Source organism: Nyctereutes procyonoides, unplaced genomic scaffold, assembly GCF_905146905.1.
Source record: "Nyctereutes procyonoides isolate TBG_1078 unplaced genomic scaffold, NYPRO_anot_genome, whole genome shotgun sequence".
Taxonomy (NCBI): domain Eukaryota; kingdom Metazoa; phylum Chordata; class Mammalia; order Carnivora; family Canidae; genus Nyctereutes; species Nyctereutes procyonoides.
Window position 1 is genome coordinate 3,603,098 of NW_026575020.1, and position 72,089 is coordinate 3,675,186.

Here is a 72,089-nt window from a genome sequence, read left to right on the forward strand (position 1 = left end):
TTACTCAGGAGCTTGGTCTTTCCAAGAGGCCTATAGCTAATCATCATGATTGTGCCTGAGGGGCAAGCTTCTAATTAAACACACAGAGAGACCTCAGAGGGTGGGTTCTATTTTTCAACCTCACCCTCTGCAGCACTTCAGAGCATTAGTGTCTCCTGAAAGGGAACTTTACACACGTTTGATGCCCTGGTTTTTGTTTGGTGTGTCTGAATTTGCAGCTGCTGCCCAAGGAACACCCCTTGATTGCGAGGCTATTGGGGAGAGACTGAACTGTTGGGTTCCACCAAACAACGGCAACTGGGGAGACAGTTCTTGGCAGGCTGCCACCCCAAGAAAACTAAATAGACAATGGTATACCCCCCAGCCTTTCTGTGAAGAAGAGGCCTCTTGCTTGTCCTGGAGCTTCAGCTGGAGAGGAGGGCTCCAGATTGGGCACACATTTAGTGTTGATCTACTCTCAAGGAACATAGACAATAGATACCATCTTGGTGCTTTCCTTCTACCTTTGCTCCAGCTTAGTGGTATGACCCAGAAAGGGTTTATAAACTCATCTGGAGCCCCTATTTTTGTGACTGCTGCTCAGAGGATACCCCCCAGATCACCTGGCTTTGCTGGCCAGTGCAGCTTATTCTTACGGTCCCATAGGACTATATAGTTTGCATACTTTAAAAAGTTAATGCCTAAGGGTCTGGCTCCCAGTCAGAATAAATCTAGATGCTGGCTAAGATCTTCCCCTTTGGGGCACTGACAGGTCTTAGCACATCCTCAACTGGGATGCTGATAGCTATTAAAAATATAATAGGCTCCTTGGACAAGCACGGAGGTTTGAGACATGATCAAGAGCCAGGGCAGGGCTGAAAAACAAGACTCATCTCCTACATAAGGCCATTCCTTCAAGACAGGGAGAGGTGGTTCTTTCATTTACTATACAGAAATCAACATAGAGAGTCAAGCAAGATGAAGAAAAAGAGGAATATCTTCCAAATGAAAGAATAAGATATAACAAAATGGATTAAAGACTGGAATGTAAGACCTAAAACAATAGAACTCCTAGAAGAAAACATAGGCAGTAAGCTCCTGGATATAGATCTTAGCTATGGTTTTTAAAATTTGATCCCCAAAGCAAAAGCAACAAAAGCAAACAAGGGGTACTATATCAAACTAAAACGCTTCTGCACTGCAAAGAAAATCATCAACAAAATGAAAAGGCAATCTACTGAATGGAAGAAAATATTTACAAATTGTGTATCTGATTAGGGCCAAATGTCCAAAATATATAAAGAACACATACAGCTCCATAGCAAAAACATAATCCAATTTAAAAATGAGAGAAGTTCTGGATAGACATTTTTCCAAAGAAGTCATTCAAATGACCAACAGGTACATGAAAATGTTACATCATTAATCATCAGGGAAATCCAAATAAATACCACAATGAGATACCTTCTCACATTAGTCAGAATGGCTAGTATCAAAAAGATAATAAATAACAAGTGGTGGCAAGATGTGGAGAAAAGCGAACCCTCGTAGACTGCTGGTGGGAATGTAAATTGGTGCAGACACCATGGAAAACAGTATGGAGGTTCCTCAAAAAATTAAAAATAGAATTATGACCTGATCCAGAAATTCTTCTTCTGTGTATTTGAAGAAAATGAAGACACTAATCCAAAAACACATATGCATTCCCAGGGGTGCCTGTGTGGCTCAGTCAGTTAAGCATCTGCTTGCTGCTCAGGTCATGATCTCAGGGTCCTAGGATCAAGCCTTAGGTGGGGCTTTCTGCTCAGTGAGGAGTCTGCTTGTCCCATTCCCTCCACCCCTTCCCCTCCCACTCATGCTCTCTTACTCTCTCTCTTAAATTAAAATATTTTTTAAAAAAAGATATATGCACTCCTATTCCTATGTTAATTGCAGCATTATTTACAATAGCCAAGATAAAGAAATAACCTATATACATGTACAGAGTATTATTCAGCCATAAAAAAGAATGAAATCTTCGCATTACAATAACATGGAAGGACCTTGAGTGCATTATGCTAAGTAAAATAAGTCAGACAGAGAAAGATAAATACCGTATGATCTCTCATATGTGGAATCAAAAACAAATAAATGAAACCAAGTTGATGGTTGTGGAGAAAAGATTGGTTATCAGAGGCAGGGAAGTGGGGAGTAGGAGAAATGAGCAGACTGTTTTGTTTCTTTACTTTAAGTAAATTGAATTTCAAGAATAAATAAATCACTTTATAATATAAACAAAAATAACTATGTGAATACATTTTGAAGCTTATAATCCAGAGCAAAAATTATATTCAACAAAGACAATAAAAAAGCACATATTTTTGTCATGATCTGTCATTAGAAAAACTATCAATAAATTTTACCAATACCATTTTCTCAATTGTTAGCCTATAATTAGCACGATGCTAACACTGTTAAATGTTTTCTTTTAAAGATTATTTATTTATTTATTCATGAGAGACAGAGAGAGAGAGAGAGAGAGAGAGAGAGAGAGAGAGGCAGAGACATAGGCAGAAGGAGAAGCAGGCTCCATGCAGGGAGCGCAATGTGGGACTCGATCCCAGGTCTCCAGGATCACGCTCCGGGCCGAAGGTAGCACTAAGCCACCACTGAGCCACCCAGGCTGCCCTGTTAAATGTTTTCTATAGTAATCCTTAAATGCTTTAAATTTCATTTTAATTCAGAAGAATAATATTATTTTATAAAGAGAGAGAAATTGAAGAAAGACAAAGTATTTCCAGGAAAAAAAACCCTTTCATTTTTGCAATAGCATGTAATAACCACTTTAGAAAGTTTTCTTTTAATTTTACTTTTTGATAATCTTAAGCAAAACAATGATTTTTATCACCACTTTATTTTGTAGCTCCTGTGCATTTACCCTAATGGTACTTTTATCCACTGAAATAGATTGGCTTGGATTACAAAATGTTATCCCTATGATGTGGGAAACACTAAAGGAAGTCCTTTTGGCTTAAAACAGCAATTTTACCAGATGGAATCTCAGACCACAAGAAGCATGAAAGAACATTAGAAATGGTAAATTTATAGGGACAGTAGAGAATGTGTTGCCAAGGGGCATATACTTTCTCTTGGATAAAAAGACCAAGAAAAATAGGCAAAAGACTTGAATAGTTGCTTCACAAAAGAAGATATTGAAATGGCCAATAAATGCATGAAAAGTTGCTCAACATCAGTCACCAGAGAGATGTAAAAAACTATGAGAGAACACTTTACACTGACTAAACTGTTTATATTAAAATATCTGACAACACCAAATGTTGGTGAGTTAAATCTCAAATGTAGGAGTTAAATCTCTCCTACATTATTGGTAAGATATAAGGTAAGGTATAATCACTTCAGGAAAAGATCTGGTGATTTCTTATAAAAGGAAACATATACCTACTCTATGACACAACCATTCTACTCCTAAATATTTACCTAAAAGAAATTAAATACATATCCACAAAAATATTTGTACAAGAATATCTATGGGAATTTTATTCATAACAGTCCCAAATAAGAAATACTCCAAATGTTCATTCAAAGGAGAATGGACACATTGTAGTATATTCATACAATGAAATACTCCTCAGCAACAGAAAGAAAGAAAGAAAGAAAGAAAGAAAGAGAGGAGAAGGAAAGGAAAGAAGGAAGGGAGAAGGGAGGGAAGGAAAGAAGGAAAGAGAGTGGGAGGGAGAGAAGGAAAGAAGGAGAAAAAGAAAGAAAGAAAGAAAGAAAGAAAGAAAGAAAGAAAGAAAGAGAACAAGGAAAGGAAGGAGGGAAGAAAGAGATGGAGAGAAGGAAGGAAGAAAGAAAGGAGGGGGAAAGGAAGGAAAGAGAGAGGGAGGGCGAGAAGGAGGAAGGAAGGAGAAAGAAAAAAGAAAGAAAGAGGAAGAAAGAAAGAAAATGCTACTGGTACAATTGACAACATGGATGAAATAAAAACTGTGATGTTAAGCCAAATCAGATACAAAAGTATGTATACTGTGTGATTTTACTTAAGAAACTCAGAGATACCAGCCTCACTATTAGATGTCGAGGTGTTGAACGGTTTTTATTGATTTTAGGGGGGGATCTCTCTATTTCCTGGATCTGAATGACTGTTTCCCTTCCCAGATTGGGAAAGTTTTCAGCTAGGATTTGTTCAAATACATATTCTGGCCCTCTGTCCCTTTCGGCGCCCTCGGGAACCCCAATTAAACGTAGGTTTTTCTTCCTTAGAGTGTCATTTATTTCCCTTAATCTGTCTTCATGGTTCTTTAATTGTTTATCTCTTTTTCCCTCAGTTTCCCTCTTTGCCATTAACTTGTCTTCTATGTCACTCACTCGTTCTTCCACCTCGTTAACCCTCGTCGTTAGGACTTCTAGTTTGGATCGCATCTCATTCAATTGATTTTTAATTTCTGCCTGATTGGATCTAAATTCTGCAGTCATGAAGTCTCGTGAGGCCTTAATGCTTTTTTCTAGAGCCACCAGTAGCTGTAGAATAGTGCTTCTGAATTGGCTTTCTGACATTGAAGTGTAATCCAGATTTTGTAACTCTGTGGGAAAGAGGGCTGTTTCTGATTCTTTCTTTTGAGTTGAGGTTTTCCTTCTAGTCATTTTGCTCAGTGCAGAGTGGCCAGAAACAAGTTGTATTGGAACACGGGGGAGTATCACTGGTCCCTCTAGCTGGTCTTCTGGGGGAGGGGCCTGCTGTGCTGATTCTCAGGTGTTAGCACTTGGGGGAGCTGCTCTGCCCCTGCCTGCTGCAGGGCTCAGCGGGGGTTGTTTACCCCGTGGGACCCAGGAGGAACAGCCGCAGTTGCTATGGCAACTCTGGAAGCCTGGATTCAGCCTCCGCAGGAACTATGGGGCTCGGGGCTCTCGGCTCTCCGTCCGCAGGGCCTGGAGGCTCCTGGGCGGGGCCGCTGATCTGCTCAGCTCGGGGCAGGAGCGTCCTCGCTGTCCTGGGCCCTCCCGGCCTCTGCCTGTCCCGGGGGAGGCCGGATCCTGGGCTGTGTCCCGGCGCCCTGTGCTCCGGAGACCTGCCCTACGACCCAGCAATTGCACTGTTAGGGATTTACCCCGAAGATTCAGATGCAATGAAACGCCGGGGCACCTGCACCCCGATGTTTCTAGCAGCCATGTCCACAATAGCCAAACTGTGGAAGGAGCCTCGGTGCCCATCGAAAGATGAATGGGTAAAGAAGATGTGGTTTATGTATACAATGGAATATTACTCAGCCATTAGAAACAACAAATACCCACCATTTGCTTCAACGTGGATGGAACTGGAGGGTATTATGCTGAGTGAAGTAAGTCAATCAGAGAAGGACAAACAGTGTATGTTCTCACTCATTTGGGGAATATGAATAATAGTGAAGGGGAATATAAGGGAAGGGAGAAGAAATGTGTGGGAGATATCAGAAAGGGACACAGAACATAAAGACTCCTAACTCTGGGAAACGAACTAGGGGTGGTGGAAGGGGAGGAGGGCGGGGGGTGGGGGTGAATGGGTGACGGGCACGGAGGGGGACACTTGACGGGATGAGCACTGGGTGTTATTCTGTATGTTGGTAAATTGAACACCAATAAAAATTAATTTATAATAAAAAAAAATAATTAAAAGAAATAAAATAAAATAAAAAAAAAAAAAAGAAACTCAGAGATAGGGAATATCAATCTCTGGTAACCAGAATCAGAGTAGTGCTTATCTTTGGGAGGTGGGGGCTGAGTGAAAAAGGGTACACAGGAACATTCTAGTATCATGGAAATGTTAGATATCTTGACTGGGGTAAGGGTTACATAGGTAATGCAGTCAAAACTGCATTTCAATATATGTAAATTTCATCTCAAACTTTTTAAGTTTGGAAGAAAAAAAAAGAATATGTACCTGGCAATAAGGGAGTTATTGGGAAGCAAGATGAGAGCTATCCATATTGTTTATGCCTTGACAACTTGATGTAGAAGTGACAGGTTATTATTTTTCCCTACAGCAAGGACTATTTAAGTCCCAAAGGAGTTGCATGACTAGATGAAGACAATATAGCGAGTTAGTAACAGCACTGGAATGAAAACGTAAACATTATGACATGAAGACATTGCTCTTTGTCCTCTGCCAATCTTCCTTGTCCGGCAATGTTCAATTTCTTTCATTGGCAATTATATGTCATGTCAACTAAGCCAAGCAGTTATATTTTTAGCAAGCATTTATTAAGGGCCTAAGTCACAGGTGCTAAGGATAAGAAAAATATGTCCATCTTAAAAGAAACATTTTCCAAACAAGAAAAAGACCAATAAAGATAAAAATACTAAAAATTTAAAGAGCTGTGACAACCGCTGTAGTGGTGGTGTATGCAGAGTGCAAGGAAAAGCCTCCATCTCAGCATGAGTCTGCTGAATGCCATTCTAGCTATCTTAACAAGTAGGATCATGCCAGGTGGCAGAAGAGCAATGGATCAAGGCAACGCCACCTACAAAGCTTGAAGGATGACTACAGTCAAGGATGTACAGTCAAGGATGACAACAGGGTTTGTGAGACAAAGTATCAGGAAATTAGCCTAGAAAAGTAAACTGGCACCAGATTGGAAAAGGTTGTATTTTCCAAGCCAGAAAGTCTGGATTTCATAGGTGGAAAGTGACCAAAAAATAGATTTGTATTTTACTAAAGTGAGTCTAGCAGCGGTAAGTGGATTTTCCGAGGTAAGGGCATATTACAAGAAGAAACAATGATGGCATCTTCTCATGACCTTTAATGGCATCTATTCATTTTCTTTATTCCCAGTGTTCCCTCCTTGTGAGGATAATATGTGATAAAAAGGAATTCTGGACAATTTCAATATTCTTTTCTTTGTTGTTTTTGTAAAGTAGGCTCCACACCCAGCATGGAGCCCAACATGGACCTGAACTCACAACCCTGAGATCAAGACCTGAGTTGAGATTAAGAGTCAGAACACTTAACCAGTTGAGCTACTCAGGTGCCCCAGTAATTTCAATATTCTAAGATGAGAACTAAAGCTATAGATTGTCATACAATACTATCTAATTAATCAAGCCCAAAATAAATAGTCCTGTGTGTTTGTTCTCTCACTACTTTTCTCTCTCTCTCTCTCTCTCTCTCTCTCTCTCTCTCTCTCTCTCCATATGTCAACATTTTACAAATAGAAATTAGCTCAAGATAAAAGAAAATATTTCTTATTTTTACCTGCAGTTACTTTAAAATAATAACACAATGCTGCATTTTAATTAGCTGGAACCTATGACAGACAACCAAGACATGGATTCTCATTCAGTTACTGTAGAAATTAGATTTTTTTTTCAGAGATTTGTAACTTTCAATTTTCAAATATGTTTTTGATTCCTTGAACTCCCGTCTATTGCAGAACAGCATTAATATACCATCAGTATTCCAAGAATGTGAAATGGGCAGAAGACATGAACAGGCATTTCTCTAAAGAAGACATACAAATGGCTAACAGACACATTAAAAAATCTTCAACATCCGGCAGCCCGATGGCTCAGCGGTTTAGTGCCACCTTCAGCCCAGGGCATGATCCTGGAGACCTGGGATGGAGTCGTCGGACTCCCTGCATGGAGACTGCTTCTCCCTCTGCCTGTGTCTCTGCCTCTCTCTCTCTCTCTCTCTCTCTCTCTCTCTCTCCTCTCTGTGTGTGTGTGTGTGTGTCTCATGAATAAATAGATAAAATCTTTAAAAAAAATCTTCAACATCATGCATCATCAGGGAACTACAAATCAAAACCACAATGAGAAAATAAAATTATATTAAAAAAAAACACAATGACATAATAACTCACACTGGTCAGAATGGCTAAAATTAACAACTTGGAAACAACAGATGTTGGTGAGGATGCAGAGAAAGGGAAACCCTCACACACAGTTGGTGGATATGCAAGCTGGTGCAGCCACTCTGGGAAACAGTATAGAGCTTCCTCAAAAAGTTAAAAATAGAACTGCCTTACCACCCAACAGTTGCACTACTAGATATTTACCCAAAGGATACAAAAATAGTGATTCGAAGGGGCACATGCACCCCAATGTTTACAGCAGCACAATCCACAATAGCTAAAACATAGAAAGAGCCCCAATGTCCAACAACTGATGAATGGATAAAGAAGATGTGATATATATATCATATATATATATATATTACATTATATGTAATGGAATATTAATCAGCCATCAGAAAGAATGAAATCTTGCCGTTTGCAACAATGGCATGGGTGGTGTTATGCTAAGCAAAATAAGTCAGTCAGAGAAAGACAAATACCATATGATTTCACTCTTATATGGAATTTAAGAGACAAAACAGATGAACATAGGGGAAGGGAGAGGGAAAATAAAATAAGACAAAGACAGAGAGGGAGGCAAGAGACTCTTAAACATAGGGAACAAACTGGGGGTTGCTGGAGGGGAAGTGGGTGGGGGGATGAGGTAACTGGGTGATGGGTATTAAGGAGGGCAAGTGATGGTATGAGCACTGGTTGTTGTATGCAACTGATGAATCACTAAATTCTAAATTCTACCCCTGAAACTAATACTACACTATATGTAAACTAACTTGAATTTAAATAAAATCTTGAAAGATAAAAAAAGAACATTTAGCATTAAGTGTTGAAATGTAAAGAGAATCACTAAAATCAAACCCAAGAGTCTACAACCATACCACCCTGAAAGTGTTCCAATCCTATCTGATCTTGGAAGCTAAGCAGGGTCAGGCCCGGTTAGTATTAGATGGGAGAGTAATAGATACTAAGAGACTATTTAAGTCCATCTATTTAAGACCTCTTGGTTTGTTTTTGGTTGGTTTTTCCAACATCAGCTACCTAGGAAGTAGTGTTCAGAGTTAGAAAAAAATTTTTAGTTTTTTCTGGATCATGAAAATTTTAACTTTGTCAGAATAGTGGGCCTTTTTCCAGTAAAAATCTTAAAGATTCTAGAGGCAATCTGTTCTGCCCACCTTTGAAAATGAAATACATACCACAATTATACTAAGGAAAGTGAAAGAGAGTATGCTACATACATAATAGAGATGAAATTCAAAACAAAATCCAAAAAAGTTATGTCTCAAATCACTGTCCATTTGGTACTGCACCAGGGATTTCATCCAATGGAACTGCTGGTCTGGAACTCACATTATAAAATTTTATTCCCCAACCCCAGTATTTCACATTTTTATGAAATTGTGACCTTAAAAAAATAAGTAAATAAGAGAAAACAGATTCTATCTCAGAAGAAAAGTCTTTTATAGCTTCCTTGCCCCTATTCTGAATTGTATCCAATGAGGGTTTAGTTTCCCAAGAAACTAAAAGATTGTAACTTAGAAATTGTATTTCACTCTTATTATTAATACAGGTGAAAATAGTATACATAATCTAAAAATGAGGTATAGGTAACATGGAGAAAGCAAGTTTCAGGAAATCAAAGATCACAACTCCAGATCTTGATAATCAATTTGTATTTTGGCCTGGAGGCCACAGATTATGCCCATCAGTTATTTGTAAAGTGACTTTTCAATTTGCACACAGGTAGACATAGTTTATACACACACACACACACACATACATATGCATGTACACACACACTTTAAACCCAGTACACACCTCACTCCTCTACCATGTGAGCACAACAAGACCATAAAAAGCATTGCAAAGATGGTTAACTACATGGAACATTTTATGATGGTACACAAACAAATAAATGGCATTTAATGAGATGTAATATGAATTTTAAAAGGATAGATAAACAATTTCCAATACAGGAGCAAAATCTGTGATAATATTATTTTTGTTATTTGTAATCAGTTGTATCTGCAATTACTGAGTGGCCAAATGTCCTCTGCCTTTCCGTATTCTACCAAAAAGATAATGCATCTTATGAAGATTTTCTGAACCAAGCGTCTTATCCTACTGGCAGATGGAAATATTGCCCTTACTTAGTAACCTGAAGCTATGCCTCTTTTATGAGACATAAAACTTCCTCAGAAAACAAGCAACACTAATGAATGTTCATATGAAAACTGGCACCAACAGTGATAAACAGAACATCCGGTATGTTCTGTAAATACCCATTTGCAGGCTGTATAAAAGTCTCAGGAGGGATGGAGACTCTGGGAACCAGTCAATTGGAGTTTTGCAGCTAGTCTTTGTTCTTCACTTCTAATAGGATGACTTCTGACTGTTTCCCCATGTGCTGCTCCTCTGAATCCTGTGCCCAGGCTTCCGACTGTGCTCTTGCTTCAACCTGTTCCATGGAGGCCACCTGCCTCCCCAGTGCCCCTGCTACATCCAGATGCCAGACCCCTAGCTTCCTATCCAGGTCTCGCTTGCCAACTAGTTGCCTCACACCATGCTATTTTGCTGGGAATTATAATATTCCTTGCTTGGTGGGGAACTGTGCTTGGTGTGAGGATGGGGTGTTCAACAGCAATGAGAAGGAGACAATGCAGTTCCTGAATGACAGACTTGCCAACTATCTAGAGAAGGTGCGTGGCCTGGAAGAGATGAACGCAGAGCTCGAATGCAGGATTCGAGAGCAATGTGAAGAGGATATCCCACTGGTGTGCCCTGATTATCAGTGTTACTTTGACACCATTGAAGAGCTTCAGCAAAAGGTCTGGTGTTTCATTGCCCTAATGCTTCACCCTCCCAATCTGTGATTTGCTTTATCTTTATACTAAAAAAAGGCTGTTCTATGGAAGTTCCCCCCCCCTCCCCAGGGAAAGGGGTTCTCCAGGAGGAAAGGGTGGTGGGCTGAAATTCAGCAAAAATCAGCATGAGCCGTGGGGCTGCCAGTAATCATTGAATGGCCAAAATAAACTCACTCACAACTACCTATGGAAAAATCCAAGTTCAACTGCCAAGGAATATCGCAAAATGTTTTAGGCCACTGAAAAACGGACCCTTTTTATTTCTATATTTTATGAATGGTCCTGCTTTTTTCTTCATTGAAGTGGCATGCTTAATAAGAAAAATAGGCTTCAAGATATTTTATACTTTCTTATAAAGACTTTTAAAAGATAAATAATGGTATAGTTGTTATTTAAGTTTCTTTCAAAGAGCCCTCTATTATATATAACTAACTTACTTACCAGATCTTATGCACGAAGGCAGAGAATTCCAGACTTGCTGTGCAACTTGACAACTGCAAACTGGCTGCTGATGACTTTAGGTCAAAGTAAGTTAAATTTGAATTTGAAAATAATTCATGACTGTCTCTCTCTCTCTCTCACACACACACACACACACACACACATGCAAACTACAAATATTCTCTACATAAGCTTTTTTTAAGCTAAGAATGCTCACAAAGCTCACATTATTTGGGATATGGCTTCCTTGAGTCGTTGTGTCATTCATCAGCATGCCCAGCATCTTGCGCAGTATCTAGCAAAATAAGCACTATCTGTATCTCTTTTGCTGTGAAAGGTATGAGTCTGAACTGTCTCTTCGCCAGCTGGTAGAGACGGACATTGGTGGCCTGCGTGGGATCCTGGATGAGCTGACTCTGTGCAAAGCTGATCTGGAAGCCCATGTGGAGTCTCTGAAGGAAGATCTCCTTTGCCTTAAGAAAAACCACAAAGAGGTAAGGAAAGTGTAAAATTGCTGAATGAATGTGGAGGTGACAAAGTCAAACTGATAGATTTCGTTTTGTGTATATGAATCAAACTCGGGCAGATATTGCTAAAGCTGGAGCAAAATTACTCGAGGCACTAATGTCCAGCCTGATGACTCTGGCATATCTCTGGGGGTATATGTGAAATGGGCCCTGGCCAGTACCACTTGAAAGACCAAATTGTTCACCTGCCATTGCTTTTGTGAAGGAGGTAACTTTACAAATGGCTTTCCTTGGAGGCTTTATGCCACATAACTCTAATCCATAAGGTACAAAAATCAGGCTGATAAACACAGGGCATGAAGGCATTTCAGAAAGGGGATAACATCTTATGCAATATTTGAACCAATATTTTAAAATATTCTACATCTATAAACTTTTTAAATCATAAAATATGAAGTATATGACTATCTCATGTTGATAAAGCTAAAAAGTGAAAAACTTAATGATGTAACATGGTATATTTTCCCTTTGAGCATGTATTGATGATAACAGCATTTATTGAGACCTTCCTATGTGACAAGGACTTTCATAAGTGCTTTATATGAACATCAACTCATATCTCTAACAATAACTCTCTAGGAAAGGTAAAATTATTATACACATTTTGTGGATGCAGAAACTGAATGATGAAAAGAGAGTCAACCTAAGCAATCTGAATCTAAATCCCATACTTTTACTCACTTCTCCAGAAATGGGATGCCCTTGGGATGTCAAGGTGAATTCTTCTTCCCCACCACTCTGTGACTTTCTTTACTCCATTTCCTCTTTCAGGAGGTTGACTTGCTTCGTGAACAGCTGGGTGACCGACTCAGTGTAGAGCTGGACACTGCCCCCACCATCGACCTCAACAGGGTCCTGGATGAGATGCGTTGTCAGTATGAAACCGTGCTGGCCAACAACCGTAGAGACGTGGAAGAATGGTTCACTGTTCAGGTCAGTACCCGGAGCAAGAAAATGACAAGCTTCCAGACTTCTGCCTTATTTGCATCCTCTAATCATACCTGGTTTACAGACAGAAGAGCTGAATCAGCAGCAGCTGTGCAGCGCAGAGCAGCTGCAGGACTGCCAGACAGAGATCCTGGAACTGAAACGCACAGCCAATGCTCTGGAAATTGAGCTCCAAGCACAGCAAAGCCTGGTATGTAAGGGAAAGACAGCTCTGTTTTTGTCACTGAAGAATTAAGCCCTGAGATGCTATTCCCTCTTCCATGACCCCAAGGAGAGACCCACAGTTCATGTGGCAGAAAGTCTGAATTTCCAATATGCAAGGAATGTATTCCTTGACTTACCCAAATACTGCTGTTTACTGAGCTAGAAGCAGAAGTGATAGGTCAACAGTCTGTACTGTCCCAACAGGATTCCCTGACCTTCCCTCCTGGGCTTGAGCATGATCCTGCAGCACCTTCCAGAGACAGAAAAAGAACAGGAGGGCAGGAGCAGAATGAGAGTGGAACCTCTGAGCTGAAGGCACTGAAGCATTCCAGTGGGTTTTAATTGGCCTTTGATTTGGGCCAACTTCTCAAACTCAGCATCATATAAAAGAATAATATTCAAACTTTGCATTCTTCCACTACCCTAAGCTTTTCCAGGATCCACACCTCAACTGGACCCTTCACTCCACCCCATTTCACCCAGCAATGAAAATACTATGCACTGGGGAGCCTGGCTGGCTCAGTCAGAGGAGCATGTGACTCTTGATCTCAGGATCATATGAGTTCAAGCCCCACGCTGGGCATAGAGGTTATTTTTAAAAATTTTTTTAAAAAGGATACCATGCATTCAAGATCACACTAGCGAGTTCCAGTCAGACACCACTGTCTGTGCCACATTGGGGCCTATAGAGACTATCTGGGTGAATAATAGCTACATATTTATTTTGTGAGAGGCTTAAAAGTCTCATAATAACTTTATGGGATAAATCCTTTTACTAAACCCATTATCAGATGAGGAAGACTGAGACTCAGATTAAGTAGCAGGGGTCATGCAGTTGTTAAGAGGCAAAAGTGGAAGCTGGATCCAGCTGGTTCAATCCCAGAGCCTCTTCTCTGAACCACTCTATATGGCTCTTGCCTGCCTCAAGCCCATACTCAACTTCTCCCCTCAAATGCTGTTGATCTTCCTTAATATATATTGCAGGTTGTGATGGGCAAGTGGTGATAGTAATAACTAACCCTTACACAGTTTTGAAATTTTTTCCAGGCACTGTTCACAGTGTTTTACACATATTAATTCATTCAATCCGCACAACCATCCTATGAAATAGGTACTTTGCATTGGTCATTTTTTATAAAATAAAACAGCCTCAGAGAAGCTAAGTAATTTTCCCAAAGTCACATAGATGCACTAGGGTAGATCAAGGATTTGAAAACCAGCACTCTGGCCCCAAGGACTATGCTACACAGCCCTTCTGAATATGCTCTTTTCCTTCTGCAGACAGAGTCTCTGGAATGCACTGTGGCAGAGACGGAGGCCCAGTATAGCACCCAGCTGGCCCAGATGCAGTGCCTGATTGATAACGTGGAGAACCAGCTGGCTGAGATCCGCTGTGACCTGGAGCGGCAGAACCAGGAGTATGAGGTGCTGCTGGACACAAAGGCTCGGCTGGAGGGTGAGATCAACACATACCGAGGTCTCCTTGAGAGTGAAGACAGCAGGCAAGTTCCATATGATTATTCTCAAAATCCCCCAAGTCACAAAGAAGCTCATGCAAGAGAATATTGCCTCCTCAAGATCTGCCCAAGGTGAAACCTCCCTCATGTGTTAAAGGATCTCCTTACAAGAGTAAAAAGACAAACAAAACAAAACAACAACAACAACAAAAAAAAACAGCTGAGGCTAATCACATGACAGTAGAAGTATTCAAAAGTATTCCAAAGTTCTAAAGCAGAATAAGTATCACATATAAAATTTCATGCTGGTGGTCCCCCTTTGTTCCTGACTTCCACCAAAGAGAAATTTAGCAGCCATGTCCACAATAGCCAAACTGTGGAAGGAGCCTCGGTGCCCATCGAAAGATGAATGGCTAAAGAAGATGTGGTTTATGTATACAATGGAATATTACTCAGCCATTAGAAACAACAAATACCCACCATTTGCTTCAACGTGGATGGAACTGGAGGGTATTATGCTGAGTGAAGTAAGTCAATCGGAGAAGGACAAACAGTGTATGTTCTCACTTATTTGGGGAATATGAATAATAGTGAAGGGGAATATAAAGGAAGGGAGAAGAAATGTGTGGGAGATATCAGAAAGGGACACAGAACATAAAGACTTCTAACTCTGGGAAATGAACTAGGGGTGGTGGAAGGGGAGGAGGGCGGGGGGTGGGGGTGAATGGGTGACGGGCACGGAGGGGGACACTTGACGGGATGAGCACTGGGTGTTATTCTGTATGTTGGTAAATTGAACACCAATAAAAATTAATTTATAAAAAAAAAAAAAAAAAAAAGAAAAAAAAAAAAAAAAAGAAATCAGGAACATGCATAAGATGACATTTGCAAAGTGAAATAAATACACAAAACTGTGTATTCAACTGGCACAGGGGCAGTGAGCATTCCTAGTGGCAATGCTGGATCTAGGCCTGAAATAGGCTTAGGTCAAATGCTACTCTGCAAAGAGTGTTCAGAACATCATTTGCAGGGCAAATTTTGGCACGATCTTTTCTGAGTTGAAATTTTACCCGGCTTTCCCTTGTTAAGCTTACTTCAAAATTTCCACAGGCTTCCCTGTAACCCGTGTTCTACAATAAGCACATCAAGCAACACTTGTGAGGCAAGCTCAGCGTATCTGATTTGCACGGTCGAAAACTACTGTGCATGAATGTTCAACCCTCGGCGCAGTGGATAGAAGGGTCAAAGCCAGCAGTGTCCTTGAAAGGAGATGGGACTTCAATCAGATGCATCCAAACCTAAAAGTCAAGAAGGGGTTTCTACCCTAAATTTGTCCTCTAAACATCCTCATTATATTTCTGCTTTGTCATTTCCTCTCCTGCCTGCTTATTTGTGATATTCTAGGGGCCTATAAAGCTTTCTTGCTAATCTCCAAATAAAATATGTTTCATTCCTTTAGCATGGTAAATATAGCTTTGTAGCTTATAATTGTGGGTATAAGAACCATGTGATGCCTAAACCTATGTCGATAGTTTGATTTTGCAGAAACCGAGGCTGAAAATAGTTTTTAACTCCTCAAATACAAAAGATTAACTAATCCACGCAAAATGTCATACATCTTGGAAGACAGTTGTATGTATCTTTCTGAGAGGAAATTTAAGAACAAATGTCTTATTTGTAATTATGAAAGTACAGGATTCCATTTTTTCTCAATTTGGCACATGAAAGGGGAAAAAATTAGTTACAATTCCACCCCCAAACACCCGTTACCAGTATTTTGGGAGCTTCCAGCTTTCTTTCATATAATAGGTTTTTCCACATAATGGAAATCATATTTACATATGCACATAGTTGAGTAAACTACTTTTTTCACTATGTTATGTAAGAATTTTCAATCCAAATAAACCTATAAGATTGTCCTGTGACTGTTATTTTAGTGGCTACATAAAATACCATAAGGTTATTGGCCTGTTATTGGACACTTGGGGTATAAGAATAATTATTCATACACATTTAAAAAGCAAAGTGGAGAACTCCACCTCCAAAAAAATGAAATGGATGTACATTTCCTCATTCCTCTTCCTAAGTCTGGCTGAAAACCCGGGAAATTACATATAAAAGAAATATAAGCAGATTCTGAAAGGTGGAAGAAGCCAAACCAACTAGAATCATATTTAAGGAACAGCAAGTGAGTTCCTTGGGTTTTCTTTTGGCCTCATATATCCCATGTTGGGAGCTGAAGAAACCAACAACCCATAAATACCAGCAGGGGCAGACAGAAAAACAAAATCTCCAAGAGGAGAGTCAAGGGACATGAAGAGAGGTAAGGTTTCTATACTTCATCTGCAGTGATAAGATGTCAACACAAATAAGCATGATAAGGTTTATGTATATATACAAAATATAATATATATAATGTAATATATAATATATATAATGTAATACCTTGAGCAACTACTTAAGAAACTATGCAAAGAAATACACTTAGAACTTTGATTTATCTATAACTCATAGAATGAGTTTGGAAGTTTTCTTTCCCTTTTCATTTTTTAAAACAGCTTCAGAAGAACAGGTATTAGATCTTATTTAAATGTTTTGTAGAATTCTCTTGGGAGGCCATCTGACCCTAGACTCTTGTTTGTTGGGAAATTTTTGATTACTGCTTTAATTTCATTGCTGGTTATGGGTCTGTTTAGATTTTCTATTTCTTTCCGTTTCAGTTTTGGTAGTTTATAAGTTTCCAGAAATGCAACCATTTCTTCCAGATTGCCTCATTTGTTGGCATAATGTTGCTCATAATATGTTCCTCTTTAAAAAGAAAAAAAGATTTTATTTATTTATTTGATGAGAGAGAGAGCACAAACAGGCAGAGCTGCAGGCAGAGTGAGAGGGAGAAGCAGGCTCCCCGCTGAGCAGAGAACTCGATGCAGGGCTCTATCCCAGGACCCTGGGATCATGACCTGAGCCGAACGCAGACACTCAACAATTTGTCCTTTCTCTTTTCTTTTTGATAAGACTGGCTAGGGGTTTATCAATCTTATTAAGTCTTTCAAAGAACCAATTCTAGAATCATTGACCTGTTCTCCTGTTCTTTTGGTTTCTATTTTACTGATTTATGCTCTAATTTTTATTATTTCTCTTCTCCTGCTTGTTTTAGGCTCTATTCACTGTTCTTTCTCCAGCTCCTTTAGGTACAAGGTTAGCTTATATATTTGAGACTATGCTACCCAGAGCAATCTACACTTTCAATTCAATCCCTATCAAAATACCATTGACATTTTTCACAGAGCTGGAACAAACAATCCTAAAATTTGTGTGGAACCAAAAGACTCTGAATAGCCAGAGGAATGTTGAAAAAGAAAACCAAAGCTGGGGGCATCACAATGCCAGACTTCAAGCTATATTACAAAGCTGTAATCATCAAGGCAGTATGGTACTGGCACAAAAACAGACGCACAGATCAATGGAACAGAACAGAGAACCCAGAAATGGACCCTCAACTCTGAGGTCAACTAATCTTCAACAAAGCAGGGAAGAATATCCAATGGAAAGAGGACAGTCTCTTCAATAAATGGTGCTGAGAAAATTGGACAGCCACATGCAGAAGAATGAAACTGGACCACTTTCTTACACCATTCTCAAAATGGATGAAAGACCTAAACATGAGATAGAAATGTACCAAAATCCTAGAGGAGAAAACAGGCAGCAACCTGTTTGACCTTGGCCACAGCAACTAGATAGATCTCCAAAGGCCAGGGAAACAAAAGCAAACTTGAGACTTATCATGATTAAAAGCTTTTGCATAGTGGAGGAAACAGTCAACTAAACTAAAAGGCAACCTACAGAATGGGAGAAGATGTTTGCAAATGACATATCAGATAAAGGGCTAGTATCCAAAATCTATAAAGAGTTTATCAAACTCAACACCAATAAAACAAATAAGCCAGTCAAGAAATGGGAGGATGACATGAGCAGGTATTTCTCCAGAGAAGACATACAAATGGGCAATAGACAAATTAAAAAATGCTCACATCACTTGGCATCAGGGAAATACAAATCAAAACCACAATGAGATACCACCTCACACCAGTCAGAATAGCTAAAATTAACAACTCAGGAAACAATAAATGTTGGCGAGGATCCAAAGAAAGGGGAACCCTCGTACACTGTTGATGGAAATGCAAGCTGGTGCAGCCACTCTGGAAAACAGTTGGGAGGTTTTTCAAGAAGTTAAAAATATATAGAATATCATGTCATCGGTGAAGAGGGAGAGTTTGACTTCTTCTTTGCCAATTTGAATGCCTTTTATGTCTTTTTGTTTTCTGATTGCTGAGGCTAGAACTTCTAGTTCTATGTTGAATAGCAGTGGTGAGAGTGGACATCCCTGTCTTGTTCCTGATCTTAGGGGAAAGGCTCCCAGTGCTTCCCCATTGAGAATGAGATTTGCTGTGCGCTTTTCGTAGATGGCTTTTAAGATGTTGAGGAATGTTCCCTCTATCCCTACACTCTGAAGAGTTTTGATCAGGAATGGATGCTGTATTTTGTCAAATGCTTTCTCTGCATCTATTGAGAGGATCATATGGTTCTTGTTTTTTCTCTTGCTGATATGATGAATCACATTGATTGTTTTACAAGTGTTGAACCAGCCTTGCATCCCAGGGATAAATCCTACTTGGTCATGGTGAATAATCTTCTTAATGTATTGCTGTATCCTATTGGCTAGTATCTTGTTGAGAATTTTTGCATCCATGTTCATCAGAGATATTGGTCTATAATTCTCCTTTTTGGTGGGGTCTTTGTCTGGTTTTGGAATTAAGGTGATGCTGGCCTCCTAGAATGAGTTTGGAAATATTCCATCTCTTTTTATCTTTTGGAACAGCTTTAGTAGAATAGGTATGGTTTCTTCTTTAAACGTTTGATAGAATTCCCCAGGGAAGCCATCTGGCCCTGGACTTTTACCCCAAAGATACAGATGCAATGAAACGCCAGAACACCTGAACCCCGATGTTTATAGCAGCAATGTCCACAGTAGCCAAACTGTGGAAGGAGCCTCGGTGTCCATCGAAAGATGAATGGATAAAGAAAATGTGGTTTATGTATACAATGGAATATTACTCAGCCATTAGGAATGACAAATACCCACCATTTGCTTCGACATGGATGGAATTGGAGGGTATTATGCTGAGTGAAATAAGTCAATCGGAGAAGGACAAACATTATATGGTCTCATTCATTTGGAGAATATAAAAAATAGTGAAAGGGAATAAAGGGGAAAGGAGAAAAAATGAGTGGGAAAAATCAGAAAGGGAGACAGAACATGAGAGACTCCTAACTCTGGCATGAGGGTTGGCAAATAGATCAATGAAAAAGAATATGAAAAAAAGAATATGAATTCTAGAAATAGACTCATGTACATGTGGTCAGTTGATTTTTTAAAATTTAGATTCAATTAGCCAACGCATAGGTCATTATTAGTTTTAGATGTAGTGTTCAATAATTCACCAGTTGCATATAACACCCAGTGCTTATCACATCATGTGACTTCCTTAATGCCCATCACCAGATTGCCCCATCCCACCACCCCTCCTCTCCAGCAACCCTGTTTGTTTCCTATAGTTAAGAGTGTCTCCTGGTTTTTCTCCCTCTCTGATGACTCCCCATTCAGTTTTCCCTCCCTCCCTCTATGATCCTCTGAGCTGTTTCTTATATTCCAGATATGAGTGAAACCATATGATAATTGCCTCTCTGATTGACTTATTTTGCTTAGCATAATACCCTCCAGTTCCATCCATGTTGATGTAAATGGTAATTATTCATCCTTTCTAGTGGCTGGTTATATAAATATAAATATAAATATAATATAAATATAAATATAAATATAATATAAATATAAATATAAATATAAATATAAATATATATTAGCCTTTCATGTGTTAGCAGACATCTGGGATCTTTCCATAGTTTGGCTATTGTGGTCATTGCTGCTATGAACATTGGGGTACAGGTGCCCCTTCGGATCACTACATTTATATATTTATCTTTAGGGTAAATACTTAGTAATGCAATTGCTGGGTCATAGAGTAGCTCTATTTTTAACTTCTTTTTTTATTCACATTCTATCTTCATCATTTTTTATAAATTTATTTTTTATTGGTGTTCAATTTGCCAACATATAGACTAACACCCAGTGCTCATCCTATCAAGTGCCCCCTCAGTGCCCATCACCCAGTCACCCCACCCCCACCCACCTCCCCTTCCCCCACCCCTAGTTCGTTTCCCAGAGTTAGGAGTCTCTCATGTTCTCTCTCCCTTTCTGATATTTCCCACTCATTTTTCTCCTTTCCCCTTTATTCCCTTTCACTATTTTTTATATTCCCCAAATAAATGAGACCATATAATGTTTGGTTTCTTTATTTTGGTCCTTTTTAGAAAGGCCTTCTGACTTCAAATTTATAAAAGAACTCTCATATTTATTAGTACAATTATGATTTCCTTTTTTCATATTTGAATCTTTGATCAATTTGTAATTTGTCCTACTGTAAGGCATGAAGTATGATTCCAATATTCTCTGCCCCACCTTCGACCTCAAGTGAAATAGAATTGTCCTCAAATTATATATGATAGCCTATCTTTTCCCCACTGATTTTAAATGTCACACTTACCATATAATAAATCCCAATCTGGTTGGAGGTCTATTTTAGATTTCTTATTCTTTTTTTTAAGATTTTATTTATTTATTCATGAGAGACACACAGAGAGAGGCAGAGATTTAGGCAGAGGGAGAAGAAGGCTCCCTGCAGGGAACCCAGTGCAGAACTCGATCCCAGGACCCCAGAATCACGCCCTAAGCCTAAGGCAGACGCTCAACTGCTGAGCCACCCAGGCGCCCCTAGACTTCTTATTCTATTCTATTCTATTCTATTCTATTCTATTCTATTCATCTGTCTGGTTATTCAGGCATGGATAGTACAGTATTTTAATTATTGAGGCTTTAAAGTAGGAAGGACTAATATCTCTGGTTTTTCTTTTTTAGAATTTTCCTGGCTATTCAAATTTGATTAATTTTTTCTCATAAAACTTCAGAATTATCTTGTCTGGTTGAAAAAAAATCACATTTTCGAAGGGTCTCAATAAATTTATTGAAATCTCAGTTAAATTAATGTCAAGATAATCGACATTTTTATAGTGATGAATACAGTATTTCAGCCCAAGACCATGATATATCTTTCTATTTATCCTAGTTTTCTGTTCTTCAGTGTATTTTAATATTTTATTCATGTAGTCCACCTTCCTAAATTTATTCCTGTGTATTTTATGTAGGTTGGTGCTATTATAAATTATTATGTTTTTCCTTATATTATGTGATGTACAGAATAATGGGACCAAAAGATGTTCATGTCCTAATCCTACAGCCTTTGAATACAGTAGGCTACTTGACAAAGGTGAAATAAGACACTAATCAGCTAACCTTAAAATAGGAAGGTTATCCTACATGATATGCGTGAGTCCAATATAATATCATAAGGTCCTTCAGTGTGGAAAAGGGAAGCAGAAGACTCAGTGTCAGAGTGATGCCATGTGAAAAAGATTTGCCACTGCTGGTTGTGAAGATGGAAGAGGCCACAGGCTAAGTAGCATAAACAGCCTCTAGAAGCTGCAAAAGGCAAGGAAATTATTCTCTCCTAGAACCTCCATAAAGGATCAGAAACAAATAACTTTCTTAAGAAAATGCTGAGAAAGTATTCCTGAGAAAGTAAACACATGCCTTTCAATAGATCATGTTTAAACAATAAATATAAGCCAACACCAGAACACATTTTTAGCTAATGTAATTCCACAAGCAAACACTGAGTGCTAAAAATGTCATAAAATGTGGGCTTTAGAAAACCAAAAGGTAACCAGCCTCTTTCCCAAGAAATTTCTTGTTAGTAACCAGACCCTACCTGGCAAACTGAAACAGGAAACTAGCAACTATATTTAAAAAGAGTCTTACTTAAAACTAACATTTTAACCCATACAATGTCTGAACAATGAAAATGGGAAAATCGGTTGGGCAGAACAAAATAAAACACTGGTTTCTAAGTTCACCAATAATTATTAGATATTAATAGTTTCCCTTTTCTAGAGAAGAAAGGAAAAGAAGGATGAACTCATTCCTGATCAAGCTTAATGCCAGTTGGAGAGGTCAACAAGGATTTAATGAACTTAATATACTCACACCTACTTAATAATGGATGCTGTTAGAACTGTGACGACAGTTCCTTTTGAAGACTCCATGTGAAGCTCTGGGTCCAATGACAAGCAGTAGTGGTGATGGGTAATAACTTAGTAACAGTTTAAATGCACATTTTTATGAGACAAGTAACTCTTCTCAGGCAAGTAAAAAGCAGACTAATGAGATGTTCCTATGGGATTTGATATAAACATTAGAAAGGAAAACATCCTGCCAGCTGTGACTCCACCTAGAGCAAAGGCTATATAAGCACTTCAAAGAGGAAATAACCAAGAAGCTTGGAATTCAAACACAGTCACAGCTGCTTGAGCTTTCCATCAGGACCACAGACAGAAATAAACGAAAACTGGGTGCACACTATGGATACTAAAGGCTGTACTACGATTTCTTGTTCGACGCCACAGCAACGCTGCTCTCGGATTACAAATTTTCAGACCATTTCTTCTAACGCTAACTGCCAACACAGTGGTCTTGAAGCCAACAGCCACCAACCAACTGGCCATGTTCTGTGGGCTGCCAGACCCACTCCTTGTTTTTATTTCACACCCATCTGCTTAATAAACAACGTCAATGCCTGTCTACCTCTGGATGACTGCGGCTGGTGTGGTGAAGGCATCAACAGTAATGAGAAAGAGACCATGCAAATCTTGAATGAGCGCCTTGCTAACTACCTGGAGAAGGTACGGACCTTGGAAAAAGAGAATGCTGAACTGGAATGCAAAATCCTGGAGGAGTGTAACAAAGAGTTCTGTGTTGTATGTCCTGACTACATGTCCTACTACACTACTATTGAGGAGCTCCAGCAGAAGGTAAATTCTTAAGAATGTGTATATCAGGTTGTGTCATGATATTCTCCAAGCAATAGACATTTGCTAAAACTTAATATATTTAGTTCATTTTATTTTGGAAAAGATATTTTGTAGAATAAGAAAATCTCTTGAATGAAATTATCATCTTGAGGCAATATTCAGAGTTTTATACTTATTTGTCTTCCAGGGATACATTCTGCTATGTCAGAAGTGTGTCAACATGTGTCAAAATGTGTCACCTATTGCTGCCATTTCTTTAACAAAAATAAGAAAACAAGGATCTGAGAAAGAGCATTTTGCTCTAATAAGTCCCTTAACAGTTTAGGTTTTATCCATTTTGCAATCATCACCACTCTTTCCCCCTTTTATGCTCATTTCATCATCTCCATTGTCCCATCATTGTTTCAATGGTTTTTTTCCAACACCAAGCCTATCTCCTAATCATAGTGATGTGCTGTTGCTACTGCACATGCCAGATTTATCCCATTTTACTTGTTCAACGACTATTTACTGAACACCACCGACAACACACTAGACATTACTCTAGGCTCTGGGAAAATATTAGTGAACTAAAAAGCCCCTACCTTCATGACTATTACATTCCAGAGGACGCAAATCAAATGCAGATTTTATAATTTAACAGTAATACACATACAGAAGTTTTTATTGGAGTGGCTTTTGCTGATTTTTTTTAGGAAAATAACAAAAACTCTGACTTTCCAAAGCTTCCCAAGCTTCCTAAGCATAGCTATGAAAAGCCTAACTGGCCCTTCCCTGTTAACCGCAACACACACAAGCCCTTGGTTTTTAAAGAAGGATATCCTGGTGTTTGTCTCATTTGTGTGTACAATTTCTTAATTCTAGATCTTGTGTACCAAGGCTGAGAATTCCAGACTGGTCTCACAAATTGACAACACCAAACTGGCTGCTGATGACTTGAGAGCCAAGTAAGCCCACCCAGCACTGGCATTCACAACAGATTTCACCCTGCCTCTGACTCTGCACACTGCCATGAAGATTATCCCTAAATCTGCTAAACCTCCTGCTCCATACCATATTAGCACTAGCCCAGAAAAAAACTTTCACACTTGATAAATGATAAAGCTTATAACCACTCACATGTAAACAATCCTTGTAGTTTCTAACATACGAACCCATCTGATTACCTGCACAGTAATTCAGGAAAATAGGTAGGGCCAATCTGTAGTTACCTTGTTTAAGGTGAGAAAACTCTGTTTTAATGGGATTCAGCTATATCCAAAGACATACAACTAGGACAAGACACAGCTAAAACTTGGATGCAAATTTTCTAACTCCTAATCCACTGCTCTTTCTACTTCCACTGCATTGCCTTTGAGGGCAGGAGAAAGAGCATAAATTCCCTTATCTCAAAGACCAGCAATGTGGCCTCATGCTGGCAAACTGATTAAGGAATAAAAATTAAGTGGTTATTTTTATCAAATGATCTCACGTCTAAAGAGAATAAAACCCACAACAGAAATATAATAAATGAGAGGCCCAAAAGAAAATGTGGAAAGGAGTTCTGCTTGGCTTGATTTACACCATCTATATTTTTGTTTTGTTTAATTTAAATTCAATTAGCCAACATATAGTACATCGTTAGTTTCAGATGGAGTGTTCAACAATTCATCAGTTGCATATAACACCCAGTGCACCATTTACATTTTAATGCCTTCTTTTTATGTCTCGTTTTTAAAGGTATGAAGCTGAGGTGTCTGTACGCCAGCTGGTGGAGGCTGATGCCAAAGGCCTACAGCAGATCCTGAATGCACTGACCCTGGCCAAGGCTGACCTGGAGGCACAAGTCCAGTCTCTGAGGGAGGAGCTCCTCTTCCTCAAAAACAAGCATGAAGAGGTTAGAGAACCAAGAAAGTCATTACAAGCCTCTAAAAATAGCAACTATTCCTTTGGGTTGAATTTGGCAAAAGGTGTCTCCAAAAAGTTTTTCAGCCCTGACAATACCTACTGCTACCACCACTGGCTCAATGTGTTTCAAATCCATCACCAAAACACAATATCTGAAGCCTCCTTTGCCCTCTCCAGCTTTTACAAAAGGAAACAACCCAATTTTCCTGTCCTCACAAATGTCCCATCTTTTTGTAGGCATCCCTATACAGACTTCTACCACTATTGTTCTAAGTCCATATTGGCAAAAGCCCATATTTGTGTCTTAGAGACTATGGTCTCTTACTATAAATTCCACCTCTCTGCTGCTTCACCATTACCCATCCCTGGAAATGGTCTAAATTCTTTACGACTCTGATCTTGCTAATTAATTCCTTTTAATGTTTCACGTATTTGAATAGAGTCATATCTGAAATAGCCTTAAGTCATTTTATAGCATCTCAATGGCACCTATAAATCATCTATTCCTTTACTGTGAGCTATATTTCAGATACGATTAAGCTAAATTATTGCTATTAGACAAACAAGAATACAAGTGTCATCTGTCCACTAAGTGACTTCACATTCTTTTTTTTTTTTTTTCAATAGGAAATCAACTCCTTACAGAGCCAGCTTGGGGACAGACTCAACATTGAAGTGACTGCTGCCCCTTCTGTTGATCTAAACAGGGTTCTACAAGAAATGAGATGTCAGTATGAGTCCATCATGGAGACAAATCGCAGAGAAGTGGAACAGTGGTTCAACACACAGGTGGGGAGGGTAAAAAAGCCCAAAACAAAAAGTTGACATTGCATTTCCAGGTGACCTTTAATCAAAGTCATGTTTTCTTTTATAATATTCATGGTCTTTAACCATGTTTCAGATGGAGGCACTGAACCAACAGGTGGTGACCAGCTCTCAACAGCAGCAGTGCTGCCTGAAGGAGATCTCTGAACTGAGACGTACCATGAATGCTCTGGAGATTGAACTGCAGGCCCAGCACCGAATGGTACCCAGAATGCCTATCACAGCTGTGATGGCAATAGCCCTTGACAACTGCATGTTGCAATGTTTCCCAAATTGTGTGCCTCCTAAGTTCCTCTGTTTGCTGAAAGGTCTATGCCCAAAAAAGGCCCATGGTCAAATAAGCCTGGGAAATGCTGGAATAAACATAGGTTAAATGGGGTACCTTCCTATAGGCCTTTAATAAGCTAATATACACTATGGATCTCCAAGAAGGAGATATATGGTATTCAGCATTCCAAACTTATTTGACTGTGGATCCCTTCCTTTAAAAGTATCTCATGGCAATGGCAATAATGATCCATGGAGTACACTTTGGGAAACAGTAAGAGAGCTTTTTATTACATGCATAATAGTTTTACAAACTATCAAATTTATAAAAATAATCTTATAAAGGAGGTGGCATAATTATTAAGCAAATTTTACAGATGAGGCTCAAGGAGCAAATGTGATTTTCCCACACTAAATCCCAGGTGAGTTCCATCTTGCCTATTTTATAACAATGGAGACACTGAGGTCCTGAGGCATTAAGTAACTTGTTAAAAGTCACAAAAGAAATGAACCTGAGCCAGAATTCAGGTTCCAAAGTTGGAACCACTTCTGCCTCATTGTACTGTCTCTATAAAGTAGGGAATTATTTAAATGCTCTGATATGAAGGGCATTTGGAAGACCCTGCCCCAAAGCTAGCTTTGTCACCAATTAGTCATATGACCATGAGCAACTCATTTAACCCCTTGAACCTCAGTTTTCTCCTCTCTAAATGTTGGGAAAACCATGCAAATAATAGATTATTCAAACCAAAGATTACATAATCCCTAGGCTTATAGAATAATGGAGCAGGAAAGAACTCTAATCATCAAATTTTCAACACTTGTGTCTTAGATATAAAGGAATGGATTGAGTAAGAGAATTGTTTATGGATAAATGCTGCTAACTTCTTCGCTAAGGTACAAGTATTCATAGAAGGAGATGCCATACTAACAGGTTCTTAAAACCCAGGTGTAAAATAAGTTGGAATATGTTTTTCGTCTCACATATAGAAGTGTGGTAGCATATTATCAAGTGAATAAGAAAGAGAAGTAAATACTTAAAGGGAGGCAAAAATAAGGAGAATAAAAGGAAGTGAGCTTTAGCATAGTAAATAATTTTTGTTTTGGATTTATTTGGTTAGGAAGTAATAAGAGGGTTTGGAGACTCATTAGTACCTGTCACAAAGAAACCATTGTTTAAAATGATTCATTTCACACATGACCTAGGCTCCAAGGAGTCATCATTGTAAGTCATACTTTCCTCCTCCATGGTAGAGAGATTCCCAAGAATGCATCTTGGTGGAGACAGAGGCCCGCTACACAGCTTTACTGGCCCAGATCCAGTGTCTGGTCGATAACATAGAGGCTCAGCTGGCAGAGATACGGTGTGCCCTGGAAAGACAGAACCAAGAATATGAGATTCTGCTGGACGTCAAGTCCCGGCTGGAGTGTGAGATTGCCATATACCGCAGCCTTCTGGAGAGTTCAGAAGTCAAGTAAGTAAAATAAAAACAGCTTTTATGAGAAAATATGTTCACATACATGTATACTACTGTCACTGGCAACAAGGGGCGTGCACTTTGCTCTTCTTGCCAGTGATGGGAACTTGTGATATATAGTTTCAAGCTGTGCTGTTTGGAGATCAGTTGTAACCTACTCCAAATTTGAGGTCTTAGCTAAGCTGAGTCATTCTGAAGAGCCAGTGTACCAGGCTAACTCCTTATATGTTGAGTTTTTTTAAGTAGAAGAGGAAAAATGGTTTCCCCAAATATTCAAATATTCCTGGCAACTTATAGATTCTCCCCCACTGAGATGTACTTTTATAAGATCCAATAGACTGACCCTGTTCCCTTTGGAGGAACATTCTGCTCAGGCTGAAATGCCCACACCTATCCAGCCACTTGTCCTTGATGCCAATAGCAGCATGTAGATATGTGTGTTTTAACACCGTTTTTTAGAAAAAGAAATTATAGTGTTTTTTCAATGCTAAGAAGCCAACCAAATCATAAGTAACTGACCTAGAGAGACCACAAGTTGTTTAGAGGAAAGCAACTCAGTCCAAACTAACACCCTAGGTGCAGACTTAGTTACAGTTGTTACAGAGACCTTCTTCCTCAAAATAAGCAGTGAACTCTGTTCATAGGATTCTTTTAACTGGCACATTTTAACTGCCACATTATACCAGCACAAGATTCACCCCTGCTAGTCACTTTGAGGAGCTACAATATACCAAAGTGCCTTGAATCATCAAAGAAAGATGATGCTTTCTAAAAAGAGTTCTGTTAACTGCAAACAATTCGTAAAGTTTCATTTAAATATGCCCAGAAGGCACTTTGAAGCTTCCTGAAAAAGCCTTGAGGACTCTTCCATAGATGAGGTTCAAGCCATCAGTAGTATTGTGGCTCTCTGATAAGAAAACTATCTGATTAACTTGCTTTCCTCAGATAATAAGCCCCTTAACTTGTCCCTTATCACTGTTGACCATGTACGTTTAGTTCTCACTATACTTACTCTGCAGGTGAAGAACTAAAGCTCAGGAGGACTCACTGATTTATCTTAGGTCACCAGCTGGTGAAGGACAAAGCTGGACTACACCCCGGTCTTTAACTCCTGGCAGGACGTCCTTCCACTGTGTGTGTGGTAGCATTCTCCATAATAGCAGCTTACATAACCTAACGCTTCTAAACCTAACATGCTGCTTTTCCATGGATCTGGTCTCATTCTTTTTCTTCCACTAATGATAGAATAAAATGGATGAATAAGCATTTGGGAGTACTTGTTTCAAGTGATGCATGAAAAACTGCCCACCGCTATTGTTTTCTATCACCACATTACCTTCCCTCAGTCACAGGTAAAATTCTGGTTTTTTTCTAGGCTTCTCTGTAACCCGTGTGCCACCAAATGTGAGCCTTCCAGTAAGGCCAGCGCCATGGAATGCACAGCTCTGGTTTACAATACACCATCCTCAGCTTCCCACAGGACACAGGAGCCTTGCTGTGCCTACAGAGTCCTGCCTCGAATACTGGTTAAAATCTGCACCATCACTCAGGAGATTCAGGATGGCAAAATTATTTCTTCCCATGAGCATGTGCAGCCTTGCTTCCTTATCAGAATTGCCAGAGTTTGACATCCCAAGGTGAAGAAAATATCCCTCGTTCATGAAAGAGAGGTCAATACTTGTTCCTACCAGAAAGGCTTAAAAGTCCCCAGCCCCTTTAAGGTACTTAGTTTCTTATACCACAGTGGGTGTGCATTGCTAAACAGAATACCTTGTATTCTGATCCCTCCCTAAGTTGCAGCTGTCAACGTGATAATACATGAAATTTCTCTAGGAGCACATTACCCATTTCTCTGAGAGACAGGCAGTGATTTGTAAGTGCCCAGGAAGGTTCCCTACATTACTTGACTTCACAAGTGATATGCAGGTTTCTCTTTTGTTTACTCAGGTCTTGTGTACTTATATTCCTCACTAGAGCCAGTCAGACAAGTTCTAGGATTGCTTTTCGCCATGGTACATGATGTCAAAAGCTGCAACCTTCCCCCTTCTAAAATCCTTCCTTGGCCATGGAAAGAAGCCTCTATTCGAATAGCATGAATAGGGGAAAAGATCGTTAATGTTCAGTTTCCTTGAAAAGTCATGAGTCTGTCTCCTGTTGAACTCCGCTGTCTGTTATCCATACTGACATACTTCATGTTCCCCAAGATATTTCTGAAGATGTCTGTGTTCTCCAAAACTTTGAAATGATTGGGCTCTCCAAATATTTTCATCATCAAGAATCAGGAAGAGTTGTGGAGTGAATCTAGAGCATTTTGAAGGAATAACATGGATCCTTTCACTAAATGTTTGCTATTTCTCTTTCCACTCTTTAGGGAATGGGAGTTGTTTCTGACTATTTAACATAGAACATGGAGCTGGAACTCTCACACGTTGTTCCTCCATCTCCCTGGGACTGATGACCATGAAAACATAGCTTAGCTTCCTCCTTCAATCTATCCATCAGAGAGAAATGGATTTGATATCACAAACTTTGCAGAAAAGTAATCATTGAGTAATTGCTGCTTGCAAGCACAAGACAGTCCCAAGTGAGAATGGTATGTACATGGTACTGGCCATCATCAGAGCTTCTCACAGCAAGGTCACAAAGAGATTCAGTCAATCCCTACAAAAATTATTCAGTATTTCCAGAAGTTTTAGTAAATAATTACAAATTAAATATAGAATGTGGAGTCAAAGACCTGAAGTCCTAAACTAGTTTCTTGAGACCTTAGACAAAACATCTAGCCTTCATCAAATTTAATTTCCTTATTTGTTAAATGAGAACCTTGGCTACTTGACAGGTTTGTTGTGCAGATCAAATGAAATTGTTCATATCATGCTACTTAGTACACTGAAGAACATGGTGCAAATGTTATTTTTACATAAGCTTTACTTTTAACTACAGCCCTAGACCTGTGTTATTATCTCATATCAAAATTCTTTCCCCATAAATTTAGTTATCCACTCATGATTTGGGGAGTTTTAATAGTGCTTGGCTTTGAGGGGTGAAAGAAGAACAGAACAAGATCTTCTTGTCATCAAGCCTGGAATTTTACTCAGTAAAGTGTTTCTGAAGTTAGGGTCTATATCAGATATCAGTTGATGGCTGGTGCCCACAGCAAAGACAAAAGCATCATTTAACTCATGCTCAGCAGCCACTTCCTCCAGACTAGTAGCAACTTGCACTGAGGGAGTGGAATGCAGAACTCCCAGAGTGATCTCTTTCTTGTCAATAACTTCCTTCCCATCCAAATTCCCAGATTACCCCTGGTAGCACATCACTGCATACCATCTCAGACTGAATGATGGAAATGTGGGAAGAGCAGGGGGCTTGCACTCAGAAGCCATAGGAGAGAGTCTCACCCCATTCTATGTGTATGACCTTGAGTAAAAGGGATATAAAGATGTAGGCCCTAACACACTAGAGGGATTAAATGGAATAATAATAGTGAAAGAGTCCTTTAAGTTATACAAGGCCAGGCAGAAGGGAGGTTTTGTCCCCTGACTGGAAACCAGGCATTTGTCATTTCCTTACATACTTCTTCCTTTGTGTCTGGTTAAGTGATGGTCCCCAGTGGATCACATATGTACTATCAACACTAACTGGAAAACCAATTGAGGAGAGGCTGGAGTTCTCAGTCTGTCCTAAGTTTTGATTCCAACAGGATTCAGGGTTTAGGAACCTTTCTGGACTCAGGCTAAGCTTGGGCTGCTATGGCAATGTCATTCTCAATTTATCCACAAAACAAGATCTCTTCTTCCCACTCCAGGCATGTGCCACACTTGGCCAAATTATAGGTATTTGAAACCAAAAAGACAGGATCCTAGTCCTGTAGGGCAGTTATAACACCAGGTTCCTTTCTCTGAAAGTCTATATAAAGTCCCAGTAAGACACAATCATAAAAAAGGATTGACTCCATGGAGCAAGATGGCTTTTTGTTTGCTAGAGCCTGTCTCAGAGAGGGAAAGAATATCAAAACCCATTTGGTGGTCCATAATTTTATTTCTAAACAAGGAAGTTTAGGGATATATTTTCTCTAGATTTCATCTTTTTTCATGTTGACTCCACCTTAATATGACAGCTGGTTTAAACACTTCCAAATGCTTCTCTCTTCCCCTTCATCTCTCAATCATTAATTGCCTTCCCAATCCCTATACATGACTCACAATCTCTCCATCTTCAGCCTCTAGGATCAATTCCAGCAATTTCTGCTTAGAAGAAGTGGCCTAAAAATTTTCCCTCAAGAGTTCAGTTAGTGGTAACCCCTTACATTACTTGCCATGAGGATTTCTCTAGTTAACCTAGAAACCACTTCTATCCAAGTCCCCTGAGTCCCCCTACCTATAAAATTCAGATTCTTGGGCCCTACCCTAGACCTCCTACATTAGCATCTCCAGCTGTGTGACCTGGGCATCCAAATTTTACAAAATTTTCAGCCAAAGCATGTATGCCAAATTATAAAAGCCACTGCTTGCTAACTGACAAATGCTTTTGGTTTAAAGATCTGGATGACTTGCTGCCTTCGGGGATTATCTTTTAAGCTCTGACACTAGCTTGACAGATGACCACACTCACAGACAATTCCTCCTCTACATGTCTATCCATGTGTTTATAAAGGAGGATTAATTTAAAAAGCTAAGAAGTAACTCATTTAATAACTAATTCATTTAATCCTTACTACCACGGAAGAGCTACCACTAATATTCCCATTTAACAGATAAAGCAACTAATGGGTAAAGCAATTCAATGTTTTCCCCAGTGTCACACAATAATAAGATTGAATTTTAAGTACTCTGATTTCCTTAAGAAAGTTAAAACAGCACAGGATACATTTCACAGTCTCCAAGAATAGAAGCAATTCACAGTAGCAACAGATTATTTTTCCAACTCTTCAAGGAACTATTCTATAGCCTGCTTGTCAATGATTCCAGTGAGAGACCATCCAAGGAATCTATGATATTAGCCTTTCATTCTTTCTGTCCAGAAATTCATAGACTGAGTTTTATATTTAACTTCATGTTATTATGGTAAGAATGCTTAACATGAGATCTACTCTTATAACAGATTTTTAAGTAAACAAGACAGAATTGTTAGCTATATGCACAATGTTGTCCAGCAGATCTTTAGAACTTATTTTATACCTTTTGATTAGCAACTCTCCCTTTCCCCTTCTCCCCAGGCAATCCCCTTCCCTGGCAACCACCTTTCTATCCTTTGATTCTATGAGTTTGACTATTTTAGATATATCTCATGTCTCATATAAGTGGAATCATATATCTCATATAAATAGAATCATGCATTATTTGTCTTTCTGTGACTGACTTATTTCATTAGTGTAATGTCCTCAAGGTTCATTCATGTTGTCACATATAGCAAGATTTCCTTATTTTTAAAGGCTGAATAATATTCCATTGCATTTGTATGTATGTGTGTTGCATAAACATACATACGTATATACCTCACGTTCTTTTTTATCCACTCATCATCAAACAATCCATTTAGATTGTTTCTATCTCTTGGCTATTGTGAATAATGACTCGATGAGCACAGGAATGCTAATATCTCTTTGAAAATTAGAAAGATTTCTGATGACATCTAATAGCTTTTTTTTTTGTATCAGAGGTGAAGAAATGGGGTCCACAGACAAAGGAGATTGGTCCATGACTCATAGTCAGTAAGAGAATCCAGTGCTCTTTCTTCTACTTCTCATTCCCCACCACATCTGGAGTAGACAGCACTGGAACTGGGTTTGATGGAAAACAAAACTGAACCATCAGGCAGTGACCTTCCATTCTAGTTCTTAAAAGCATCATTGACTTCTCTGCACTTAGACCTGGAGATTTTTCTGATCTATTATCTAAATCCCTGATGTTCCTCACCTTATTGTGTCTTGCCTTCTGCAACTGTAAATAGAAAATAGCATCAAAGATAACATCCTCCAATTCCTTCTCTCTCTGAAGTCTTTTTTAAAAAGGCAATCAGATGCTATTGATAAGATCTTTAAGTTTTTTAGAAGCTAATTATTGTATGTTCTTCTTATTGATTTTCATGTATCAAACAATGGATAAAAGTGTATTGCTCATTGCATGAGTAGGTCTACCCTAATTCTGTCCATTTTGATTTAAAATGCAAGTTCTGATGATAAAGAACATTTTATTTATTTATTTTTGCCTTTTAGGGTTTTTTTAATAATAAATTTATATTTTATTGGTGCTCAATATGCCAACATACAGAATAACATCCAGTGCTCATTCCGTCAAGTGCCCACCTCAGTGCCTGCCACCCAGTCACTCCCACCCCCCGCCCTCCTCCCCTTCCACCACCCCTAGTTCATTTCCCAGAGTTAGGAGTCTTCCATGTTCTGTCTCCCTTTCTGATATTTCCCACTTATTATTTCTCCTTTCCCATTTATTCCCTTTCACTATTATTTATATTCCCCAAATTAATGAGACCATATAATGTTTGTCCTTCTCCAATTGACTTATTTCACTCAGCATAATACCCTCCAGTTCCATCCACGTCGAAGCAAATGGTGGGTATTTGTCGTTTCTAATGGCTGAGTAATATTCCATTGTATATGTAAACCACATCTTCTTTATCCATTCATCTTTTGATGGACACCGAGGCTCCTTCCACAGTTTGGCTATTGTGGACATTACTGCTAGAAACATCGGGGCGCAGGTGTCCCAGCGTTTCATTGCATCTGTATCTTTGGGGTAAATCCCCAGCAGTGCAATTGCTGGGTCGTAAGGCAGACCTATTTTTAACTCTTTGAGGAACCTCCACACAGTTTTCCAGAGTGGCTGCACCAGTTCACATTCCCACCAACAGTGCAAGAGGGTTCCCCTTTCTCCACATCCTCTCCAACATTTGTGGTTTCCTGCCTTGTTAATTTTCCCCATTCTCACTGGTGTGAGGTGGTATCTCATTGTGGTTTTGATTTGTATTTCCCTGATGGCAAGTGATGCAGAGCATTTTCTCATGTGCGTGTTGGCCATGTCTATGTCTTCCTCTGTGAGATTTCTGTTCATGTCTTTTGCCCGTTTCATGATTGGATTGTTTGTTTCTTTGGTGTTGAGTTGAATAAGTTCTTTATAGATCTTGGAAACTAGCCCTTTATCTGATACGTCATTTGCAAATATCTTCTCCCATTCTGTAGGTTGTCTTTGAGTTTTGTTGACTGTATCCTTTGCTGTGCAAAAGCTTCTTATCTTGATGAAGTCCCAATAGTTCATTTTTTGCTTTTGTTTCTTTTGCCTTCATGGATGTATCTTGCAAGAAGTTACTGTGGCCGAGTTCAAAAAGGGTGTTGCCTGTGTTCTCCTCTAGGATTTTGATGGAATCTTGTCCCACATTTAGATCTTTCATCCATTTTGAGTTTATCTTTGTGTATGGTGTAAGAGAGTGGTCTAGTTTCATTCTTCTGCATGTGGATGTCCAATTTTCCCAGCACCATTTGTTGAAGAGACTGTCTTTCTTCCAGTGGATAGTCTTTCCTCCTTTATCATATATTAGTTGACCATAGAGTTGAGGGTCCACTTCTGGATTCTCTATTCTGTTCCATTGAGGTATGTGTCTGTTTTTGTGCCAGTACCACACTGTCTTGATGACCACAGCTTTGTAGTACAACCTGAAATCTGGCATTGTGATGCCCCCAGCTATGGTTTTCTTTTTTAAAATTCCCCTGGCTATTCAGGGTATTTTCTTTTTTCTTTTTTTTTAAATAAGTTTATTTTTTATTGGTGTTCAATTTACCAACATACAGAATAACACCCAGTGCTCATCCCGTCAAGTGCCCCCCTCAGTGCCCGTCACCCATTTCCCCCCCCCACCCCCCGCCCTCCTCCCCTTCCACCACCCCTAGTTTGTTTCCCAGAGTTAGGAGTCTTTATGTTCTGTCTCCCTTTCTGATATTTCCCACTGATTCCACACAAATCTTAAAATAATTTGTTCTAACTCTCTGAAGAAAGTCCATGGTATTTTGATAGGGATTGCATTAAACATGTAAATTGGATAAAGAGCATTTTAAAAGCAAATGTTCTCTCCCAATGAGAGAGAAGGAGAAAGAGATTAAAATTCAAGAGAAACAGAAAGTGTCCCAGAAGAGAAAGAAAGAGCACCATCCATGTTAGAAAGAATTTGTAGGCTGAGGCAACCAGCGTCCATGACACAACGCCATGCTTAGTATCAGTGCAAGCAAGCCTGGAATGCACTATTTCAACACTGTAATCAAATGCCTTTATAGGAAATGAATATTTGGCTGGTTGGCTAGCTGGAAATATCCGGCGTGTTCCTGAATGATTCACAAGCTTCATGGGAACAACCCACGCACCTAGTTCAAATGCGAACAACCAATCCTATTTGGCAACATTGGAAAGGTTTATGTAGTCAAATGATCATTTCAGTTTGAGCATTATATTTGGAGGGTTTTCTTAGATGATGGTTTTAAGCCACAGGCCACCACTTATATGAACATAAGAAAATATATAATATGCCAATGTTTCTAAATATTCCAGTTCAGGTGTCACCAGTAGCAAAGTTTCTAAACACACTTTCTTGCTCCCACCACCCCCCTCCCCTCTCCTCTCCCTTCTTCTCTCCTTCCTCTCTGTCTGGGACAACATAAGTGGTGGATATCAAGGTGGACATATTGGTGGTACCTGAAGTAAATATCTGAGATTAAAGTTTATCTTACTATTTCCTAGAAATAAAGCAGGTTTGTGGCTCTCTTCTTTGTGTCTTTCTATGAAGAAAAAAATGAAAAGTCCTTCTTCTAAGCCACGGGTGAACCCTCTGCTTTATAGCTCATTGTGGTAGCCCATTGGGCCCAGCAAGTGCTTGAGAGTTACCCTGCAGAGGACAGTACTTACCTACTTAATACCAACTCTACTAAACCAGAAGACCTAGGAAGACCACATCTGGGACTGAATTTCTCCAAATCCATATAGTTGATTATAGAGAACTGCCTATCCCCAACTTGTTTGTCAGGATAGAAAGGTCTTCTCTTTGCACCATAAATGTTTTTCAGCTCATTTGCCACTGACCCATCAGAAAAAAAAAAAAAACATAACTGTGCCCTCCTCTATCACTGCCACTCTCTGAGAGACCACCTTCCCCAACACTCAGTATAGCTTTTGTGGGTGCAGAGAGAAGTCTCACAAGGAAAGGCAAATAAAAATCATAGCCCATTTAAGAGAACTCTGTAACTTGAGGGAGAAAAGGAGACTAGGGTGAAAATTCAAGACAAGTGGTGCCTACTAAGGCATTAGAAAAAGCCACAAGAGAACACTGGCCACTTGGGGTCAAGAAGTACAACCACATGCTGATTTGGAACAGATTCATGAAGCCAGACCAGCTGGGTCTGATTCTCAGCCCTGCCACCTACTGTGAGATCTTGGGAAAGTTACTAAACCTCTGTATCTCCACTTCCTCATTTTTAGAATGAGGCTATTGATAATATCTACTTCATAGGGTTGGCATGATTACATTGATGAATGTATGCAGAGCTCTTAGGCATGCCTGGCACCTAGTAACATTGTGAGTATGATTTCATTGTGCTGCTCTAAAACACTTACCTCCAAACAGTCACACTCAAGCTAGTGAAGTACTTCACTGGAACTGATAATGACATTGTCAAGCAAAAGCCATCCCAATAACTTAATAAAAGCACCAGATTAAGGATAGGACCTTTCTTTTTTTATTTTACTATTTATTTTTTAAGGAAAAATTGTATCTATTTAAGATGTTTTGATGTGTGTGTGTGTGTGTGTGTATACGCATAGGGAAATGATTATCACATGTAGGCCCAACTTTTCTATTTTCTGGAATGTGACGGAACTCAGTTGAACAGGACCTCCCCATAATATATCAACCTCATACTCTTTGTCAGCCAATAGTAAGAAGACGGCCCAGGAAGAGGAGGGAAAACAGTGTGAAGTCAGCCCTATGAACAGGATCACTTTTGTGGAGATTGAACATGACAGAGCAGCCCAGATAGGACTGGGGGCCCTTCTCCAAGAACAGATTCTGCTGCCCTTATCTCTCCCAGCCCCAATGTTCCCTGGAGTCAGGTTATGGGCTCAACAGAGAAAGTAGCAGGAAAGTAGCAGTAGTAGGAGGAAGTCTCAAAAAAAAACCTGTCCCAATTAACACAGAACAATCAACACATAATCAAAGCCATGAGACAGAAGCCACAGTGCCTCCTATGGCCAACAAGTAGAAAGAGTAATGTTTCTTCTAGCCAACTAAAAATCAGTTGAGTATTATGCCTCAGACACTGTGCTCAGTGCTGTACCTGAGTTAGCTTGCTCAATCATCACAACAACCTTACAATGATATTATTATCCCCACTTCACCAATAAGTGAACTAAGGCTTACAGAAGTTAACTAACTTGCTCAGCATCACACAGTAAACAGTCAAGTAAAAATTTGAACAAATTCGTGTCTTCCATTTTCCAAATGCCCTGGTTCTAATCACTCAAATTTGGCAGTATTATATATTTGTAGCCCAATCAAAGGCACAAATAGTTAAAGAAATGTGTTTGTCATGGAGTTGTGAAGAAGGTGAGCCCTAAAAGCAACTCAACAGTGTTTATATCCAGCCCAATCTGGAAAGATGGGACATTGTATCCAAACACATTAGCACATGGAGAGTCCAGGCAGTTCCTCCTGCCACATTCCTTAAGACCCCACATCTCTCTTCTGGTTCCATTTTTACCAACCAACTTCCATATCACAGTCTGGTTTCTCTGATACTCAGACACAACACAGATGGGAATATTGTGGTTGCAGAATGGATCATCTCTCTATGTTAAATTAATAAGTTTGCATTCTGGCTAGTTCATCCGGCACCTAAGAATTAGGTTACTGTGAGTCGGCTGAGAATCCCTTTGTTTCTGGTGCACTAATAAAATGATACTTTTGAACTCCCCAGCCTAAGAAGACACTCAGACCACAGTGACTGCATAAGGGAGTGTCACCCTGTGAAGCTCTTTCTCAGAGACCAGACAGTCCAACCAAATAGCACCTCCATCTCATTTCATTCTAAATACAGGAGTTAGGTGGTTCAGTACATGTGAAATGTACTATTTCAGGGCTGGCATGGAATGGCACAGCTCTATACTAGACCAAGAGGCCTTATTTGGAGACGCATTAGGAAAGCATAGATCTCATTTTAACACTGTTCATAGTCATAATGAGCACAAGGTCAAAACAATGGCTGCCAGCCATCCATGTTTCCAAGAGATAATCTGTATCTTCAATATCAGTCATGGGCTGCTACTCTGGAAAAATGTGTGGAGGTTCCTCAAAGAGTTAAAAATAGATCTGCCCTATGACCCAGCAATTGCACTGCTGGGGATTTACCCCAAAGATACAGATGCAGTGAAACGTCGGGACACCTGCACCCCGATGTTTATAGCAGCAATGTCCACAATAGCCAAACTGTGGGAGGAGCCTCGGTGTCCATCGGAAGATGAATGGATAAAGAAGACGTGATCTATGTATACAATGGAATATTACTCAGCCATTAGAAACGACAAATACCCACCATTTGCTTTGACATGCGTGGAGCTGGAGGGTATTATGCTGAGTGAAATAAGTCAATTGGAGAAGGACAAACATTATATGGTCTCATTAATTTGGGGAATATAAATAATAGTGAAAGGGAATAAAGGGGAAAGGAGAAAAAAATGAGTGGGAAATATCAGAAAGGGAGACAGAACATGAGAGACTCCTAAGTCTGGGAAACGAACAAGGGGTGGTGGAAGGGGAGGTGGGCGGGGGGTGGGGGTGACTGGGTGATGGGCACTGAGGGGGGCACTTGATGGGATGAGCAGTGGGTGTTATGCTGTATGTTGCCAAATTGAACTGAAATAAATAAATAAATAAATAAATAAATATCATGGGCTGCTGAAGCTGCAGGGGACTTTCTGGTTGTGACCTTAAGATTAACAGGATATAGGAAGAGGGTGATAGGATAGGATGTCAAATGCCCACTGTAGTCCCCCACACACACACCAGAATCCCTTTTACTATAGGCTACAAAGTATTGGAGGGTAGCAATCAGAAGTGGAATGAAATGTACTAGGTTTAGATGATAAAAGTGGAAGGTATTATGTTTGGCAAATTCAGGGGAGATACTGGGAGATGCAGACAAAATATGACAGAAGAAGGGTGAAAACAGATATTCTCTTATGGCCACAGAGGGAGATAAGAAAGGTCATTTACAACTCACCCAAACAGAACAGAATGTTTGGGGGCAGGGGACTGCAGGCATCATGTTCAGCACCCCAGTTATAGCACCACCTCTTCATATAAATGATATGAAGCCTATGCAGTAAACAGCAATTAGTGATAAACCTGTGGTTCAGGTAGCTCTGAAAAGAAGGTCCACAGAGGTGTTCAGGAGCTGTGGCCAGAGGTAGGATATGAGATGACAGGGGAGATACCCTTGGGTTATAACTGAAAAACAAATATTCACATCCACCCTAATGGTGGTACCCACATATGCCCTGGGTCTTCAAGAAAAGCCCTGTTTTTTTGTAATTTTATACCTTTCAATAAAAATCATTTATGAGCTGTTTAAGTAAATATGGTTTAAATTCTTTAATTTTGTAAGATATATAATATATTCTAAACTGCAAATTTAAAAATCTGCCTGTAATTTGGATTACACAGTGTAAAGTTTATGAAATAGTTACTACAATAATCTTTGCTACTGTGCTAACAACTAAAAATCCATAATATATGTGAAAATACTTGTTTTATAAATGACATGGACAATATTCTATTCACCTTAATTTTATCTTTAGCAAAAATCCATCACTAGAGTTCCTATTTGTATCTCTCTCTCTCTCTCTCTCACACACACACACACACACACACACACACACGTGTACAGTATTAATCTGCCATTGCCACTGTAACAAATAGCACAGAGTGGCTCAGAACAACACAAATTTATTATCTTATTTCAGAAGTCTGCCAAAGGTCCCACTGAGCTAAAACAAGGTATTGGTTGACCTATGTTCCTTCCTGGAGGTCCCAGAGGAGAACCTGTTTCCTTGCCCATTCCAGCTTCCCACATTCTTTGGCTTAGGTTCCCCTTCTACCTTTGAAGCCAGCAACCTCATCACTCCAAATCTGCCTTTACCACATTTCTTCCCTGATGGGGACTCTCTTCTACCTCTCTCTTCCACTTCTTTTTTTTTTTTCAAGATTTTATTTATTTATTCATGAGAGACACAGATTGAGGCAGAGACATAGGCAGAGGGAGAAGCAGGCTCCCTGTGTGGAGCCCAGTGTAGGACTTGATTCCAGGACCCCGGAATCACAACGTTAGCCGAAGGCAGACGCTCAACCACTGAGCTGCCCAGGTGTCCCCTCCCTCTTTCACTTCTAAAGACACAGCCCCACCTGAATCATTCAAGATAATCTCCCCAATTTAAGGCCAGCTTATTAGCAACCTTAACTCTGTCTGCACCATTAACTCCCCCATTGCCATGTGCCACAACATATTCACAGGGTTCCAGATATTAGGGGACAGACATGGTGAGGGGAAGGCGTGATTCTGCCTGTTACACTCTCCTACAACTAAACCAAAAGAAAAATAAGAGAGAGAGAGAGAGAGAGAGAGAGAGAGAGAGATTTCATGTATTATCTCCATAAAACACCAAGACCCAAACTGGAGCTTGATGCATACAGTAACAAAGTCATGTGTGTTTAAATCTACCAACCAATCACGTTTTCATATTGTACTTCAAGCCTCAGGGAACACAGGTGATGTAAAGATAGTATATACTTAGGCTTATACCTTAACTAATAGTTTGAAGATGTAAACACACTCCATAACCTTCTGGGGGTCACCTTTTTATAGCAACAATAACAGCAATTAACACTTACTGAGCACTTCCAATGTACCAAACAAAGTGTTCAGTGTTCTGATGTGCATTTCCTACACACCCACTCATCTCTGAGGAGCCTCAGGCAAGAGACATTCATAACTTACCAGAGTCTCATGGAGAGTTAGTGTCAGAGCCAGTATTCAAACCCAGGACTGTGTGACTTCAGATCCTGCACTTTTAGCCATCATGCAAAACTGCCTCTTCTTTTTTTTAATCAACATACATTTTGCAATAATTTATTCACTAATTGACTTTTATGGTTTCAGTATTAAGGAAAAAGGACAACTAGCTGGAATGTTCCTGCCCCTCCAGCCAATCTGGCCACTCTCCCCTGACCTCTCCTCTCACTCTGGGAGAGAGTGGAGAGAACAAAGGAGAGAGAAAAGAGTCATGGTCCATGGGAGAAATGAGGGAGACAGAGATGGAAAGAAAGAATGGGAGTAAGATCTAATAAAAGGTGTTTGGGAATGGCTTTCACTTGCTCAAAAGAAACAGGATGTATTCAAGCCATCCTAGGGAGGAACAGTAAGACTGGTTCACTGTGCTTCATGCTACCTTAAACCCCAGTTATTATAACACAACATAACATACAGAATTCTCTGATAATTTTGTCAGAGTGGAAAATATAAAGTGTCCATCCTAAAGTATAAATAATTTTAAACAGACAATATAGTAGGAGTAAGAATGAAATATACCAAAGAAATTGAGATATAATTAATTGAAAAGTGAGAATTTAAAAGATACCAAGGATACTGAAATAATGTATAAGTTTAGAGCATTCTTTAAAAAATATATAATTTCCCAGCATACTGTATCTGAAGCCAGAAAACAGAGTGATGTGGGCTTATTTTGTCTGACCAGAATAGACAACCATTCTAACACGGAAACACACACATGTGTTTTAATAAGCATCACTGAGCACTTTTATGTGCAGTGCATCAATTATCTAATTTAATTCCTACAATAACCCCTATCCATCAAAGTGAGTATTAAGCTCAGTTCAAATTTGTGGAAATTGAAACCTGTAGAGTTGGGCAGCAGATGGCAGGGTCAAAAATCTGAACTTGAGGCTGGTCACTAGAACATTCATCAGCATAAAGGTACAGTAACCTTCACATGGACTGCATCTATAAAATGTAAACTCTTGCAATTAATGTTTATTTCTGGGTTCATTTGGGGACAGAAGTATGCTTGTAAGGCGAGGCTTTTTTATCAAGCCCTTGTGATCTCCTGACTACTTCATCGGTCTCCTCTTTCTCAAGACCTGTGGGATCATGGCTACAGGGCAGATAAGGAGTGTATAACAATCGTCACTATCCTCCTCTCTCAACTGTGCACTGAAGCTTACGAATTACAAAGCTCATATGAATACATTATATGCCAATTACACAGCTCATGTATGTACACTGTACATAGACTGCATAATTTGTCTATACACATAGCATGCAGATTACATAGTTCGTGTATATACACTACATACAGATTATAGAGCTCACATATGTACGTTAACTCATTCACTCCCAACAGCCCTATTAATTACAGGGAAGACTGTTAGTCTCATTTCAATGATAAGAAAATTGAGACCAAGAGGTTAAGATTGCCCAGTGTGTTAATAGAAGAGCAGGGTCTTTAACCCCCAGGCCAAAGTCCCTTCCGCTAATCCACACTGTAACAAAGATATGGAAAAAGTACAGCAGCAGCAGGGTGATTTTTTAAAGGGGCAGGAAATTCTTTGAAGCTAGAAGGGTAGAAAAAGCAATAATTCCTAACCAAAATAAAGGAGAGAATGGAGAAAGAATAAATCCAATTTTCCCAAACCAAAAGCCAAGCCATGAATAGTAATAAGGAAATAGGTAAGGAGAATATCACTCACAAATATTAAAAGGAGCAACCAAGAAATAAATCTGCAAAGATACTGTAAACACATATGAAGTCATGGTAAATACATGGATGAAATTTGAAGCCAGTGGTCAAGTAAGGGATGGGCTCCAAGGCTCATATGCCATTGACACTGGACAACTTCAGGCAAATCTAAAATCTTTTTACTATGTAAATTCTTTTATCTGTAACAGAGAGTCCATCATAGTAGTTAATTATTCATAAAACAGGTTAAGAGCCTTGAACAAAAGAATACTTTAGCCAACTATCTGATTAGCCTACTTCCTGCCTAAAAGCAGACTGATTAGGACATGTATCAAACATGTATAGTATAAAATATCATACTCAACACTGTGCTTACGATATAAGTCTGTAGAAAAGGTCAACACAGCTACATACTGTGGATACCATAAGAGTCAGTAATAAGTCGAATTTTATGACATCTTCTTTTTCATGGTAGAAAACTAACATTATGCTACTCCTCAAATATCCTTGCATATTTCACCAAATCATTCTCCTACAAAAAAATAATGAGTAAACCACCATCATCTCTCTTCTGAGTAGGTGCAGTAGCCTCCCAGCTGACCCACACACATTTACACTTGCTCTCATGCATTTTCCACAAGACAGCCAGGGTTACCTTTTCAGAACACAAATGTGGTCATGGCATGGCACTCTCCCACTTAAAACCTTTCCGTAGAAAACTCTTATGTTTAAGATCAAAATACTTAGAGTTGGGAAAGCATGGAATATCCCAGCACTTGTGTGCATCCAGCTTCTCCCTCCTTGCTGTCTCCGCTCCAATCACTTAGAGTAAGTATTCAATAAATATTTGTTGAAGGAATGGATGAATGAATAAAAAGGAGAACAATACATTAAGTGTTTTTTTTTTAATAGGAAGCATTATTTTGGTGAACCAAACAAATAAATGGTTGGATTTCAGGCACCAACAACTGTCAAGTGGGAAAGAATCCTGGAGTGCAAAGGCCTTCCCACAGTCCTCCATACACTGACCCTGCCACAACATGAAACACACTGGACTAGAGGTAAAAGCTACCAGGACAGACTTCAGCAAACTGCATGACAGGATGTCTCAGCAAACCAACACCACAGATACTTCAAACGTCTCCTTAAATGGCACAAGAAAGTAACGCCCTATGAGCACTGAAGCTAATGTGCAGGTTAATTCAAGGATTATCAATGACAACAACCTTTGTACAAGGGATTTATTTGATTACCTATCATGTTCATCAGATTAAGATGATAAAAAGGAAGAAAAAATGAAATCATTTCAGTCTTGCGCTAGCACTCCCCACCCACCATCTGTTTGTCTTCGGCAGCCTCAAATGAACAAAATCACCTCCACAGACCTGGTGGCATGCCAAAGGTAGTGCAAAAGGACACAGGGATCTTTCTAAAGCCAGACTTAACCCAGATTGTCCTGGCACTCCTTTCAAAGAAGCTATCTGGCTAGAATATCTCTTACCTTCTCAGAAAGGTTCGGTGGCAAGTGGATAAGGAAACTAGGAAAAGGGAGGGGATGAGCCTCCTTTTTTGAAAGTGATAGTAATGAATAAGACTAAATTCCCAGTATCATGGGATAGGCCAATCCATTCTCCCCAAGCTCCACAATGACAGAATGAATGACAAATTGTGTCACTCAAATGAGGATGACTTCATTGCTACCAAGTGAAAAGATCCCAACAACCAGGAAAATGTGACTTTTCTGTTGGTGAAAATGTTAAACTGTCATGTCTCCCTGAGATCTGGCAACTCTGAACTCAAGGTACAAATGGGTAAGATCAGTAACTGCTCCTAAGCACCCCCAGCACAGGCCCTCACATAATAGGTTGGATCACTTGCAAAGTAGTGACTACAAAACACAAAACAAAACGAAACCATAAACTGAAGGCTGCTTGAAGGCAGGAACTGTGCCTTATCAGTCTAGTCCCAAGCACCTCTAAAGGAAACTCTCAATAAATAAATAATGAAGTTATTTAAATTAGATTATTTTAACCCTAATTATGTGTGATTATGGAGTTTAAGTAGCAATGGAATCAGAGACAAAATGCATAGTTTAAGGGTGGGAGAAAAAATGGAATAGAAACATTTTAAACACAGCTGGCTATTTGTAAATGAACAAATGCACGAATTGACATCCTACAAGTACAAAAATTTTGGTGAATCTGAAACATCAGCTTTATGGTTTTAAAAAATAGTAATAAAATAGAGAGGATAAGGAGGTGTACAACAATGTCATGGAATCCTTCTGTTAGTCCTAGCTCTGCTATTAACTGTCCAGGGGCCCTTGATCAAAGTACTTCCCTTCTTTATTTCCCTGTCTATAAAGTGATGGGTATGAGACAGGTGACAAACATGGTTCATTTTGAAGTCCAGTGTTGCATTCCTACTGCTAACTAAAGGCCAATGAGAGAAAGGCCACCTTTCTCCACCTTTCTCTGTAAAGTTTTACATCTTTGGATTGTAATTTTTTTCAATTTATATGCTCCTTCAACAAGCTGACAAAAGCTTGGCTTCCTCTCAGAAGAGTGAATGATATGAATATGAATATGCAGAGACAATCTTGCACACGCTTTCAGAGATGTTATTACCTTCCTAAGTCTATCTATTGAATTCCAAGTAAAAAATCTCAGTTTAGAATAAGGCACTGTCTTTTTTTTCACCTGGGAAATGTTCCTCTGGGATACAGAAGCTACAAGAGTCTAAGCACTGATGGTCAAGCAAGGCAAACATAAGGCATTTTGTTATAGCATGAATAAGAAAAACACAACACTCCCCAGAAAGCATTCTTGCCAAAAATGTCACATATGAATCTAATAAAGCCTACAGATCAAACTACTACCTTACAAGAAACACAGGGGTCAGGGGAATGTGTTAAAAAAGCACCGTGGGGATGTGATCAGCAAAATCTAGAATTTGGGAACTTCTAGGGAATTTGTCTTTCCTTTCCAGCCAATCTTTTTTTGAGATTTTATTTATTTATTCACGAGAGACACAGAGAGAGGCAGAGACATAGGCAGAGGAAGAAGCAGGCTCCCTGTAGGGAGCCCGATATGGAACTCGATCCCAGTACCCTGGGATCATGACCTGAGCCAAAGGCAGATGCTCAACCACTGAGCCACCCAGATGCCCCTCCACCCATTCTTTCTGATTCTATTACCTGGGACCTCTTGCTCCCTCTCAACCATGAGAGTCCCTCAAGTATCCACTCCACTGGCGAGTTTTTTTTAACTACACTCAGCCACCATCATCTTCCTTTTTCTTCTCACCTGTATCTCGTGTAATCTATTCCATGCAATCTATAGAGCAGTAGTGGAACTTCCCAAACCAAGGTTAACAAACTATATATGGAGGGCCCACCACAGCCCTCTATAAAGTGAAAATAGGATTGAACACTTAAAGGTGAGCAGGCCAGAGCCTGGCCTTTCAGCTTCCTTACTATTAAGTGCTGGGATAACCAGGCAGTTGCTTGACTTACAGTAAATTCAGCAAACATGTCTTTTGCTTCTTATATGTTCCAAATTGCTCAGAAATATGTTAATATGGAATGAGACCCTAATAAATACTTATGGCCAGATTTTATTGAATTGAAATCTGCTTTCTCTTTCTTTATTCTGCTATCTTCTCTTTAAATTTCCTAACTCTGCTTGCCCATAAGGCCCCAAATGCTCTTTGTTTGAGTTCACTTACAAGGCTCTGTCTACATCTGCATCCTCATCTAATTCTTTCTTGTTTTTCAAAATCAGATAAAGAAGAATTTCCAACACAATTGTCTCATCACCTACCATTTGAGAAAATTTCCTTCTATGATCTTGCAATTCATTTTGTCTGTGCATGTTTTCATTATTTTTCCTTGTATGTCATTCAATATATATACATATTATTTGGAAGCAACTTTAGGTTGACTTGCCTTCCCCTTCTAGTCTAGAATACTATATTGAATATTTCATTTAAATCTTCTATCTGTAGGCCCCCTTTTCCTGGAAAAATCAAAATATGAAAAAATGTTTTTATTTGGCAACAGTTTGATAAACTTAGGTACCTATAGAATGTCTGACCTGGCTGCATGGTAGGAGCTGTGTTTTACTTCTATAAATGTCTAATCTTTTTATGTAGCTCCCCAAATCCAAATCATAGTAATTTTGTCTGAAGATCTATTACTCATCTGTTCTGAAATATCATGCAGAGTAAAAATCTATTTGGGGATAGCTCTGGCTGTTCTTTTCTCACTCTAAAGAAAAGGGTGCCTAGGGAATGTCTCAGTGATGGAATGATTGTCTTTAAAAGGCATACAACACTGTACTCCCAGTAAATGACAGTCAATGGTCACCAGGGCTCTCTTCTGATCCCTGATACACCCACATGCAAACCCCTTTATTCAATCATTGTGCAAGGTCTCCTGCAAAATACTCATCCCCTTTAGCAACTACATCTCAATTTATCAGAAAGATGAACCAAATGTGAAAATTATGAAACTTCTAGTTGTAAAGTCATGCAAAGAAGAATAATTTAGAAACAATTTGAACTCCATAAAGATACAAAAAAATTCATGAAATCAGATCATAGGTGAAATGCTCATTGACCAAAAAGATGAGTAAATGTTGGGCATCTATTAAGAAGGCAATTGAGCCATTATCCCTTGAGTTCTTAAAAAAAAAAAAAAAAGCTTAAAAATAAGCTCAACAATTTGTAGTTGATCTACCTAGAAGCAGAAAGCTGCAACAAATGACCTTTTCTTGCCCTTCTTTCCATCTCTGTGATTCCACAAATGTACAGGTCATGTTTTTTCTCCTTAAAAAGTATAAAATTAAAAGAATGTGATTAAAGTTGAAAAGTCCTATACAAAACATGTAACTAAAGTGAAGTCATTTCAGCTTCTTATTTATCAACCAAATTTTTAAAAATCAATTCTTCTAAACTAGAATAAACTGTATGAGCTCATTTTTCTAAAACTATTCTAGTCATCCATATACCTACCAATATATACAGGTAGAGAGTGTCTGAAACAATGTTCACCGATTTACCAATGGTTGTCTGTGTGATAGAATCTTTTTTCTTATACTTTCATGTATTATTTGAGTATTTTTTTATAATAAGCATGGATAATTTTACCAACCAACCAACAAAAAGAAACAAAAATCCACCATTTCTTTTATAATCCAATGGAGCTCTTCAGATTGGGAGCTACGAGGAAAATCTTTGCATAATAGTTCTAGAAGAAGTGACTTCTCTTCAGTCTTCTCAGATGGCACCACCAATTTTTCCCTGCCCTGGTGCTGCTATAATACAAGAAGTATTTTGCTCGAGGTTAACTCCTATAAATCCAAACTCCCACACACTGATATAAAATGACGCATGGGCCAAATTCACAGGGCTAATAGGTCACTGCCACTTCAGACATGCCTGCAAAGCACAGGGAAATGATCATTCCCATCGCCAGTCATTGAGAGGGAGTTTCAAGAGACAGGGCACAGACTGGCCCTTGCACAACCTACGGATGGATGTTGTCATTTGTGAGTCTGAGTCCATGTGAACACAGAACTGACCCTAACCTTGAGTCAAAACAAATGATCAGACACCATCGATGTCTAGCAGAGCACTGCTTGCCACCACACATTCAAACAAGTCTCTATGCTTCCCTCATTTGCCCTCTTTTTATCTTGTCTCCCTTTTGTCTCTTTCTCATGTTCAAAGGTGTAAGTGACCAAAGAACACTTTAAACACTCCCTCTAAGCACCCCCAAAGTTTCCTTTAGTCTTGACTAAATCATTCCATCCTGCCCACAGTGAGATGAAGAAATTCCAGAGGACTTTTGCATGGTTTTGATGCCAGGGTGGACAAGCAGAGCTGATGTGCTTTAGGTAATTTTATTTGTAATTAGGAATGAGGTTGCCTTTATGGCTGGCTAGTTCGCACCTGGAAGAGGCTTTTTCCTACTACCTGGTTTTACAACTCACAATCCCAAAAGGGGCAGGAGGTGATGCTATCAGAGGACCAGAGTTAAAATCCTAATTCTAGAAAGTTCATTACTGAATTAACACACATTTACGAAATGCCTATTAGAAGCCAGACTCTGGCACTTGATAGATGGAAGACATAATCCTGGTTTTCAAGATGCCTGCAGTCCCAGAGAAGTGTGACAGATACAGAATTATGAGTTACATGATGAGTGAAAGAATGGGGGTGGAGTCAAGAACAGAAGATATTTGAAAAAAAAAAAAGAAGAACAGAAGGTAGCTGGGCCCAGTTGGGGCCTCCCAGCTTCCACAGTGGGGTGAGGATACTAAAATGTCTGCCCCTCCAGAGGGTCCAAGGATCCAGAACAGGTGGTCTCTTCATAGAAAGGGCACCCGGCTTGTACAGGAAAATTCAGCAAATGATCGTGGAAAGAGATAGCCCTTGAACTATGTCTGGAAGCCAAGGGAGCAGGTGTGGGCAGTCAGGCAGTGAGAATCCAAGCAGTGGAAACAGCAGACCAAGGCAGTGACACCTACAAATTCATGTGCTGAATTACATTGCACATGCAAATCAGCTTTAAGTCAGTCACCTCCATGAGCCCTTGATTCTTTATCTGTAAAATGGGGACAATAACCCTTGCATGAATACATCAAGAGTGGCCATGCACATTTAATAAAGACCATCAGGGATCCCTGGGTGGCTCAGCGGTTTGGCGCCTCCCTTTGGCCCAGGGCCCGATCCTGGCGACCCGAGATTGAGTCCCACATCGGGCTCCCGGTGCATGGAGCCTGCTTCTCCCTCTGCCTGTCTCTGCCCCTCTCTCTCCCTCTCTGTGTGACTATCATAAATAAATAAAAATTAAAAAAATAATAAAGACCATCAAAGGGCTGTGTAAACTGGGAAGTCCCATTATCCCATGATGGAAGAGAATCTTTACAGGACTCTGTCAAGATTCAACTCAATGATGACAGTGCTGTGTGGTGGCAGGAATCCCACCGTGGCTTTGCCTCTAGCTCACAATCTGTCCTCTGCCAAACCCCGCCACCCCTCCGCATAGGCCAGTTTTCCACATCTGTAAAATAATTGATTTGGATGGAGGTTCACTAAAGTCCCTTCCAATGTTGCCACTTTATTTCAAAGTCCCCTTTAAATCTAATTGCTATAACCAGCACGTGGCTCCCCACCCCCAGACTATTTCTTTATTCATTTCTAACCTTTACCTTGGCAGACGAAGCATGAGATTCATCAAGCACATTCAACAACCCATGGCACACTTCCTGTTTTTCTCCATCGCCTTATAGGTCACAGACACACAGAAGCCAGCCTTTTCAGGGCTCAGCCGGGACGGGGCTGCTGGCCAGTTACCAAAGGCTGCATTCCTCCCAGGGGCCAAGGAAGTCCTGGTGCGGGCAGGTTGTTTGGTTTTGAGGTGTGCTGGGGATGAAAGGCACCCTGGAAGTAGAAGGCTCGGTCATTCATTAATTAATTATAATTGAGGGTTTGTTCTTAAGAATGATCCTTTGAAATTACTTTCCATCAAACAGTAACTGCCACAAAGGCATCAGATATTCAGAACATTCTCCATTTCCTCAGCATGAGTATTTTTATTCTAGGACCTGAGATTCTGATCTGGTTCTTCCCTTGGGAGTCTCTCCCACCCTAGCTTTAGAGCTAGGGTTTGTTTACTTCGGGTGGGGGAGGGTGTGTGTGTCTGTGTTGTTAATGTCTACTTTTTCAAGGCAAATCTATACTACACCAAATAGCCTTTTTGTAAACTTCAGTCTGATCCTTTTCAAATAAATAGTCAAAGGAAAATTTCCACAGAAAGATTAGAAAGGCACCTGAGACTAATACCTACCTCATGTTGTGGGCCACACCTCCCGGTTACAACTAGAAGGGAGCAGCAAACTGGTATATTGATGTGGTTCTAAACAACAACAATGTGTGTGAAGGCCCAGGGGCACTTCAAGATTGGCCAAGAGGAAACACCTGTTGCACAATGATACGATCTTGTTGGTACAGTTGTCAGAGAAGGAAACTCCCACAGCAAAGGGCATAAAACCATCCAGGGCAGTCTGGGGCGGCTCAGTTCTGCAGTGCCAGGGAGCAGAGCAGAGCCCATCCCTGCACCAAACACAGATGGGACCATGAACTCCAGCCACAAATTTAGCCAGACCCCCTCAGGCTCCCTCCGTGGCACAGGAGGCAGCTGGGGCCAGCTGGGGAGCTTCCCTCGGGCTCCCAGTGTCCATGGGGGGGCTGGGGGTGTCCGCATCTCCCTTTCCTTCAGCTCACCAAGCTGTCTGCCTCCTGGAGGGCCTTGGGGATCTAGAAGAGGCAATTCCCTCCCAGGTGCAAGTGGGAAGGAAGTGATGCAGAACCTCAATGACCGCCTGGCTTCCTACCTGGACAAGGTACGTGCCCTGGAGGAGGCCAACGAGAAGCTCGAAAGTCGCATCTTGAAGTGGCACGAGCAGAGAGATCCTGGCAGTAAGCAAAATTACTCCCAGTATGAGGAAAACATCAGCCACCTGCAAGAGCAGGTAAGATCGTGGGTGCCCCTGGAACTCAAGAGGGGGCTGTATTTCCAGAGAGCCATGGGAGGAGAAATCAGTACATAAGACAATTTCCAGGAAAATGTCAAAAGAGCTGAAAGTAATTGTGAACAAAGGTATTTGAGGATATTTTCCTGTTATACCTTTTGGACTCAGGAAAGCCTGGTTTGTGTATTTCATCTTCTATACATAAATTATACAGAGAATCCAAAAAATGTAGGGCAACCAGCTGCTGTCCAGTATCAGTTATGACCCAGTAATGTCATAGTAATGATAAGGGCCGGTATTCATGGTATTCATTCCTCATGCTCAGTGCACAAGACACAAGAGGGCATTTACTTTCTCATTACATCAGTTCTGCTCCACCTCAAAAGTCCTGGCGACAGCATGATTACCCACAGAAAGAAAGGCTGAGTTAACTCCCGGAGATCGTACCTAAAAGCTGTCACTCTAGCTTTGGCAGATACATCATTCTGACATCCCCGGATATTTCCTTTTGAGGGCTGCTAGAGGCTCTGAGTTCTTCCTGCACCAAGTTCTGAAAGGGCATATTGCTAGAAAAAAAATAATAAAATGAGCATAATTTTTGGAATCTTATAGTTAGGATGGGTTATGGAGACTTCTTTAAAACATAAAAAAAAAAAAAAAAAGCTGAGCTCCTATCTTCCGAGACATCTCACAATACTGGAAGTGGAGGGAATCCAGTTAGCTCACAAGTTACTTTTTAAAGCTATGTAACTTTCCTCTTATGTAAAGTGGTCCCAGAAAATTCCCCATAAGATCATGATTTTACCCATCCTAGAAAGGGTTTCCAATATTTATACAGTATTATTTCTCAACCCTCAGTTGTCCTTGCTTGAATGTAGAAAAGACCAATCAAGATAACATAAATCTGTCCTCATAATGAACCCTAATTATTGAATAATCAACCTAATAACTGACTGTGTAATTACCCTAACTATATAGTACATGGTTGTCTTTATGGAAAAAACAAGGTGACTCAACAAACCTCATCATAATTTTTTTTCATAAATAAAGTTACTTTTGTTTTAGAATGGAGAGAACAGAAGTTTTTTTTTGCAAATGGACAGCTGAGAACCTAACTTCCAGAATGAACATGAGGTCAAACCTAGTCAAATAATTCACTAAGTGACAGGAGAGAGGAGGGAACAGGGAAGAGGGAGGAAAGTATTAATTGGGCTCTTCCTGTATACCATCCTTGATGTTGGATGTTTTAATGCACATATTGACACCATCCAAGAGCTTTTTTGCACTGATGGAAACATTCTATGTTACCTGATTCAATTCTTACAATGACCCTGTAAACACCCTGGAGCTCAGAGGTGTGACGTTGCCACCAAAAGCCACCAGCAAGAGGCAGACATGAGATTCTTTTTATAAATTTATTTTTTGTTGGTGTTCAATTTGCCAACATATAGAATAACACCCAGTGCTCATCCATCAAGTGCCCACCTCAATGCCCGTCACCCACTAACTCAGATCTGCTTCTAATGGTCTCACAGTTTCCACACTGCATGGTGCTCACTAGCCTACCTTCTACAAAAACAGTGCTGCTTGTTAGTAGAAATAATGCACTGCTAATCCTATGACATACATTTCATACACATTATCTCATTTCTTACCCCCAATTTATAGATGAGGAGACTGAGACTGATTGGTGGCCTAAATTCTTTGGAACAGAATTGAGAAAAGTGAGTGGGGGCTTGCCCACTCTCTAAGTGGTCCAGGATTCTGGGTTCTGACTTTAAATTCTGGGTCATCAATTAAATTCAGGTTTGAATTCCACTCTTTTCTAGATTTATTTTAGTTGCATTTTTCATGTTTGAAGAAAACAGTTCTTTGAAGTTGAGGTTATTCTATCTGTCCTGACCTCCTTGACTCACAGGCAAGAAAACAGAAACCCAAAGAATATGATAACCCACTACAATATAGGGGTCGACCCCTTCCCAGGGCTGATGAAATGCTATCTGCAGATATAGTATCCTTTTGTCCCACCATAGGGATCCTAAATATTACTCAAAAGAGCTATTAGAAAATTAGTTCAAAAATTAATCCAATCCTTTTGAAATATCGAATTAGACATGGTCATAAGGATACATGTATTTTAGAATGCTCTCAATAGTACTATATTTGGCACTGTGGTTTATTATTTAAAAAATCCTATTTTCTTCTTCTTGGAACAAGATTATACACCCTGGAGCAACAATGCTATACTAATACACCAACTCCATTTTTTTAAAAGAATGAACTCAGAGCCTTAGGGGAGAATCCTCTTGATTAATGACAACACACAATGCAAAACCTATGCTTCACAAATTATGTCTCAATCCATCCTCATAATACATTCATTACTGTGAAGGATGTCCCAGAAAAAGTGACTATATCATAATATTATACCAAGTAAGCCTGAACAGAGGAAATAATTTTGGTTTTTTAAACGTGTTCTAGGGTGCCTGGGTGGCTCAGTCAATTAAGCATCTGCCTTTGGCTAAGGTCACGATCCCAGGGTCCAGGGATCGGGCCCCACATTGGGCTCCCTTCTTGGTGGGGAGCCTGCTTCTCCTTCTCCCCCCATTCGTGCTTTCTCTCTCAAATAAATACAATCTTTTTTAAATAAATAAAGAAGTGTGCTCTCTCTAGAGTACATTTCAGAACTCACCATTCACGTACACTGAGAAGAATGCTGACTGGGGGGAGTCAGATTCTTGGTAGGTTTTGCAACAGATAAATTATCAGTTTAACTCAAAAAAAGCCAAATAAGCCCACAGATTGTATTTTTTATTTTCTGATCCCATGTTGGGAATACTGTTTGGTTTCCCTGGATGTCAATCAACACCTAAGTGCACAGGGCCCCTGGGCTTTCCTGGATGGAGGTACATATCCTATGAGTTTAGACAATGGAAGAATAAAGAGCCTGGAAGGAAAAGCATTGGTATGAAAATCCCTAAGCAGCACTGCAGCAGGGAGACAAGGAAATATCTACAGAATCCTTTTTTAGAGCAAAGGAAGTAGTCATAGTACCATTTGGAATACACCAAGAGAAGAAAGGAGTTGGGCAGGGCAGCAGCCTGGTTATCTTCCACTATGAACAGCAGAAGTTTGAGGATGCATCTCAACATACAGAACCTGGACTTTATCCTATACAGGCATTGGCTCTCATTACAAAAAGTGCAAGCTTTTTCCTTTTTCCTTTTTCTTATATTCCCTATACTATACTTTTCATCCGCATGCTTTATTTATGTTATAACTGGAAGTTTGCATCTCTTAATCCCATTTACCTATTTCACCCACTCCTCTCTCCTCCTCCTCTGGCAACCACCAGTTTGCTCCCTGCATTTATGAGTTTATTTCTATTTGTCCATTTCTTTTGTTTTTTAGATTCCACATACAAGTGAAATCATATAGTATTTGTCTTTCTGACCTATTATTTCTATAGTATTTTACTGTCTAACTTATTTCACCTAGCATATACCCTCTAGGTCCATCCATGTGGTTGCAAAAAGTAAGATTTCATTTTTGTTTACAGCTCAGTAGTATTCCATTGGATATATATATAGCACATCTTCTGTATCCATTCAGCTATCGATGGACACTTAAGTTGGTTCCATATCCTGGCTCCTACAAATAATGCTGCAATGAACATAAGGGTGCATACATCTTTTCAAATTGTTGAATTTTTCTTCAGGTAAATATCCAGAAGTGGAATTACTGTATCATATGGCAGTTCTATTTCTAATTTTTTGAGGAACCTCCATACTGTTTTCCACAGTGGCTGCACCATTTTACATTCCCACCAACGCTGCACAGGGGTTCCCTTTTCTCCACATCCTCTCCAATACTTACTATATCTTGTTTTTCTGATACTAGCCAATTCTGACTGGTGTGAGGTATTACCTTACCATGCTCATGGATTGGCAGAATTAATATTGTGAAAATGTCAATGTTACCCAGGGCAATTTACATTTCTAATGCAATCCCTATCAAAATACCATGGACTTTCTTCAGAGAGTTAGAACAAATTATTTTAAGATTTGTGTGGAATCAGAAAAGACCCTGAATAGCCAGGGGAATTTTAAAAAAGAAAACCATAGCTGGGGGCATCACAATGACAGATTTCAGGTTGTACCACAAAGCTGTGGTCATCAAGACAGTGTGGTACTGGCACAAAAACAGACACATACATCAATGGAACAGAATAGAGAATCCAGAAGTAGACCCTCAACTCTATGGTCAACTAATATATGATAAAGGAGGAAAGACTACCCACTGGAAGAAAGACAGTCTCTTCAATAAATGGTGCTAGGAAAACTGGACATCCACATGCAGAAGAATGAAACTAGACCACTCTCTTGCACCATACACAAAGATAAACTCAAAATGGATGAAAGATCTATATGTGAGACAAGATTCCATCAAAATCTTATTATGGTTTTCATTTGCATTTCCCTGATGATGAGTGATATTGAGCATCTTTTTGTGTGTCTTTTGGCCATCTGTAGATCCTCTCAAAAGTTCTTTTATAAAAGAAAATTAAACATTTTATATTTTTCTAAATTAATATATAGTTTCAACTAATTCTTCAGTGTCTACAGTATGCCCAGATTATACTATGTTACATTATTATATTTAATCTCTTCTAATCTAACTCTCATTAACTCTTTGATGAAGTGGCTACTATTATTATCACTATTGCCATTTTATGGATGAAGAAACTGAGATTCAGTAAGGTCACTCAGCTAGTAGGTGGGAGAACAGGACCCCAATCTCTGCCCTTTGAGTTCCAGACACAGTGTTATTACCACCTCTGAATCCTGCTATTGTGCATTCATGATACCAAATTCCAAGTAATCAGTGGAGCTTTGAATAAGAGTGGATCCTTAGGGACGCCTGGGTGGCTCAGTGGTTGGGCGTCTGCCTTTGGCTCAGGGCGTGATCTCCGTGTCTGGGATCGAGTCCCTGCGAGGAGCCCGCTTCTCCCTCTGCCTCTCTCTCTCTCTGTCTCTCATGAATAAATAAATAAAATCTTAAAAAAAAAAAAACAGTGGATCCTTAAAGGATGTCTTTGTATTGAGGTATAACTTTGTCCTGAGGAAATCCTTTCTGGGCAGCCCGGGTGGCTCAGTGGTTTAACGCCGCCTTGGGTCCAGGGCCTGATCCTGGAGACGCGGGATCGAGTCCCACGTCAGGCTCCCTGCACGGAGCCTGCTTCTCCCTGTGCCTGTGTCTGTGCCTTCTCTCTCTCTCCCTCTCATAAATAAATAAATAAAATCTTTTTAAAAAAAGGAAATCCTTTCTAAATAAAAGAATTATCTCTTCAAATATGATGGGAATGTCACAGAATTCTCTGCCTCCAGCTAAATCACAGAAGTTTAGAGCTAAGATTTTTAGTAGTTTCTACTACAAACTCCTTATTTAACAGATGATGAAATTGAAACCCAGGGAACAGGGTGACTGGCCCAAGTTCACACTAATGGTCAGTAAAGCAAGTAAAAAAGAAAATCTCCAGTTCCTAGTTCAGCACAATATGTGGTACAAAAGTAAGTAGTATTACACTTTTGATGTTCAGACATCTTCCACTCAATTTTCTGAAGACAGTGAATATATCAAATGTGCACTACTTGTTACAATTGCCTAGAAGAATTTACAAATCATATACGTAAACACAGTTACCCAAGTAGAAACTTTCAACAGTATTTTTCATTTTAAGGTCAAAAAGTATATAAACACCCAGTACAAGTCGTAACCAAAGACTTTACCACAGTTAAAGTTTATTAAGCTGCCAAAAAAATTATTTCAGTTAATATTTTAATAGCTACAATTAGGGCATTCTCATCATGGAATAATTTATGAACATGTACACCTATCTACAAGTTTTGTGAATGGTTATAGTCACTTTGAACAAAAAAATAATTATGGCATGTGATGACTATTATAAAATTCACTCAGAATCAGTTTGACAAGCTAATATCAGTGATATTTTGATACTTTGCTCAGTGTCACTGCTCAGAAACATGAATGCTACTGCAACATGAATGCTACTGCAAAGAAGAATTATGTTCATCTTAAATAACTACTGCACTTTAAGGGAGCCAGACTTATAGTCACAATAAAAACAGGATTATAACTTAAAACTCTTTTAACATCATCAGATGTGGATGAGCTGAAACAAAACACTAAGATGTTCGCAGCACTGGAGAGTCAGAAGGCACTTTGAACAATGTCTTTCCCCCTTCCAATGTCATTCTTCTTAGAATGCACCAATCCTAGTCTGTTAAACTTAGGGTAAAAAAAGACAGTGAAGTGGCTGTGGACCATGTTCATACTTTAAAAATCATTCTGATGGTTTGTACCTAGTAAGTGCTCAATATTTGTTGATTGCATTACTTGTTGTTCCACTGCCAGAAAAGAACAGCATCTATGCTAACAAGTGTGTACCCAGAAACTACAGAGCAGAAATCCAGTTCTCCCATAGAAGTGTGTCTGACTTAAATGACTCTTGATGTGTGTTTTACAGATCATGGATGGCAAGCTGACCAACGCTCAGATCATTCTTCTCATTGACAATGCCAGGATGGCAGTGGATGACTTCAGCCTCAAGTAAGTTCCTTCTTCATCATATTGTGGGGAGTTTTCATTTGCTTTTTTTGTTTTGCTTTATTTGGGGGGTTCCTCTTGTTTTTGTTTTGCTAAAGGAAAACTTATCTCACTGTTAGCCACATGTAACATCTTAATAAAATATAATTAAAAGCATAATAGGAACGAATACTTGACTGAACTCTACTTTAAACAACCTAGATATGAAATACACCTTGTAGCATGGGAAAGTTTGAATATGAACCAAGAATTAGATGATATTAAAGAGTTATTATTAGCTCTTTAGGTGTGATAATGTAATTATGCTTATTTAGAAAACTCCTGGGGTTTTTTTCTTATTTTAATTCTAGTATAGTTAACATACAGTGTCATATTCCTTTCAGGTGTAGAATATACTGATTCAACACTTCTATACATCACCCAGTGCTCATCATCACAAGTGCACTCCTTAACTCCCATCACCTGTTTCCCCTATTCCCCTACCCATTGCCCCTCAGGTAACCATCAGTTTGTTCTCCATAATTAAGAGTATGCCCATCACTTAGATTTAACAGCTGTTAACATTTGCTTCATTCTTTTTTTTTTAAGATTTATTTATTTATTTGAGAGAAATGGAGAGTGTGTGGTAGGGAGGTACAGAGGAAGAGAGAGAATCCCAAGCAGACTCTGCACTGAGCACAGACCCCAACTCAGGGCTCAATCTCACAACCCTGATATCATGACCAAGGCCCAAACCAAGAGTTAGACACTTAACCAACTGAGCTCTGGGTGCCCCCTTTTGCTTCATTCTTAATGAAAATTCTTGTTTTTAAAAGATATATTCCTAAGTACTTAGGGGTTAAGTGTTGTAATGTCTATAATTCAGTTTAAAATACAAAATAGGGGATCTCTGGGTGGCTCAGTGGTTTATTGCCTGCCTTCAGCCCAGGGCATGATCCTGGAGTCCTGGGATTGAGTCCCACATCAGGCTCCCTGCATGGATCCTGCTTCTCTCTCTCTCTCTCTCTCTCTCTCTCTCTCTCTCTCTCTCTCGAATAAATAAATAAAATTTAAAAAATAAAATACAAAATAGAGTATAGATGAAGCATAATGTTAACAGTTACTAAGTCGAAGTGATGAGCATAGGACTGTTTATTATTTCATCCTCTCTAATTTAAAAAAAATAACAACATTGTTATTAACAAGTATTCATCACAGAAAAACCTGCATGAAACAGACATATGAAAGATGTGCAGCATATGTTCATTTGCTCTTATTAAACCTAAAAACTAAGAGATTCACCTCCAGACTGAAGTGAATCCTTACAAGGCCATAGTCTTCGAACAATAAGTGTATTCTTCTCTTCCTTCCAACCAAAGGTATGAAAATGAACACTCCTTCAAGAAAGATCTGGAAATTGAAGTTGAAGGTCTCCGAAAGACCTTGGATGATCTGACCATTGTCACAACAGATTTGGAACAGGAGGTTGAGGGAATGAGGAAAGAGCTTATCCTCATGAAGAAGCGACATGAGCAGGTAGGACTACCCAGGACCTCCTGGTAACTAGCACAGCTTTTAACAGGCACTTTCAGATGATTCAATAGCCCAGAAGACCAGAAGAAACCATCATCTGAATGCCGGTCCTAGTGTCCTTCAACCTAAGTAATTATAAGGAACCATATAAACATCTAATTTTTTCCAGCTTCAAGCTTATCTATTCAGTGTCAAATCCAACAGCCAAATTATTATAATCATAATTAATGACAAATCAGTCAACAATTTTGCTAATACACAATGTTTACCTCGACTTATTTGTTAATATAGTACTGTAAGAATAAATGCATGAGCTTGAACTTCCTTCATTGACCCAATGTGCAAAAAACTGGAGGACAGTAGAATAAAGAGAACTTGCCACTAACCAAGGTAAATAAAACTAGTGGCAAAACTGAAGAATCTTAATTTCCATAAGCTTTTAAATGACTTTGAAAAAGTTACCATCCATCTGAAGTCCCTGAGACTCTGATGCAATAAGAAAAGCAATCCCCATTTTAGGCAAACAAAATTGCTAATGAACATCAAAGAACCTCAATTCTGAACAGTTGGTTAGATAATGATTGTAAATTAAACCTGTCCTATGGTTTCTTGATTTTCATGATATTCTATGGGTGCCAGCCCTACAGAGTCATAATGCATTGACAAGATATTAAAAGACTTTATACCTTTTGGCTTTGGGTTGCTGAAATGCCTCCTGAAAGCCTTAGCCTATAATCTGAAATGTTAAACTGTTGAATCGTGCCATCACTTCACCCATGAACATGTGATGAAGTGCTTTACATGCTATGTAAGCATAATTCTTTGTGAAACATTTACAAACAGGGATTAATTCAATAATCACAGAAACCATTTGATTACCTATCTAATCTAGTGCTATTTTTTTATTTTCTAAAGTTATAATAGAAAAATATACAATGTTTTGCCATTAATGAATAATAACTAAGAAATCAAACCATACCAGTAAAAGAATAAAAAACCACAAGAGCTGAATTTTTAAAAGACCTGTTAACTGCTGCCAGTCAACACACTTCTGGCCTTCCGATTACCAAAGCCAGTTCATTTTCTTTCTCTATTACTAAACAGGAAATGAAGGAACATCATATGCCAAATGACTTCAAGGTCAATGTGAAGGTGAATACAATTCCAGGAGAAGATCTGATTAAGGTCCTGGAGGATATGAGGCAGGAATATGAATTTATAATAAAGAAGAAGCATCAAGACTTGGACACTTGGTATAAAGAGCAGGTAAAGGAAAGGTGCTCAAACTTCCCAAAGGTTCCATTTCCATGTGGTCCCAATGCCAATGCCTCTGCCCTTTGCTTGTCTCATAGGCAGCAGCCATGGCCCAGGAGGTGGCCAGTCCAGCAACTGTGCAGAGTAGCCAAAGTGACATTCATGAACTGAAGCGCACTTTCCAGGCCCTGGAGATTGACCTGCAGGCACAGCGCAACAGAGTGAGTCTGAGCTAGGGTCAGGTACCACCTCCTCCTTGACTTCTCTTGACTCTCTTGATTTCTCGCCTGGGCCTCTCTCTCCAACTCCCTTGGGACATTTCTTACTTCCCACTTTCCTTCCAGATTGTTCAAAATGATAATGGTAATAAGAGCTATCATTTATTGTGGCACAAGATAGAAACCTTGTGCCACATTGTATGCCAGGGAGTTCATTATGTTAACTGCCATCAATCCTCACATTAACCTTTCCAGGCAGGTCTTTGTGTTCTCATTTTATAGATGAGGAAACCAAAGCTCCAGATAAATTGTCCAAAGTCATACAAATAGTAAGTGGCCAGTGGTATAACCACCTGGTGTTTGAGAAGTGTGGGGGGTCTAGTACGTCCTCATAATCTCTACTAGTACTCTCCCCACTTACAACCAGGATGCCCCCTGAAGCCCTAATACAAAGAAATTCTGGTGTCAACATGAATTGGTGGCAAATCCAGCCCTGTCTGACTCCTAAGTAGTGCTCTGTCCATTATATAGATGTCTTATCATCCAGTAAACTATAAATTCTTATTTCTAAGTCATTTCTATAATTTTCATGGTTTTTAGTAAAATGCTTTGTATGAGTGTCACAAGCACTCAAAATCATTAAATGAAATCTGTCATTTGATTCCCATTTGAATCTTCTAATCATTTATCAATATCATTTCCAAGTGCTACTCTGCCCTTGATCTTGAGGAGAATAATTGGTTCATTCTATTGGAGATACACATGGCAAATTACTGTTATGTTTTAGGAATAAGTGATGGTAAACAGACATTTAAAAGGTACATTGTCAAGGTGATAATAATGAGCACAGAAATAATTACAGTGTTTAATGGCTTTCAGAGCATTTGGACATGCAGTATTTCACAACAACCATGTGAGGTCAGCAAGACATTTACATTCATTTTTATGCATTCTACTATCTGATACTATTCTAAATACTAAGGATTCTATAATAAGGGAGTTTACATTCTAGTATGGATGACCAATCATAATATATATGTGAGATGGAGAAAAGTGCTACTAAGAAATGAATCATGGAGTGAGGAGGTCAGGCATGCTGGAATATAGAGCCGCCAATTTAAACAAGGTAGCCAGGAAAGGTTTTACTGTTAAGGTGAACAAAAACCTAGAAGTGGTGAGCAGGTGCATTACATGGCTATGGAGAGAGGGTTCCAGGTGGAGGGAACAGCAAATGCAAAAGCCATGAGGCACAGGTATGTCAGTTGGGTTGGAGGAATAGCAGGAAAGCCAATGTGTCCATAATGAATGAACAAAGGAAAGAACAAAGGAGAGAAGAGGAGGAAAGGGAAGGGGAGACCCTTGGGGTAAAAGTGGGGTCAGACTGTGTAGCTTGTCCCTTGGAGGGAAGTCTAAAGGAATTTGGAACAGCAGATACAGAGAAACTGTACACTTTGAGGAGCTTTGCTATAGGTGAAGGAGAGCAGAGAAATTGAATGACAACTAAATGTAGATATGGATTCAAGAGAGAAAATTTTTAAGGTGGGAGAAATTATTCTATTTGAAAGCCAATGGGAAGAATCTGGTAGAGAGGAAAATATTAATGATACAAGAAAGTGGGCAATTGCTCAAATGACTGGAGCACAGACAGCTCATGCATTGCAACAGGAGAAGAGCAAGAACTTGGACACAAGCTCATGGGTGTGAATGGAATAATGCTGGGAACTTGTTGGGATCCTCTCCTGATGGCTTTCATTTCCTCAAGACTAGAAGCAAGGCCATGGGCTGAAAGAAAGGAGAGGGAGGAGGGGATCTAAGGACAGAGGAGAAGGAATGCAGTATAGCCCTCTGGGAGAACAGGAGAGTGATGAGTGCAGGCCAGGCAGCATTAAGTGCCCTGTGAAAGTTAGCACCATAAGCAAATGAGATTATCCAGCATAGTTACGAGCTTCTCCTGAAGATTTAAGTTACACACTCCAGAAAAGTGGGTGGGAAATCCAAACAGAACAGGGTCTTGATCTCAGTTCTCTGTATCCTAGTGTGGCAACTTCATTGTGCAGTTTTTAGAATTTCCTCAATAATGACAATTCATTACCATTGTCATAATCAATGAGCATTGCTTGGGACTATGGATGCTAGATTGACCAAATTGAAATATAGGCCATCCAGTTAAATTTGAATTTCAAATACAAAGCAAAGGGTGTGGGTTTTTTTGTTTTTTTGTTTTGTTTTGTTTTTAGTATAAGTATGTCCGTGCAATATCGAGGCAATTTTTAGGACATACTTGTACTAATAAATTACTCGTTGCTCATCTGAAATTCAAATTTAGCTAGGTGCTATTTTATCCAGCATCCCTACTTGAGACCCTTCTCTGAAGATACAGAGACAGCTGTCCCAGTTTCTGTTTCTCCCAGGAGTTTTCTATATGGCCACAGATAAAATATAAGCATGAGGAGGTAAAGAATAAATCAGAACAAGGCAGTGTATGCCTAACCCCAAATGAGTAGCATACTCAATAAACACTGCAGGAACATAGCAAAGCTGCCAAGAGCTCCCCAACACAAAGAAATGCCCAGAAAATGGGCTTCAAAAATTCTGACTCTCGTGCACTCCTCACTGCCCAAGCCCCAAACCTGTGAGTCAGTCAGCTGCCCACTTTTGCATCCCAGAAGCCACCAGAGTGATCAGTATAATCCAACTACTCAATAAGCCTACATTATTGAAGCAGTCAAGCTATCAGCCAATTAATGGAAGAAACATCATTTCCTCTTTCAGAAATCTGCTTTAGAGAACATGTTATCAGAGACCCAGTCTCGGTACTCCTGCCAGCTCCAGGACATGCAACAGATCATCTCCCACTATGAGGATGAATTGAGGCAGCTGCGCCATGACCTGGAGCGTCAGCACAATGAATACAAGGTCCTCCTGGGCATCAAGACCCACCTAGAGAAGGAAATCGCCACCTACCAGCAGCTTCTGGAGGGAGAGAGTGAGGGGTAAGGCAAAGGCTGGCAGGGGAGGAGGACAAAAAGAACATTGAGTTTTTGTGCGTGCCTTCATATACCTCAGGGTTCTGTTAGCAATCATCACTCCAGAGAAAGAAAAGTTTATGTTGAATTTCTTCTGGATATTTAAATCAGGTTGTATCTCATTAAATAGCAAGTATGAATTAATCAGCTATTATTCCCAGGGTACTAAGATTTGAAGTCAATTGTTAAAATTAATATGTTAAAATCTCCAAAAAGAAACAACTAGGAAGGCTTGGCTATATAGTATTTCCCACTGGGAATGCATACAATTTTGGATCCAAAAACAAAACAAAACAAAAAGCCCAGAAGGTTGGAAGGATATTTTAGTCTGACAGGATAAGAAGATTCCTAAGAGGTTGAGAAGTCTAGATTTTTCAATGTGGCATTTCTGACCAACTTGGGAAATGACAATAGTTGTCTGGGTGGGAAAAAGGACACATGCATTCTATGACCCAAGAAAAAAGTTTTAGAATTTTTTAAAAAAAAATACATAGAGGCACTTGGCTGGCTTAGTTAACAGGGCATGAGGCTCTTGATTGTGGTGTTGTGACTTGGAGCACCACATTGGGTGTAGATATTGCTTAAATAAATAAACTTTAAAAAATAAAATTAAATAAAAATACATAAATAAAAGACTATCAGACCAAACTTTGAACAGTCTGAAAAGCCCAAGGGTTCCAGGCTTCAAACCCAGACCCTGAAAAAGATCCCAGTGGAGGCAAAGCCTGCAGCCAGCTGAAAGAATAGAGGTAGTTTGGTAGACTTCCCTTGGTCCTAAGGTCAGTGGGAGGCAGTACTCACTTCCTTCTGGATCCAGGAAGGTTTTCCCATGAACTCATGAACTTGAGACTACAGAACTCAGCCAATTATCCTCATTAAAGAGCTATGAATTTACAAGCAAGCAAAGGAAGTTAGTTCACCTTGAGGAATTTTTATGATTGTTGCTAACACTAGAATGAGCTGTAATTCTTATCATTTTTATAGGACAATGGAGGAATCGAAGTCAAGTGTTAAAGGTAAAAATTTCTTTCATTGTTTGAATCTACTTTTTAAAAATTAATCAACATGTTTATTCATTCTATAGTACTCATAATCCTTAGTGTACTCCCAAATATCCTGTGTTCGATTTTTATTTTACCCCAGATAGCAAGGAATTTTGAATTAACTCAAATTAGATAAAAAAGAAAAAAGTGAGCTCTCAGTATTGTCTTCAATAATACACATGCAAGTCCTCTGCCAGCAATAAAATAGATAGCAATGATCATTCATATTATTACATCTCTGTTAAGTTATGGGGTCTGTTTAATAAACTGCTAAATTACAAGAAAATTATTTCACATAATTTCCCAAACTACATTCTGTTAAACATTAGTGTTCTGTGAGACTTTAATTGTGTATTACAAAAAATGTGTCCCATGACCAGAAATGGTTGAAATGCTAGGTACCACTATCCTCCTCATGAACAGTCATGCATTTCAGTAAGTTAAAGATAGACCAGGCACTCCTGTGAGGGAGAAAAGAAACAGAAAAGAGAGAGAAATATCAAAAGTTTTACTTGCTTAACTTGGTGTTACCAAAAATCCTTGACCTGGGAACCCTACTTTCTCAGATTGCCTTTAACATCTCATGGAAAAGTTCTAAGAAACCATAGTTTGGTACAAGTGGCACTTAGTGTTCTAAGGCATTAGATTCAGAGAATCAGGGTTTCAGGCACCATCATGGGCAGCTGGTCTAACTGCTACTTCTCTGCAAGATATTGACAAATGGTCTGTTAGCCTACTTACACGTGTCCAGAAACAGGGAACCCATTACTAGATGGAGTGGCCTACTCTACTGTTGGAGAGGTTGATTTAACAAAGTTCTCCCTGTGTCTCTATTAATGTTAGATCTTCCCTTTGATCTAGAATCAGTTTCCTGGTATGTCAACAAAGCACATATTCAAGTAAATCATAACTTTGAAAACAGTGACCATGATAAGCATCTCTGGCTTCTCAGCCATCTTTCATGCTTTCTAGATCTTTAAATGAGGTGTCCAGAATGGTATTTAGTGCTCTGTTAGCTCATAGAACCTGTGATACAAGTACAACAAAGCATGCAGAAGCCAGAAGGCCTCCCAAAAAGCATATAGTCAGAGCCTAGATTCTGTATCAGACAAACCTGGGATGCAGGTCTTGGCCTCTAGACGATGACACTATTCACACATTCTTGTTTCCTGGAGGGTGGGAGGAAAAAACCTTCTTTGGTGAGATCTCTTTAACCCCAGCAGAACCTGCCATATTGCTGAGTGATCACTTTGGAAAGGACAGAGAAGCTTCAGGTACTGAGAACAGGGAACTACAAATGAGTATTTCAGATGGTAAGAGGAGCGTGACAATCATCTCTTCATTGCTTTTTTCCCTCAGCTCCAAAGATCAAGGCCATCACACAGGAGAGTGTCAATGGAAGAATAATTCTTTCTCAAGTGAATGAGATCGAAAAGTATGCATAAGGCCAATAAAAGTTTTGACCTATTATAAGAACTACTTTTCCCCAATGGAAATTCTTGCCCAGACAAAGGGGTGAGTCCTAAGAGGTATCCTTGAAGTTATCAAACTCAGAATCTTATTTTTTTCCTCTGTAAGACAATCTCACGAGACATTCCATAATGATCTTAATATATTGCTATACTTTTTGAATCAAAGTATGAGTTTATGAGCTTTTTAAAGCTCTACTTTCCTACTACAATCTTCAGATTGCCATTGCTACATATCTGTTTTGTAGTCAATAAAACTCTATACCAGCTGCATCATGTCTTTGTTTATACCACATCATATTCATGTCATTTTTATATCAAGGTCTCATCCTAAGAAAAGATTCTTAGGGCACTGTCCATGAAAGAAAGGGACCTTAATGCTTTGACCATGTCTGCGGCAGCCAAACACTGGGCAGAATTGTTACATTGCAGCCATTCAACCTAGGGACAAGATGCGGCTCATGAGGCTTTCCAGACCTCTGCCAACAGGAAGGGGAAAAACAGAGAAGGAAGGCCTAGAAAGTCTCACTGGGAATGTGAGATGACCAAAAATTATTCTAGCTCACATACATACATACATACATACAATTAGAGAAGAGAATTCAGGGGGAGAAAACCCTTATTACAAACAGACACTAAGATCCTAAAAGGGGAAGTGACTTGTCCAAGATCTAAAATACAAATATTAGGACCCGAATATTATGGGAGGTGGAGTAGGGGCTAAAGCACAGAGACTTTGCACCTCTGTCCTCTCAAGAAGATGCCTTTCTCTCAAACTATAGCAGTGTAAGCCACTGTTCCAAGACTGGTACAAAGGAGCAATGTTGGAGAAAAGGAAGATGGAAATCCATATATCTGCTAAGGCATCATCAGAATGCTGTACATGGAATTATAGGATATTCACAATTTTAAGGGACCACAAGCATAGGCTAGTCAAACTCTCCCATTTTACAGACAAATAAACTGAGGCCCAGAATAAGAAATGCATTTAATCAAAGACTCACTGAATTGTTGCTAGGCTACATCCAGCTCTCTCAACTCTGTTAACAGTTGTTAAACTACAAGTGGTAGGATGTAGTTAGTGCCATTATTATCTAACACATTGGCAATGTCCCATGTGTTTTTTGTCTCTATGTTTTCATACTTTCTTGGAAAGGATAGCTTTTGATATTTTCTGAACTCGGCATTTGTCAAAACTGAATTGGTCTTCCCTTTAAGGAATTTAAATAGTGTTTCTGACTCCTCATCCCCAAAGAATGGAAAACCATCCCCTAACATCTGATATTAGGCAAAAGGAACCCGAGATAATCATGTCATTATCACACATTTCAAAAATGTGTTACTGGTTTAACTAAATACACTAATCATCTGGAGTAAATTTACAAACTTATCATTTAAGATAACCTCAAAAAATAACCATTACACTAATACTTTCAGTGAATTTTCTTTGTGCAGTATTTGTGGAGACTTTTGATGTTTTGGGGAGCAAGAGTGGATCCATATTAGATTTTCTTTTTTCTATTTTTTTCTTTTCTATTGGAGTTCAATTTGCCAACATATAGCATAATACCCACTGCTCATCCCATCAAGTGCCCCCCTCAGTGCCCATCACCCATTCACCCCCACCCCCGCCCACCTCCTTTTCCACCACCCCTTGTTCATTTCCCAGAGTTAAGAATCTCTCAGTTATGTCTCCCTCTCTGATATTTCCCACTCATTTTCTCTCCTTTCCCCTTTAATCCCTTTCACTATTTTTTATATTCCCCGAATGAATGAGACCATATGTTTGTCCTCCGATTGACTTACTTCACTCAGCATAATATCCTCCAGTTCTATCCATGTCGAAACAAATGGTGGGTATTTATCATTTCTAATGGCTGAGTAATATTCCATTGTATACATAGACCACATCTTCTTTATCCATTCATCTTTCGATGGACACCAAGGTTCTTTCCACAGGTTGGCTATTGTGGACATTGCTGCTATAAACATTGGGGTGCAGGTGTCTCAGTCTTTCACTGCATCTGTATCTTTGGGGTAAATCCCCAATAGTTCAATTGCTGGGTGGTAGGGCAGTTCTATTTTTAACTCTTTGAGGAACCTCAGTTCCTCAGTTTTCCAGAGTGGCTGCACCAGTTCACATTCCCACCAACAGTGCAAGAGGGTTCCCCTTTCTCCACAATCTCTCCAACATTTGTTGTTTCCTGCCTTGTTAATTTTCCCCATTCTCACTAGTGTGAGGTGGTATCTCATTGTGGTTTTGATTTGTATTTCCCTGATGGCAAATGATGCAGAGCATTTCCTTATGTGCTTGTTGGCCATGTGTATGTCTTCTTTGATGAAATTTCTGTTCATGTCTTTTGCCCATTTCAGGATTGGATTGTTTGTTTCTTTGCTGTTGAGTTTATTTTTTTAATACATTAATTTTTATTGGTGTTCAATTTACCAACATACAGAATAACACCCAGTGCTCATCCCGTCAAGTGTCCCCCTCCGTGCCCGTCACCCATTCACCCCCACCCCCCACCCTCCTCCCCTTCCACCACCCCTAGTTCATTTCCCAGAGTTAGAAGTCTTTATGTTCTGTCTCCCTTTCTGATATTTCCCACACATTTCTTCTCCCTTCCCTTATATTCCCCTTCACTATTATTCATATTCCCCAAATGAATGAGAACATACATTGTTTGCTGTTGAGTTTAATAAGTTCTTTATAGATCTTGGATACTAGCCCTTTATCTGATATATCATTTGCAAATATCTTTTCCCATTAATAGGTTGTCTTTTAGTTTTGTGGACTATTTCTTTTGCTGTGCAGAAGCTTTTTATCCTGATTAAGTCCCAATAGTTCATTTTTGCTTTTGTTTCCCTTGCCATGATAGATGTATCTTGCAAGAAGTTGGTGTGGCCAAGTTAAAAAGGGTGTTGCCTGTGATCTCCTCTAGGATTTTGATGGATTCTTGTCTCACATTTAGATCTTTCATCCATTTTGAGTTTATCTTTGTGTGTGGTGTAAGAGAATGGTCCAGTTTCCTTCTTCTGCATGTGGCTGTCCAATATTCCCAAAACCATTTATTGAAGAGACTGTCCTTTTTCCAATGGATAGTCTTTCCTGTTTTGTCGAATATTAGTTGGCCATAGAGTTAAGGGCCCATTTCTGGGTTCTCTATTCTGTTCCATTGATCTATGTGTCTGTTTTTATGGCAGTACCACACTGTCTTGATGATCACAGCTTTGTAGTACAACTTGAAATCTGGCATTGTGATGCTCCCGGCTCTGGTTTTCTTTTTTAATATTCCCCTGGCTATTTGGGGTCTTTTCTTACCCCACACATATCTTAAGATGATTTGTTCCAACTCTCTAAAGAGAGTCCATGGTATTTTAATAGGGATGGCATTGAATGTGTAAATTGCCCTGGGTAACATTGACATTTTCACAATACTAATTCTTCCAATCCATAAGCATGGAATTTTTTTCCATCTCTTTGTGTCTTCCTCAATTTCTTTAGAAAATGTTCTATAGTTTTTAGGGTATAGATCCTTTACCTCTTTGGTTAAGTTTATTCCTAGGTATCTTACGCTTTCGGGTGCAATTGTAAATGGGACTGACTCCTTAATTTCTCTTTCTTCAGTTTCATTGTTAGTGTAGAGAAATGCCACTGATTTCTTTCTGTGCATTGATTTTGTATCCTACCATACTGCCAAATTGCTGTATGAGTTCTAGCAATCTTGGGGTGGAGTCTTTTGGGTTTTCTATGTACAGTATCATGTCATCTCTGAAGACGGAGAGTTTGAATTTTTCTTTGCCAATTTGAATGCCTTTTATTTCTTTTTGTTGTCTGATTGCTGAGGCTAGGACTTCTAGTACTATTTTGAATAGCAGTGGTGAGAGTGGACATCCCTGTCTTGTTCCTGATCTTAGGGGAAAGGCTCCCAGTGCTTCCCCATTGAGAATGAGATTTGCTGTGCGCTTTTTGTAGATGGCTTTTAAGATGTTGAGGAATGTTCCCTCTATCCCTACACTCTGAAGAGTTTTGATCAGGAATGGATGCTGTATTTTGTCACCTGCTTTCTCTGCATTTATTGAGAGGATTGTATGGTTCTTATTTTTTCTCTTGTTGATATCATCTATCACATTGATTGTTTTACGAGTGTTGAACCACCCTTGCATCCCAGGGATAAATCTCACTTGGTTATGGTGAATAATCTTCTTAATGTACTATTAGATCCGATTGGCTAGTATCTTTTTTTTTTTATGATAGTCACAGAGAGAGAGAGAGAGAGAGAGAGAGAGAGAGAGGCAGAGACATAGGCAGAGGGATAAGCAGGCTCCATGCACCGGGAGCCGACGTGGGATTCGATCCTGGGTCTCCAGGATCGCGCCCTGGGCCAAAGGCAGGCGCCAAACCACTGCGCCACCCAGGGATCCCCTGATTGGCTAGTATCTTTGAGAATGTTTGCATCTGTGTTCATCAGGGATATTGGTTTATAATTCTCCTTTTTGGTGTGGTCTTTGTCTGATTTTGGAATTAAGATGATGCTGGCCTCATAAAAGGAGTTTGGAAGTATTCTGTCCCTTTCTATCTTTTGGAGCAGCTTTAGTAGAATAGGTATTGTTTCTTCTTTAAACGTTTGATAGAACTCCCCTGGGAAGCCATCTGGCCCTGGACTTTTGTGTCTTGGGAGGTTTTTGATGACTGCTTCAATTTCCTCCCTGGTTATTGGCCTGTTTGGGTTTTCTATTTCTTCCTGTTCCAGTTTTGGTAGTTTGTGGTTTTCTAGAAATACATCCATTTCTTCTAGATTGCCAAATTTATTGGTGTATAGCTGCTCAAAATAAGTTTTTAAAAAAGATTGAT

General features: G+C 39.5%; 3 protein-coding genes across 4 annotated transcripts; all 3 read left to right on the top strand.

The window, feature by feature from the left end:
• The first annotated feature begins 10,107 nt into the window (after positions 1-10,107).
• On the top strand, positions 10,108-15,701 carry KRT40 (keratin 40). The gene is made up of 7 exons (XM_055336685.1): positions 10,108-10,630; positions 11,111-11,193; positions 11,445-11,601; positions 12,406-12,567; positions 12,647-12,772; positions 14,068-14,288; positions 15,354-15,701. The coding sequence occupies exons 1-7, from the start codon at positions 10,184-10,186 to the stop codon at positions 15,451-15,453; spliced, it is 1,296 nt and encodes a 431-aa protein (XP_055192660.1). The 5' UTR covers positions 10,108-10,183; the 3' UTR covers positions 15,454-15,701.
• Positions 15,702-22,452: 6,751 nt separating this feature from the next.
• Positions 22,453-33,945, top strand: KRT39 (keratin 39). Of its 2 annotated transcripts, none has more exons than XR_008664142.1 (8): positions 22,453-23,285; positions 24,150-24,232; positions 25,005-25,161; positions 25,800-25,961; positions 26,074-26,199; positions 27,519-27,739; positions 29,118-29,463; positions 30,114-33,945. XR_008664142.1 is itself a non-coding variant. In XM_055323144.1 (8 exons), the coding sequence occupies exons 1-7, from the start codon at positions 22,836-22,838 to the stop codon at positions 29,368-29,370; spliced, it is 1,452 nt and encodes a 483-aa protein (XP_055179119.1). In that variant the 5' UTR covers positions 22,455-22,835; the 3' UTR covers positions 29,371-29,379; positions 30,114-33,945. The 2 variants fall into 2 exon arrangements, 1 of the variants encoding a protein (XP_055179119.1); XM_055323144.1 differs by having other exon boundaries at positions 22,455-23,285; positions 29,118-29,379.
• A 17,683-nt stretch (positions 33,946-51,628) lies between these two features.
• On the top strand, positions 51,629-67,507 carry KRT23 (keratin 23). Its single transcript, XM_055334928.1, has 8 exons — positions 51,629-52,085; positions 58,633-58,715; positions 60,071-60,227; positions 61,329-61,490; positions 61,577-61,699; positions 64,469-64,689; positions 65,707-65,738; positions 67,125-67,507. Exons 1-8 carry the CDS (start codon positions 51,690-51,692, stop codon positions 67,208-67,210), a joined length of 1,260 nt encoding a protein of 419 aa, XP_055190903.1. The 5' UTR covers positions 51,629-51,689; the 3' UTR covers positions 67,211-67,507.
• The last annotated feature ends 4,582 nt before the right edge of the window (positions 67,508-72,089 follow it).

What these genes read in the sequence shown, in the direction of transcription:
- KRT40 (XM_055336685.1), top strand. Translation starts at nt 10,184, where the DNA reads ATGACTTCTGACTGTTTCCCCATGTGCTGCTCCTCTGAATCCTGTGCC. An exon ending in TTGAAGAGCTTCAGCAAAAG is followed by an intron (nt 10,631 to 11,110) that starts GTCTGGTGTTTC and finishes CTTACTTACCAG; the next exon opens with ATCTTATGCACGAAGGCAGA. An exon ending in AAGAATGGTTCACTGTTCAG is followed by an intron (nt 12,568 to 12,646) that starts GTCAGTACCCGG and finishes CCTGGTTTACAG; the next exon opens with ACAGAAGAGCTGAATCAGCA.
- KRT39 (XM_055323144.1), top strand. Translation starts at nt 22,836, where the DNA reads ATGGATACTAAAGGCTGTACTACGATTTCTTGTTCGACGCCACAGCAA. An exon ending in TCAAAAACAAGCATGAAGAG is followed by an intron (nt 25,162 to 25,799) that starts GTTAGAGAACCA and finishes TTTTTTCAATAG; the next exon opens with GAAATCAACTCCTTACAGAG. An exon ending in TGCAGGCCCAGCACCGAATG is followed by an intron (nt 26,200 to 27,518) that starts GTACCCAGAATG and finishes CCTCCATGGTAG; the next exon opens with AGAGATTCCCAAGAATGCAT.
- KRT23 (XM_055334928.1), top strand. Translation starts at nt 51,690, where the DNA reads ATGAACTCCAGCCACAAATTTAGCCAGACCCCCTCAGGCTCCCTCCGT. An exon ending in TCAGCCACCTGCAAGAGCAG is followed by an intron (nt 52,086 to 58,632) that starts GTAAGATCGTGG and finishes TGTGTTTTACAG; the next exon opens with ATCATGGATGGCAAGCTGAC. An exon ending in CTGGAGGGAGAGAGTGAGGG is followed by an intron (nt 64,690 to 65,706) that starts GTAAGGCAAAGG and finishes TCATTTTTATAG; the next exon opens with GACAATGGAGGAATCGAAGT.